Source organism: Neomonachus schauinslandi, chromosome X (genome assembly GCF_002201575.2).
Source record: "Neomonachus schauinslandi chromosome X, ASM220157v2, whole genome shotgun sequence".
Taxonomy (NCBI): domain Eukaryota; kingdom Metazoa; phylum Chordata; class Mammalia; order Carnivora; family Phocidae; genus Neomonachus; species Neomonachus schauinslandi.
The window spans coordinates 42,584,027-42,656,115 of record NC_058419.1 but is presented as its reverse complement, the minus strand read 5'-3'; positions in this window follow the sequence as shown (position 1 = coordinate 42,656,115).

Below are 72,089 nucleotides of genomic sequence, written 5' to 3'. Positions count from 1 at the left end.
AACTACTCAATTTCCCGCTGCAGCTTGAAAGCAACCATAGACAATACATAAATGAATAATTGTGGCTGTGTTTGAATAAAACTATAAATACAGGAAGGAGAGCCACATTTGGCCCAAAGGCAGTAAATGCTGACTCCTACACTATGTCACTGGTTCTTCAATTTTAGTATGCATCAGATCACCTAGAGGGCTTATCAAAATACAGATTGTTGGGCTCCTCCTTAAAAGTTTCTGATCTAGTAGATGAAGGAGGGGAGCAAGAATTGGTATTTCTAACAAGTTTCTAGGTGATGCTAATCCTGCTTGTCTGAAAACCATACTTTGAGAACAAATGATCTAGACCCTTTTAGCTCTAGTCCATTTTCTACATTGCTTCATGTTTACTCTACTACAGCCTATTTTTATCCTATTTTTAAAGTTAGTGGAAGATTTTTTCATGTGTCTGTTGGCCATTTCCATTTGTATGTCTTCTTTGGAGAAATGTCTATTTATGTCTTCTGCCCATTTCTTGACTGGATTATTTGTTTTTTGGGTGTTGAGTTTGATAAGTTGCATCAGAGAAATACAAATCAAAACCACAATGAGATACCACCTCACACCAGTGAGAATGGCTAAAATTAACAAGTCAGGAAATGACAGATGTTGGCGGGGATGCAGAGAAAGGGGAACCCTCCTACACTGTTGGTGGGAATGCAAGCTGGTACAGCCACTCTGGAAAATAGTATGGAGGTTCCTCAAAAAGTTAAATGTAGAGCTACCCTCTGACCCAGCAATTGCACTAGTAGGTATTTACATCAAAGATACAAATGTAGTGATCTGAAGAGGCACATGCACCCCAGTGTTTACAGCAGCAATGCCACAATAGCCAAACTATGGAAAGAGCCCAGATGTTCATCAATAGATGAATGGATAAAGAAGATGTGGTGTATATATACAATGGAATATTACTTAGATATCAGAAAGGATGAATACTTACCATTTACATTGACGTGGATGGAACTGGAGGGTATTATGCTGAGCGAAATAAGTCAATCAGAGAAAGACCATTATCATATGGTTTCACTCATAGGTAGAATATAAGAAACAGTGCAGAGGATCATAGGGGAAGGGAGGGAAAACTGAATGGGAAGTAATCAGAGAGGGAGACAAACCATGAGACATGACAAACCATGTTAACTATAGGAAACAAACTGAGGGTTGCTGGAGAGGAGGTGCATGGGGGGATGGGGTAATTGAGTGATGGGTATTAAGGAGGGCACAGGATGTGATGAGTACTGGGTGTTATATGCAACTGATGAATTATTGAACTCTACATCGGAAACTAATGGTGTACTATATGTTGGCTAATCGAATTTAAATAAAAAATAAAGTTAGTGGAAGAGCAGAATAATTCTTCATATGATAAAATATATTAATAAAATATCAGTACAAAACCAGCATCATAGTTAATTATAAAACTAACAATATTCTCATTGAAGCTGGAAACTAGGCAATATTACCACTATTATTTGACTTAGTTCTGGATGTACCAGCTAGTGCAATTAGATGAAAGAAGGAAATAAAATATTTAAAAAGTGGAGAAAAAGAGGCACAATGATCATCATTTGCAAATGATATGATTGTTATATCTAGAAAATCCAAGTACTAGTGAAACATTATTAGAATTATATAATATATAAATACATATCTATAGCAATATAGAAAATTTGTAATGGTTTCCCTATATAAAAGCAGTTAAAACTTATAATTAATATCTTCTGATCATTAAGAAACTTGTAGAACCAATATGAAGAAAAAGTTTAAAACTCTATTGAGGGACATAAATAGATAGAAAGAGATACTCTGTTCTTGGATAGAAAGACAATATTGAAAAGATGTTAAAATTTGATGTGATCCCAACTAAAATACCAAGGGAACTATGAACTAGGCATAATTATTCTGAAATACATACAAAATATGAAAATAAACATGTGGGGATAAGTAGGAAAATTATGAAAAGTAGGAGTAATAAACAAGGATTAATTTTATAATACATATTACAAACTGTAGTAATTAAGGAACATGAATAGGAAGACATATCAAGTAAATAGATTTTTTTTATCCCAGAAGTAGACCCAATCACTACTATAATTAAAGAGCTTATTAAAATAGAAAATTATGTTGAAATTCACTCTGCATTTAAGGAGAGAAAGGTAACTAAAAACTCCCTATTTCATTCTTTATACCAAAACTAATTCCAAAAAGAAGATTTGAAAATGAAATAAATAAAATTGTAAAAGTAATAGAAGTAAACACTGGCTATGGATGGGAATAGGGTTCTTGAAATATAAAAGGCCTAAGATACAAAATATAGAAATTCTAGTGGCAAATATCAGTAAATGTCACTATATAAATTTTTAAATTCTGCACAGAAAACATGCAGTGATCAAAGGCAAAAGCTGAAGAATATTTTGCAACACATGTGACAGATAAAAGGTTGGGATGCCTGGGTGGCTTGGTTGGTTGAGTGTCTGATTCTTGGTTTTGGCTCAAGTTGTGGTCTTGGCATCATGAGATTGAGCCCAGAGTCTGGCTCCCCGCTCAGTGGGGAATCTGCTTCTTTCCCTCTCCCTCTGCCCCTCCCTCCACTCACGCTCTTTCCCTCTCTCAAATAAATAAATAAATACTTTACAAAAGGCTAATAATTTGCATTATTATGAATCAATACAAAATCACCATTCAATTCAAAAGAAAGGAGATAACCAGCAATTCAATGAAAAAGAATACACACACACAGGGGCGCCCTGGGTATCTCAGATGGTGTTAAGCATGTCTTCAGCTCAGGTCATGACCTCCAGGTCTTGGGATAGAGCCCCATGTTGGGCTCCCAGCTCAGTGGGGAGTCTGTTTCTCCCTCTCCCTCTGCCTCTCCCCATGCTTGTGCTCTCTCTGTCTCTCTCCCTCTCAAATGAATAAATAAATTATTTTTTTTTAAAACCCACAAATGGCTTATAAACTTAGGAAACAATCTTCAGTTTCACTCAGGAGTAAATGCAGATGAAAGTGAGTAATAAATATTAAGTTTTGATAATATGTAGTGTTGGGAAGTGAACAGATAACATAGTTAGAAGCAAATCCATTACTAGAAATTTGTCCTACTGATTGGTAATTTTCAATCTGGGGTGATTTGCCACCAAGGGGACATTTGACAATGTCTGGAGACATTTTTGATTGTCATAACAGGACAGGGGATGCTACTGGAATCTAGTGGATAGAGGCCAGAGATAAACTAAAACTAGATAAAACTAAACATCCTACAATGTATAGAACACCCTAAAACAGAGAAATATTTGACCAAAAGTGTCAGTTGTGCTGAGGTTGAAAAATCCTGATATAGATACATATGTTTACACAGATGTATTTTCAAGGGTGTTCTTTGTAGCATTGTTCATAAAAACAAAAGACTGAAAGTGAGCTAAATGTTCATCAGCAGGAATCTGATCAAATAAAATATGACATACCCACAGAGTGCTATTATGCAGTCTATAAGAAGACTAAGGTGTATATATGCTGATAGGAAAATATTTACCAGATATGCTAAGTAAAGAAAATATAAAAATACAGAACAGTGTATACAATATGTCCCCACTTGTAAAGAAAAGGGTATACGTGTGTGTATAATGCATATATATTATATATTATGCATGTGTGTATATAGGCATATACATGTGAAAATCTGCAAGAATGCACAATAAATTATTGAAAATGGTAAATGGTCACTCTTGGATAGTAAATCTCTGGGTAGGAGATCACTTTTTATTGTGTTCTCTTTTATGTCATTTGAAATTTAACTTTATGGAAGTGTTATCTTCGTATTTTTTAAGAAACCCAGGCTGATATTACTCCATCTTACCTTCCCAAGTCTCTCTCTCATTTTCTCCCTAAACAGAACCTACTCTCCAGGGAAGATGGACCAAGGTATTCATTCATTCAATCAGTCATTCACTCTGTGCCCTCTGCCTATGAAATCCTTCTCCCAGTTCCCATTTTTTGCTTTTTAAAATCCTTCAGGGGAAGTCCCATCTCAAAGAACACTTCCTACACCCAGTCTTTCCTAGTCTCCTTAGTCACTTGGGATCACCATTTCATTTATACACACATAGCACTTTGTGTATTTTTAAGGCATGCAAACCCTGTGTTCTAATTTATGAAAATTTCTGATTTTCTTCTTGCCTCCACCCTAAACATCCATGTTAGATTGTGAGCTTTTCAAGTATAAAATCATATAGTATTCATCTTTGAGCCAGTTATAGCAACATAGTGCTTGAGGCATTATCATTGGTCAATAAATATTTGTTAGGTTGAATTGAGTTGAATGAAGGTTTACAATATATAGGGAAATATAAACAAGGAAACATAAAACCAAAGCAAATTAAAAAAAAATGTTTCTTGTTTGTTAGTAGCCTAAACTCTGGTGTTGTTCAGTAACTTTTGCCTTAATGGTTAAGTCTATATTGCATTTTCTGAACAGAAACCAACCCTGCATGCTGTAATATACCTAGGTAATGTTTTTGTATTCTATTTCCTCTAATAAAATCTTTTCGATTCTTACAGCAGTTCCACTGAAATTATAATTGCTACTTTTAAGTGTCAGTCATTTTTCATATGTCTCACTAGGGCAAATGCTATTTGTTTCTGTTTTACACATGATGCATCAATTGTACAAGTGAATGAGACACTTCTTTTATCATCTCCAGCCTCTATGTTTTCTGGTTGTTATATGATGCTGCTGAAAATCAGCATTTCAAATATTCATGAGGCTGAAACATGTCCGTCATCATCACACCCCCCCTTTTCTTTAAGAACAACATGTTATATAGTAGAAAAACTCATTGTTTCTTGAGGCACGCTTCATCATCTACTTTATACATCCCATAATAAGGTCAAATTATGGTAGAAATTTTATTATGAAATTAGGAGTTCTTGATCTTTTGTATTGTATTATGTAATGTGTATGTATTTTGTATATGTATATGTATTATATGTATTCTCCAAAACCTTTTTTTAAATTTTTTAATTTTTTTTTTAAATTAAAGTATAGTTGGGCGCCTGGGTGGCTCAGTTGGTTAAGTGACTGCCTTCGGCTCAGGTCATGATCCTGGAGTCCCGGGATCGAGTCCCGCATCGGGCTCCCTGCTCGGCAGGGAGTCTGCTTCTCCCTCTGACCCTCCTCCCTCTCGTGCTCTCTGTCTCTCATTCTCTCTGTCTCAAATAAATAAATAAAATCTTTAAAAATTAAAGTATAGTTGACACATAATATATTAGTTTCAGATGTACAACATTATGAATTGACAGTTACATACATTACAAAATGCTCACCAGGATAAGTATAGTTACCATCTGTCACTATACAAAGTTATTATAATATTATAATGCCACAATAAACATAAGAGTGCATATATCTTTTTGAATTAATGTCCAAAAAGTTTTTTTTTTAATCAGATCTGGGCTTGGTTGGAAGTATGACAGAACTGAGTTTTTCCATATCCTAGTCTTCTGGGTAGCTTAGCAGACTTTCTATACATGAGTATATTTCAGAACTATTTCCAAGTCAGAATTTGATATATTTATCACTATAGATTAGATATCTTTACTAGAGGGAAAAGGTAGTCTGTAGTGTCTAATATCCTATGTATATAGCATTCTTTACTCTTGGCACAATTCTAACATCTAATACAAACCGGCCATGGTTTTTGTTCCCCTTTAAAGCAGTATTACAGTCATTGACCATCCACTTAACAATGGTTACTGTATTTCAAAGCATATGCCATTGATTAAATGCAACCTCATTCCTCAGTCACCCTCACAAATGCACAGTCAGTGAGCTCACTTTGTATTGATAGTATTCTAGCTATATGGCAATTTCAGTTGTTTTCTAATTTTAAAGCAAATCATGTTAGCAAGGGTAGACGTAGAACTTTAGGAATTTCTGGGCTTTCTATAGATATTTTCCTTGGCAATGGCCCAACTGAGTTAACCATTTAGTAACCTACATTTTTAGTAACCTACACATTAACGAAAGGTACACAAACATCATCTAGAACTGATTTTAAAGATTTTTTTTTTTAGTTTCTCAGAGGGTAAAATATAAGAACCAGATGTTGCTGTTATTACCTTTATTGTTTTAGGCAGGTATAATATTTATTTGATTTCAATCTTAGATAAATTTAAAGAAGCAGGGGGAAGATAATTGCTGTGTATTTTAAAAAACATAAAGCCAGTATAAGAAACTCTGCCATGACTAATTATAGTGTCCAGACTAAGAACTTTCAGTCTCTTCCAGAATAATTTATGAGGACAGAGTTAATGACATATGTGGGATTTTCAAAACATTTAATTAAGAAAAAATATGAAAAGCACTTTTGAGAAAATATGGCCCACAACAATTCCATTACCCCTACTCTCAAACTTCCCCACTGGCTACTACTTTACTTATCTGTTCCTATCTGTAACTTTGCTAGATGCCATGTGAGGGGGCCACAAAAGTAGAATAAGACTTGATCTTTGCCTTAAAGCTAGCTCTGGAGACAGTAATTGATATGGAAACAAGCACTGCCTTGGGTTATACAGAAAAATATGATAGGAGCATAGAATTTCAAATGAACTGGAGTAATCAGAGCTGATCATATGGTGTAGGTAGGCCTTGAAGGATTGAATACAACATTACTGTTTCAAAAATATTAGTGTTGATTAATGCTAATTATAAGTTAGTAATTCCATCCTACCTTAAGGTCAAAGACAAATTCTCAGATAACAGAAAATATGTTTTAAAGAGTGCCTTAAAACAGATACATTGGAAAGTGTGTTTATTGTTTTGTTGTTGGAAAGCCGCAGAAAGGAGAGATGAAAGAGATGTCTTACTATCTTTGACTTGTGGTTAAGGACTAAATAGAAAGAAAATTACTAAAACTGACTGCAAGTAATAGGAATAAAAATAATAAAAGTATTGCAAGTGGTATTTAAGAGAAAATTGGTGAAAATTTGCATTGATTAAAGCATATAAAAATCAAATTTGCCTTATTTTCCTTTCTTTATGTTTACAGAAGATTGGATTAAACACCCTTTCAGCAGAAAAATCTGTAAATTTATTAAGGTGTCAGTGTCCATTTCTTTCTAGAATAGATTTGAGTGTTTTCAGATAATAGTGATCAAATAGTAGAGTCCCTCATATCAAAAATTTTTAATTACAAAAATAAACCTTAAAAATACCCCATTGATATTTCACAGCTAAGTTGAATGAGTGCAAGACTGATAACAGAGAGAGATTATATATGTTATGGATGGGTAGGTGTTTGACTACAACCTGTAACCGTCCTCATAGATGTCAGCTTGTAATTACTGCCTCTTGTCAGAATGATCCTACCCACATGGATTTCCCAGAATTTAGCAGAGTGTCAGAATAGAGAAATCGAAAGAATGTTTGGTTTGGTGATAAAAAGACAGGTAATACATAATATGTTTTTTTTTCCCTTAAAAAACACTTCCCAGCATAAATGAAGCATTTAATGAATGTCTTTGGAGCTATCAAATATTTGTCTTTTCTTGAGAACTAGCTGCATCACATTTACAAACTACCCCATTGTGTGTACCTGTATTTCAATGTTGGCATTTTATCTTAGAAACTCATGACATATGAAAGGAAATGAAAGGTTAGCAGTAGACTCCTTATGCCAGTCTTATAAATTCAAGCCAGTCCATTACTTTTATGTCAATGTCACTCATTTGCCTTTGTCATCTTTGCACATAGTATTTTTCTTCCTTGCTATTTGTCCTTTAGGATTTTGTTCAAATCCCAAACTTTTCCTGACTGTTTATGTCCATATTCTTCTTCCCCTTCTCTCAATGTCTCTGTAGCACTGAGGGCTTAATCACACATGATGTTAAATTTATCTCTAGATTCTTATTCTGATGTGCCTCACCATAGTGCCTGCTCTTCTAGGACTTGGCACTTCTCTGAACCAGTTTCTCTATGTATACAATGGGGGTGGTAACATAACCATCTTAAAGGCTTATTTGGAGGATTAAATGAGATAAACCATGTTAATTGTATAGCATAGAGTCTGGCACACAGTAAGTGTCCAATAAATTATAACTATTATTATTATGGACTCTATAAATGCTTACTAATTGATAGCTTGATTAAGCTTCCTTTCAAGTCTGCATTCTATGAGGATACAATTAGTTGTCTGCTAGAAAGAGCCTCAGACCATATCTACAGAAGCGATAACTAGTTAAAAAATGGAAATACTGTCAACTAGTTGTTTCCTCTACATACTACTAATAACTAGTTTAGCTGAATTATCTGAATGAAATAATTGGCTGTTTGGGTGTCTTGGCATTACAATGTGTATAATTCCACAAAAATCTTTGCTAAGAAAAAGAAGGTGAAGAATAATGTCATGCCTCTGAGGCATTTAGATAGACTTGCCACTTAACTCAGTAAAACAACCATTTGACAAGCGTTTTTTTAAAAAAATTTCTGACATCAGTTGAATCTCTAACTTGATTAAATTGCTTAGGATTTTGTGTGTAGAAACAGCTTCAGTCTCTTGTAGTCCTGTCCTGATTTCTTTTAAGTGCCAAGTATATGGACCAATACTTACTCTCCTTATTATTCCTCTGTCTGCAGGGAATTTTCTTGTTGAAACAAAGCATTACGAAATGGCATGAAATGCGTGTGCGGTGTCTGTGTGCCTTGCAGGCACTATGTTGACATGATGCATCTTGCTTGGCAAAGCAGCACCGCATAATAGGGACCTTGTCACCCATAGTCTCCCATATAGTGATCTGTTTGGCATTCTCATCTCTTCACATTCTGGTGGTAAGAAATAAATTCCATTTTGAAATGGACTTCACTGAAAATTCAGACAATAAACATACAATTGCCCCAGCCCATGTGCAAATATCTTACTCAGCAGTCAGGGCTATACAGGGGAATGACCCTCTCAGCACAGGAAACAGTGCTTCAGGGATATGAGTCAATGCAGCCTCTGAAAAGGCAAAGGGATAGTACAAGCTTGTTGAGACTGTGACTCAGTGTGATATATGGTTCTGGCAAATACACAGAGTAGTGTCAGTAACTTATTTACTTGCGATTTATACCCTGATTTCCTTCAGAAGACTTTGAGGTAGTTTATAAGTTGATCATAATGCAGAAAAATGAACAATGAGGGATTAAAACAGAATAGAGATTATACTCTTAATGAGTAGAGCTATGCCACTCCCATCTATGGAAATGTACTATTTTTTATTTAATCAGTGAGGGGTTTTTTCTTTCTCTATGCCCTATACCAAATTAGGCCCTAAATGAAAAATTTTAGGCACTCTTCATTATTTGCTAGGTCATTGGTGGTCTCAGATTTTTGCCCTCCTTTCCTACTGCTCAGAAATGCTGGGGGGTGCCTGGGTGGCTCAGTCAGTTAAGCATCTGCCTTTGGCTCAGGTCATGATCCTGGGGTCCTGGGAAGAAGCCCCAATTTGAGTCAGGCTCCCTGCTCAGGAGGGAGTCTGCTTCTCCCTCTCCCTCTGCTCCCCCCCCCGCCCCCCCCCCCCGCCAATGCTCGCGTGCGCTCTCTCTCTCTCTCTGTGAAATAAATAAAATCTTAAAAAAAAAAAAAAAAGAAAAAGAAAGAAATGTTGCCCTCAAAGATGCTCCACACTGTAGCGTTATCAGGAACACAGTGCCTGGAGACCAAGGCTGCCCCCACTGAATTACACAGAGCAGCCTTCAGCTGCTTTGTGACAGCAAGTACCAATGGGTATGACTTGTATGTGTGCTTTTCAGCGAATCATTCATTACCTGCATGACGTGTCTTTCCCTGGGCAATAAGCATGATAGCACAACCCCTGCAGTAAAGCATGCCTGATAAATTTTGTAAACAGTGGAAAATTTTAGTGTTTTTCTTTCTAAAGCCTTTAGTTTATCTTGCCAACCAAAGGCATAGTACAAACACCTTTGCCAACATCAATGAAGCTCTAAGACCAAGCTCTACTTTTAAGGGTTATGGATGATGTGTATTGTTTTAAGTCTTTAGTCTTCCAGAGTGAAGAGTTAAAAGTTTCCACAGTTCTGGCTTTAATGGTTTTCCCCTGACCACTGGCCATCTGTTGTGGTGCAGAACATTTCCTACAGGGATACATGCCTTAGCAAATCTTTGTCATCACTGTCATATCAACTCAACATTTACTTGTCATCTTTCAGTCCTTATAAACTGCTTCTGAGTTGACAGCTGTCACCAACATGCTTAGGTAGCAATTTAGAGGTTAGCTTAATTGACCAAGGTTAAATTTTCTACTTGCTCACTAAATACTAAAAATTGGAGTTGATTCATAGTTAGGAACTAATGCCTGATTATATATAATTTTATAAATGAATTATGGGATATTGTAGTTTCTATGCATCCTTAATAGTAATTGTTCACACAGAACTGGATACAGTATTTTGGCTTTATATGTATCAAAGATTGAATTCACAGACATTCTACAGCTCATTTTTTTTTTAATTTCATTTATTTATTTGACAGAGAGAGGCACAGCAAGAGAGGGAACACAAGCAGGGGGAGCGGGAGAGGGAGAAGCAGGCTCCTCGCCATCAGGGAGCCCGATGTGGGGCTCGATCCCAGGACCCTGGGATCATGACCTGAGCCGAAAGCAGATGCTTAACGACTGAGCCACCCAGGCACTCCTTTACAGCTCATTTTATTATAGTTTTATTGATAGAAAGGCACCAATATATAGGCTCTGCCATCTTTTGTTAGCACATGATATCTAATCTAATTCTAGTTAAGCCTTGAGTATCTGAGAAGATACTGTGACAATATTACTGCTTGAAATATTTTGCTTTTACTTTTTATTGTGCTTTTATTGAAGCTTATTTTTTTAATTTAAAAACATGCACTCCACACATACTCAAATGCTTTTGAGAATATATGTTTTGAAAGCTGTACATTTTCAAATTCACCGATTAAGGAAAGCTACCCATTCTCCTCAGGCACGCAATTTTTCAGTGAATATGGACATGTACTTTTCTGATACACAAATGTACAAACTACACGGTGATAAGGGACTGCTGACACGATTTGCACTACACTTAAGGTAATAAAGAAGTTTATCCAGAGCTGACCACAAAGTGAGTTTTCATAAAGTAAGTTGTATTTCTTCCATTTTATTACTTTATTCTTCCTCTTTCCCCATCTGGCTGGAAAGGCAACTGTCAACTATGGATACCTTGCCAGAGCCACAGTGATGCACAGAGCAGTTGGTGGACAAATTGTGTATACCCTTCCTCAGATAATCCTGGTGACCTTCTGGAAATGCTGGGTATAAGAAATGTATTTGCTATTTCACTCATTCCCTTGAGGTTACTTTCTCTGCAGGCATACTGGGGTGCATACCTTGAGATCTGATGCCAAATAAGGAATAGAGCTTGGCCCTTATTGTTATACTTTGGGTACTTAATACTCAAACATCATTATAATGTCCTCTAAGAATGGGCTGTCTTTCTTATAAATCTGTACTTCTAGTCCCAAAGAGGACTGGAATGAGTAAGTGTGGATGGCCCAACCTACCATCATAAATGGTAGACCAACTCAGAATGCATAGTTTGTTCCTGCTCTTGGGAATAAGCACTATGTGAAAGAGTAAATAATTGTATTATTGGCAAAGATAATTCTAGTTAAACATTTTCTCAGGTTTCTGAGTCTCTTTTATGTGCCTAACTGGCAGCTTTTGCTCCCTTGGACTGCACAGTATCTTCTCATAAGACAAGTATCGTACCTGTTATTTGCTCTTGTACAATGCCTCTTACGGCCCAATATCTGAGATATTTTTAGTTTGAGAGGTGAAAAGGACATAGACCACATTCTCTCATCATGGAATTATTTCCTGTATCAGCAAGCTGTATTTCTGCTTGGCTGGAAATTCTGTGTAGATATCTTCTCTCTAGTCCAGATTTCAGGCATAAACCCTAAAATTCATTTAAATCAAGTCTATAACTATTTCCTGAATCATCTGAGACTAGTCATTTAAATCCATATGTCATGGTACCATTTTGCTCTCTTTCATTTTTTTCTTCATCTATTTTATTTTATTATATATGATATCAGAATCCATTGCCATACTTCTCTATTTCTTTGCCTTTAAAGGAATTATAAGCATTGCTTACATTCCCCTGTTCTGGTTCATTGTTGAGGTAGTTAATTCATCACTCCTTGTTTTTTTGTGCAGCAGTTAGAAACAATTTGGCTTTTGACCATCATATGTGCTGTCTCTCAGTGACGATTGTTTTCTGTACTAGGCAGTCGGATCTTGTTGCCAAGTCAAGGATAAACTCTATTGAATTCTACCTCCTACCCCACCAAAAATCTATGTTATTGGTTGACAAACTAAGATCAATGCATATCTCTTCACTTATGATAGGAAGTTTTAATGATTTCTCCATGTATAAGGACTTATTAGCAAACTATAAAAATCTGCACTCATGTCTTTTATTATGTGGCTTAAAAGTCACAGGAAAGTATTACTATTTTGCTTGGCTAATAAGAGAATTTAGAAGTTTCTCATTTGTATCATGTGAATACAACTCTAATATTTTATAAACTACCCACCCCCACCTACCATGGAATGGAGTTGGAGGGATATATTTTTAAATTATGCTAAACAAAATAAGTTGGTCAGAGAAAGACGAATATCATATGATTTCACTCATATGTGGAATTTAAGAAACAAAACAGACGAACATAGGGGAAGGGAAGGAAAAATAAAATAAGACGAAAACAGAGAGGGAGACAAACCATAAGAGACTCAACTACAGTGAACACACTGAGGGTTGTTGGAGGTGGGTGGGGGGATGGGGTAATTGGGAGATGGGCATTAAGGAGGGCACTCAATGTAATGAGCACTGGGTGTTATATGCAACTGATGAATCACTAAATTCCACCCCTGAAACAAATAATACGCTATGTGTTAACTAACTTTAACTTAAATTTAAAAAGTAGTTTTCTTCATGATATATAATGAGGGACTTCACAATGACATTAAAACAGTCCTCTATCCATGCTTCTTCTTTTTCTTTACTAGTCATCTGAAAGGAAAAATATCAATAATGTGCTAATCTCCACAGCAAATCATGCGATACAGTGGATCTTGCAAAAAATATAAGGTGACTTGAGAATTTGTAAAAATATAAGAGGTATTGAATACTCTTCAAAAGCATAAACACATCAAAGGCCCGAGAGAGGGAGAACACCTTTAAAGCATATTACAAACTATTATTCAATAAGGCAAACGTGTTATTTGATACCTTCTTAGGGGTCGGTAGCAGTTGAAAGACCCGTGTTACAAAATTATATTTAAATGTCAATAGCTGTTTTATTCCAGATGCATCATCGTATTCCTGCAGCTGTTTAAATGCATATATTTTTTAAAATTGTGATTACTGTAAGGATGCTGATCTATTCCTACAGGATGTTCAGGACGTATTAGAGAAGAAAGACTTTAGTAGGAATATTTGGCATTGTTAACCCCAGTGAAGCCCGGTGGAAAAAAACCATAAGGCCACTGAAGGTATGGGAACTAGCCTAAATTTCAGTTTACTGGTGGATGGCATTAGGAAAGAACTTCCCCTTGTGGATTTAAGGAAATGCTATTACTGGGGAGCAATAAGTAATGAAAATGCTTACTACTCCTATGTTTTCATACTCCCTTCCCCTAAGACCTTGAGCATTTAGGACTCCAGACCTACTATTTTTGGCTCTGTTCAATGTCTCACTGTTTGTTTTTTTAAAACAAAATGTTATTACATTAGTACATTTAAGTTGTTCAGCAACCTAGACAAAGGAAGAGTTCATGCTACACATGGCTGGAGATCAATGATCAAGGCACCAGATGAGTTACTTCAGTTGGTCAAGGGGAGATTCAGAGGAGAGGTTCACAGAGTGGCCAGAGGAAGGACAAGAGTCTTGGAGTCAGGCCCCAAAAGGAAATTGAGATAGTAACCAGGACATGGATAAGAGGCCAGAAAGCCTTTCAAAGAATTGACAGAATGCCAGAGGACTGCCTTCCAATAGACAGGAGACCCATAGAAGGGCTGTCCAGAGGGCCATAGATGATAACAAATTGGCTCCAGAGTGTTCACATTGAAGATTTACAGGTCACGGCTACACCTATGAAGAACTCAAAAAACAAGTGCATCAGTTGTAATTTCAAAGGCTTTTCCCTCCCTTCGTTGCATTGTTTAAGCCAACATTTATTGAACACTGGCAGACAGGCTCTAAGGAATACAGAAATTTATAAAATAGTGTCCTTGCCTACCACAAGTTCACAGTATAGTAGGGAGAACTATTGAGAAAACCCGCAATTATGAAAGCATTAAGTGGTATGATAATATTTTTCAGTAGGAGCTAAGAGAGAGCAATGGAGAGACACCTGCATTTTATGGAGGTTTGAATTTTGGGTCATATGTGAATAAAACCAAAAATGATCTTAGAAGAAAATGTCACTGGAGTTGAATCTTTACAAATAAGGAGAATTGGGGAACCTGGGTGGCTCAGTTCATTAAGAGTCTGACTCTTGGTTTTGGCTCAGGTCATGATCTCATGCGTCATGGCGTCATGAGATCAAGCCCTGAGTCAGGCTCTGTGCTCAGTGGGGAGTCTGCTTGAAGATTCTCTCCCTCTTCCCCTCCCCTCACTTGTGTTCATGTGAGCTCTCCCTCCCTCTCTCTCTCTCAAATAAATAAAATCTTTTAAAAAATAAAAATGAATAAAAATAAGAATTGGCCAGGTGGATGGGGGGCATGCAAATTAGTAGGAAAAATATGTGCTAAGGCATTGAGGGAAGCAAGTGTGGCTTCTTAGGGGAGCTGTAAGTAGGCACTTTGGCTAAAACAGGGATGGAAAGGAAAAGATGGCAGGAGATAATGCTAGAAAGAAAAGGGCCAGATCATGGAAGGCCTTTGTAGGCCAAAGTAAAAAGTCTGGATGTTACCTTGGAAACAGTAGGAAACCACTGAAGGATACTAAGCAGGGAGTCAAATAATCATATTTGCATTTTAGAAAAAAATCAAACTGGCAGCTGTGTGATTAGTACTATAATAAAGGTAAGGAAGAGGGTTAAAGGAGTATAGGGGAGGTACACAGAAGGGTGTACCTAAGTTAATAACTGACAGGTTAAATAGGCCTGTAAAACTGGTATAAGCATTTATGAAGTGTGGAGTTATTTAATTTGAGCTCTTTTTTTTTTCTATAGAATTTTTAGTGGTTTTTAGTTTACAGGAGTTGGGGACATTTGCTAGAATATAGTGGTTGAAGGACATAGTGATTTCCAACACATCTATAGATTACAGCTGCATAATGTAGTTAGAGGGCTACCAAGATGCATGTGGCAATTTGCCTATCCCTTTGAGGATGACAAGAAGTAAGACATCAGCCTCCAACATGGTCCTCATGGCTTTGTTAGAGGCAGAATCCTGACTTCTTATTTCATCAGCAATGTCATTAGAGAAAATCAGGAATATGCTATTTCACTTTGGGCTTTCTCTACTCAGTATGAGTATTTTAGATTTTTCAAAGAATGGAAAAGGCCGCAAAAGCCAAACAACTTCTCAATTTCCCTTTAAAATAAATTTAAGTTTATACTAACAGCAGGGCCACACCTAGCTCAAGCAATATTGTTCAATGATTTGGCTTGAGGAAGAATAGGAGAAACGTAATTTTAGATTTTAGATTTTCAGTTTCTCTTAGAGTCCACAGCTACATCAGTGATTACAGTTTCCTTTGGAAGTGAAATCAAGGGTCATTGCCACCTGTTTTGAATTGTGGCCCTGGTATTTGCTGTAATTATTACATCAAACAGTGGGAACCTTGACATTGCAAACTGAGCAGAATCACTTGAAAGGAAAGTTCCCCTGATATTTACACATTTGTGTTTTCATTGCCTAATGCAAGCTGATCAAAACTGTATGTAGCAGAGGGAGTCGGGAAACTGATTTTATTGCAATGGATAAGTAAAGTATATATAACTTAGTAACAGCCAAGTCATAAAATGTTTCCTATGGTTTCAACATCTTTATGCATGAGTCTGTCATTGTTTCTAATGATGTTTTTGAATTGATCTCGCTATTCATATTTTGCAAATTCAGCTGTTATTATTGGCACCCCCTGTGAATGTCAATAGTTTACTCACAAGGAAGTGAGAATATATTAGGTTTATGTATATAAGCCAATATTATTTAACAAGGAAATACAATGTTGCCAAAGACAATGTTTGTCTGAAGAGTAAAGGTGAACAACTAATCAATACTTGTTTGTACATTATTATTTAAGGGGATCATTTAACTTAAATTTGTTTCATATTAACTCAGAGTTTAGCCTTTCATTGTGATTTAACTGCCTAACTTTTAAAGTATGATTGCCTTTCATTTTGATGTTATAGTCACTGAAGCATTCAGGAAAGTGCAGATAGAACTTAAGTCCCCAGAATCCCCAAGTCAACATTTATTGAAACTTTATGAAGTGTGCAGGACTGCACTATTTTATAAAGAATATCTCATTGAATCCTCAATACACAACCCTATGAGACAAGTGCATTTTACATATAAGGAATCCAAGGTCCAGGGTCATTATATAGTATGTCCAAGTCCTCACAACTTTTAAGTAATGGAGCCAAGATGTGAATTTAAGCAGTCAGAGTCCAGAAATCTTACTCATGACCACTATGCTATTGTCTTGATTACAGTGTTTTTATCAGCCAGAGTCAAGACTGTCAGCACCTATAAGAGGGTTCATACCATTGCCAATGGATAGTCTGACTTCAGAACCAAAATTTTATACACATTAAGATTCTTAATCCCTTTATGCCTTATGATCCAACTTCCATTCCTAGATAATTACCTTAGAGACAAAAAGATGTCCACAGAAAGACTTTTTCATAAATGTTTATAGCTGCTTTATTCATAATAGCTAAAAATTATAAACAATACAAATTTCTATCAATAGGTGAATGGATTAGGTATATTCATACAATAGAACACCACTCAACAGTTAAAAGAAATGAATCATTAATACATACAACATGGATGAATTTCATATATACAATGATGACTAAAAGAAGGCAGGCAAAGGAGAGTACATACTGTATGATTCCATTTACATAAAGTTCAAGAATAGGCAAAACTAAGCTGCAGTTAAAAAAAAAATTAGAGCTGTGGTTACCTCTGGAGAGGGATTGACTAGGAAGCATACAAAGGAACTTTCTGGGGTGATGGGAAGATCATTTAACTTAATTGAGATGTGGGATATACAGGTTTATGCATCTGAAAAACCTCATTGAACTGTATAGTTAAGATCTGCACATTTCACTCCTTAGAAATTATATTCTACCCCAAAATATAAAACAGGAAAACAAGAGCAAAATTTAACCCTCAAAACAACTGTCACACAGTCTAAATGGGTAGAGCATATCCAACTCTTTATCATCAGGCCAAGGATCCAGAATCAAGACATCTACTCCAAGGAGACTGAGATGGGGTTTTGAAGATGCACAGAGGAATTGATGGAATGTGCCTAGCCAGGTGCTTCAAAATATTTTGGCCAGAAGGACATGAGAAAGGGTTATCAGAGCCCAAGTCTATCCCCAAGGAAATGACTATGATCTTGAGGGAAGACCCAGTAATGCCAGTGCTTAATAAACTAGGACAAGGATAAGGTGAGCAGGACCCAGTCAGGTAGTTGGGATGCCAGATGACTTTCTTCTGGGTACCTTGTCTAGAGGGGGACAGCAATATTTCAGACTTCCTAGGCAGAAGAGGGCCACTTAAGCACACTAGAAGACCCCCAAAATGCTACTGAAAAATCTCTTTAAAGTATTCAATATGCTACTGAAAACTGTCCTAAAGCATTCAAGGCTTTAGCTTTGAGCAAAACATCAACAGAAAAGCTTCTGTTTCCTCTGTCTAAAACACCCTGCCCCAGCTATTCCCTCAGCTTGTCTCTCCATTGTATTCAGGTCTCTGCTCAAATGACACCTCTTCAGGCAGGCCTTCCTTGACCATCTATCTGCAATAATCACCCCCTATGTTTACCTTCACTCTCTGTTTTCTTCCTTGCTTCACTTGTCTCCATAGCCTTTATATTATATTATATAACTGTTGGTTTATCTAGTTACTCTTTGTTTCCATCCACCAGGATATAAGCTCCTTGAGGGCAGGAGCTTTATCTGTTTTGCTCACTACTGTATCCTCAGTGCCTAGAAAAGTGTCTGGTACATAGCAGGTGATCAATAAATTTTTGTTAAAAGTAGCATATTAATGATAAAACCTGCTGGTCAAAATAAAATAGTGCAGACTTACCCAGTGAGAGTAAAACCTGTCTCTTATGTGGCATAAGAGTACCTGTGCCTAGAGTTAGTATACTATACTCAGAAACATTGCTCTGTTTCACGAAAAGTGCTTACTATAATAAATCAGCCAATGATCAAGAAAAGGTAAGTAAAGGCCTGAATATCAGGCTGAATTGAGTTGCCTTCTAGTTGTAGTTTCTGTCACCTGGGCCATGGAGTTCAAATAGTCTCAAGAGCTAAGGCACTTGCTCCAATTTGTCTTTATGATAGAAGCAGAAAGTGCTACTTTTCTGTGTGTTGACATCTGTCAGAGTTAGTCTCCTTTCATACTGAAAGAGATCAATCCTTCATGTGATAGAGGATTATCCTCTTTGCCACCTATAAGCTAGCTTTGATCCCTCTTATCTCTCTTCCTGAAAGGGTGTCACCATTTTACCATTTCTCTAGCAACCTACAGAGTTCTAAACAAGGTTCTATTTTAAGTAGAGACATACCTACCAAACTGCTCATATATATGGCTATTTTAGTGGCTTGAACCTTCTCAGATTTTCTGAAATGAAATGTCTGAACATCAGATTTTTAATTTAGGTTAATAAAAGAAGGGGAAGTTATGCTACTGGAGCAATACAAAGTCCTATTTTTTTATTATTTTTTTCTCCTATCATAGAGTCATTCCACAAACATGACAGTTTAATTCTCTTCCATAATCAGAACTTAGATTCACTCAATAAGCAAGTTTATATTGAAGTTCAGACTTACAAGCCTCAATGTCTGTTTGAACTAGTTCAGTTTAATTCAATCCAGCAAACATTCAATAAACTCTTGCTCCATGCTAGACACTGTACTAGATAAAGAGATAAAAAGACCAACACAATCTCTGCCCTCATGGAGAATATAGTCCATAAGCATGTAATAATTGAAGGCATGATAAGTAATATAAAGGGAGATATGTTGATTAGAAGGGTACAAACTGCATGGGGAAAATAATATATAGAATCAGGAAGTTCTTCCCTGAGGAGGCAGGACTAAAGCTGAAACTTAAAAGATAAGTGGAAGTTAGCCATGGATAGACTGAAAATGTTTACTATTTTTCACATTAAATGACCACTTCTTTGATTCTAGCATGCATGCTAGCATGTAGTCATGCCAAAGCCTGTTGGCTTGTTTCTTAAGTAGATAACAAAGAATTGGATATAAAGAGAACGTCATGCCTTGAGTGAATTTATTCAATCATTCAACAAACATCTACTGAGTATCTAGTATATGCCAGACACTGTTTTAGGCCCTAGGAAGACAATAGCAAATAAGACAGACAATGTATTTTTTTGTGATCAAGGAGCTTATAGCTAGTGTGAGGAGAAGGACAACAAAATCATAAGTGAGGAAATGCCATGTACAAATAAATGTTGAAGATTAAATAGACTGAGATGTTTCCTTTTCATTAGATAGGAGGTGATATTTAAGCTGAGACATGATTATAAGAAGAATCCAGTCAAAAAAGGATTGGAGGAGGAGACTCCTAGGAAGATATAACAGCAAAAGTAAGAGACCTAAGGCAGGAAAAACTTGGCAAACTGGAGGGGCAGATAGGGCACTATGGCTAGATTATAGTGGGCAAGAAGAGAGAGTGGATGGAGATGAGGTAGACAGGAGTCAATTCATGTGTAGTTTTGTGAACTCAGAGAATTCTGGATCTTACTCTAAGTATGAAGAAAGTCCCCTAGAACTTTACCATCCAGTATGGCAGGTACTACCCACATGTGGCTACTAAGCACTTAAAATGTGTGGCTAGTTAAAATTGAGATGCACTGAGGATAAATCACACATTAGATTTCTAGAACTTTGTGTGAAAAATGGAATGTAAAATTATCTCAATAATTTTATGTGGACTACATGTTGAAAGGATAATATTTTATATATGTTAAACAAAATATATTAGTATTTCTCTACACTTTTTAAAAAAGTAGCAACTAGGGGCACCTGGGTGACTCAGTCAGTTAAGCATCTGCCTTTGGCTCAGGTTGTGATCCCAGGGTCCTGGGATCAAGCCCCACATCAGGCTCCCTGCTCAGCAGGAGTCTGCTTCTCCCTCTCTCTCTGCCTCTCCCCCAGCTTGTGCTCTCTCTCTCCCTCTCTCTCTCACTTGCTCTGTCTCTTAAATAAATAAATAAATAAAATTAAGAAAAAGTATTGACTAGAAAATTGAAAGTTACATATATGGGTCATATTTGTGTCTCACATTATATTTCTACTGGACAATACTGACCTAGAAGGTTTCAAGCAAAACAGTGACATGATATTACTTCTAGCTTTCTGAAGATCACTGTGGCTGTTGTATGGAGAAAGGATTGGAGGAAGACAGTAGTGGAAGTGGGATAATTAATTTTAAAGTTCTTGCAACAATTAGAAAAAGATAATGGTGACCTGGACAAGGATGATAGCAGTGGAGGTAGTAGGAAAGGGTAAGATTTATGAAATTTTTGGTAGAGTTGATTTTATTTTCTTACAGATTGGATTCAGAGAATGAGGGGAAAGAGGATTCCAAAAAACAAAGCCTTGGGGTTTTTCACAATTGTGTATATGGTAGTACCATTTAATGAGATGAAGATGAAGAGCAGAGACAGTTTCTGGTTAGGGGTAGAAATCAAGCATTCTGTTTTGGAGATCTTAAATTTGAGATATTTGTTATATACTCAAGTTGATGACTTAAATAGGCAATTGAACATAGGACTCTGAATTGTGGGGGAGAAATCAGAGTTGGAGATATACATTTAGGATTCATAAGCCTATAGATGTAAACACCATCTGTGGGAATAGATGACATTGACCAGTGATAGTCTATAGAAAAAACATGAAGTTCCAAGGACAGGGTCCTAGGACATAACATCATAAAGAGGTTGAGCAAAAAAGGGACAACCCAGCAAAAAAGATAAATACGGAATGTCTAGTGAATTAGAAGGAAAAAAAGAGTGGAAACACAGAAGACAACTATAGAAAGTGTTCTATAGCAGAAGGAGGGAATAGTCACCTGTGTTATATGCTGATGAGAAACCAGATAAAGTGAAGACTGAGAAGTGATTGTTCTACTTGGTAACATAGAGGTCATTGGTTACTTTGACTTAAGCAGCCTTGGTAAAGTGGTGATGGCAGAAGCCCCATTGGAGTGGGATGAGGGGAGAATGTGGGACAGGAAGTGGAGACAGTGAATATGACAATCCTTTCAAGATTTGCCCTGAGGGGAAGCAAAGAAATGGGACAGTAACTGGAGAAAGATGTGGTAATAAGGGGAAATTTTCTTGTTTTTGTTTTATTAAAATAGGAGACACTAAAATATTTTATTTTGTCTTTTAAAGATTTTATTTATTTATTTGAGAGTGAGACAGAAAGTGAGAGAGAGAGAGAGCCCGAGAGGAGGGAGGGTCAGAGGGAGAAGCAGACACCCCTCTGACCTGAGCCAAAGGCAGCCACTTAACTGACTGAGCCACCCAGGCTCCCCGACACTAGAATATTTTAAATGCTAATAGGAATGACCCCATAAAGAGGGAAGGATTAAGAACACAGGAGAGAAAAGGGACAATTGCAGGGGTATGTTTCAAGAAATCTAGATGGACCTTTTTAATGGGAACAGGGACACATTATCCATTGTAATGGTAGAAGGTTGGGAATGTGACAAGACCATCAACTTACATTAGGTGTATTTTAGGTGAGAAAGTGCGGAGGGGTGAGGGGCAGAGAAGTGAGATATTGCAGTTGATTTTGAAGAGAGTGGAAAAGGTGTGAAGTATTTTTTAAGTGCAGAATTAATGTACTAAGGAAGGACAGGACTATCTCTGGGCAATACTGTGTACCATTTGAGATTTGTGTCCATGCAATTAAAGTAAGGTCAATCAATGGGGGGGAAGATGGCGGAGGAGTAGGGGACCCTATTCCAACCGGTCCCCAGAATTAAGCTAGATAGCTACCAGACCACTCTGAACAACCACAAAATCAGCCTGAGATGTAAGAAGATAGATCTGGATCTCTACAAACAGAATATCGCAGGCGGTTGGTTTCTAGGTATGAAACCTGGAGCAGTGATTCTGCAGGAAGATATCGGAGGATAAATGGAAGGGGGAGGGAGCCGAGCCGTGGGGATCCTACACCGCCGGTGAGCGATAGCCTCCCACGTTGGGGACGGGGCACAGACTCGCAGACTGGTGGCAGCAGGGAAAGGACTTTAGGGCAGGCCCCCGGACGGAAACCTGGAGTAGCAGGGCCACACCTGTGAACTGGGGGCAGCTGGTGGTTCTAGAAGGACAAAGGGCAGAGACGTGCCCTGACCTGGAGGCGAGGACTGGGAGCACTGCTGAGGGCCACACAACCCAGGACACTGCAGTTTATAACAGCCGGGACAGAAATGGAGATAGTGTGGCCTGGAGAGGTCACTGAAGAACAGACTGTGATCTCTCTGCTCTGAGGCACAGGGTTGGAAATGGTCTCTTTTGCTCTCTCAGAAGAGATGCAGAAAGCTGCCAGGGAAAGCCCCCCAAAACCCGTTTTCACTGAGCCCATATGCCTGATGAATATGGATTCCAAAATCCTCAACAAAATCCTAGCTAATAGGATCCAACAATACATTAAAAGGATTATCCACCACGACAAAGTGGGATTTATCCCCAGGATGCAAGGGTGGTTCAACATTCGCAAATCAATCAATGTGATAGAACACGTTAATAAGAGGAGAGAGAAGAACCATAGGGTCCTCTCAATTGATGCAGAAAAAGCTTTTGACAAAATACAGCATCCTTTCCTGATTAAAACTCTTCAGAGTATAGGGATAGAGGGAACACTCCTCAAGTTCATAAAATGCATCTATGAAAAACCCACAGCGAATATCATCCTCAATGGGGAAAAGCTGAGAGCCTTTCCCTTAAGATCAGGAACATGTCAAGGATGCCCACTCTCACCACGATTGTTCAACATAGTACTAGAAGTCCTAGCAACATCAATCAGACAACAAAAAGAAATAAGATATTCAAATTGGCAAAGAAGAAGTCAAACTCTCTCTTTTCGCAGATGACATGATACTTTATGTGGAAAACCCAAAGGACTCCACTGCCAAATTACTAGAACTCATCCAGCAATTCAGTAATGTGGCAGGATACAAAATCAATGCACAGAAATCAGTTGCTTTCTTATACACTAACAATGCAACTGTAGAAAGAGAAATTAGAGAAACGATTCCATTTACAATAGCACCAAAAATCATAAGGTACCTCGGAATAAGCCTAACCCAAGAGGTAAAGGATCTATACTCTAGGAACTACAGAACACTCATGAAAGAATTTGAAGAAGACACAAAAAGATGTAAAAACATTCCATGCTCATGGATCGGAAGAATAAACATTGTTAAAATGTCTACGCTACCCAGAATAATCTATACTTTCAACGCCATCCCGATCAGAATTCCAATGACATTTTTCAAAGTGCTGGAATAAACAACCCTAAAATTTGTATGGAATCAGAAAAGACCCCAAATCACCAAGGAAATGTTGAAAAAGAAAAACAAAGCTGGGGCATCACATTGCCCGATTTCAAGCTATATTACAAAGCAGGATACTGCACAAAAACAGACATATAGACCAATGGAACAGAATAGAGAGCCCAGATATGGACCCTCAACTCTATGGTCAAATAATCTTCAACAACACTGGAAAAAACATCCAATGGAAAAAAGACAGGCTCTTCAATAAATGGTGCTGGGAAAATTGGACAGCTATATACAGAAGAATGAAACTCGACCATTCTCTAACACCATACACAAAGATAAACTCAAAATGGATGAAAGACCTCAATGTGAGACAGGAATCCATCAAAATCCTAGAGGACAACATAGGCAATAACCTCTCTGACATCGGCCACAGCAACGTCTTTCAAGATACATCTCCAAAAGCTAGTGAAACAAAAGCAAAAATAAACTTTTGGGACTTCATCAAGATAAAAAGCTTCTGCACAGCAAAGGAAACAGTCAACAAAACAAAGAGGCAACCCACAGAATGGAAGAAGATACTTGCAAATGACACTACAGAGAAAGCACTGATTTCCAAGATCTACAAAGAACTTCTCAAACTCAACACCCAAAAAACAAATAATCAAGTCAAAAAATGAGCAGAAGACATGAACAGACACTTTTCCAAAGAAGACATACAAATGGCTAACAGACACACACAAAAAATGTTCATCATCATCATCCATCGGGGAAATTCAAATCAAAACCACACTGATTCAACAGTCTTGCACAATTCACAGCGCTCACCATAGCACATACCCTCCCCAATGTCTACCACCCAGCCACCCCATCCCTCCCACCCCCCACCACTCCAGCAACCCTCAGTTTGTTTCCTGTTGAATCACAGATCTGTACCTCTGAAACAAATAATACATTATATGTTAAAAAAAAAAAAAAGAAGAAGATAGCAGGAGGGGAAGAATGAAGTGGGGAGGAAATTGGAGGGGGAGACGGACCATGAGAGACGATGGACTCTGAAAAACAAACTGAGGGTTCTAGAGGGGAGAGGGGTGGGAGGATGGGTTAGCCTGGTGATGGGTATTAAAGAGGGCACGTACTGCATGGAGCACTGGGATACGCAAACAATGAATCATGGAACACTACATCAAATAAATAAATAAATAAATAAATAAATAAATAAAAATAAAAGCTAAAAAAAAAAACCACACTGAGATCCCACCTTACACCAATGAGAATGGCAAAAATTGACAAGGCAAGAAACAAGAAATGTTGGAGAGGTTGTGGAGAAAGGGGAACCCTCTTACACTGTTGGTGGGAATCCAAGTTGGTACTGCCACTTTGGAAAACAGTGTGGAGGTTCCTCAAAAAATTAAAAATGGAGTTACCCTATGACCCAGCAATTGCACTACTCAGTATTTACACCAAAGGCACAGATATAGTGAAAAGAAGGGCCAAATGCACCCCAATGTTCATAGCAGCAATATCCGCAATAGCCAAACTGTGGAAAGAGCTGAGATGCCCTTCAACAGATGAATGGATAAAGAAGATGTGGTCCATATATACAATGGAATATTACTCAACTATCAGAAAGGATGAATACCCAACTTTTACATCAACATGGATGGGACTGGAGATTATGCTAAGTGAAATAAGTCAAGCAGAGAAAGTCAATTATCATATGGTTTCACTTATTTCTGGAACATGAGGAATAGCATGGAGGACATTAGGAGTAAGAAGGGAAAAAGAAGGGGGAGAATCAGAAGGGGAGATGAAATATGAGAGACTATGGACTCTGAGAAAAAACCAAGGGTTTTAGAGGGGAGGGGGTCAGGGGATGGTTTAGCCCGGTGATGGGTATTAAGGAGGGCACGTACTGCCTGGAGCACTGGGCGTATTAGAAAACAATGAATCGTGGTTCACTAAATTAAAAACTAATGATGTATTGTATGGTGACTAACATAACATAACAAAATAAAATAAAATTTAAAAGATCTGTTAATTATTGCTTTTTATATTTTGGTGATACTATGTTGGGTGTATATTTATAAATATTATATATTCCTGCTGGATTGACCCTTTATAATTACCTAGTGCCCTTTTTTGTCTTTTATTAGTCTTTGTTTTAAAGTCTATTTTGTCTGATATGAGTATAGCTACACCAGCTTCCTTTTCATTCCCATTTGAATGCAATATCTTTCTGTATGGCTTCACTTTCAGTCTGTGTCCTTAAGATCTGGAGTGAGTCTCTTGTAGGAAGGATAGAGATGTGAGTTTTTTAAAATCTATTCAGCAACTCTGTGTCTTTTGATTGGAGATTTTAGTTGACTTACTTTTAAATTAATTATTAATAGTTATGTACTTATTGCCATTTTGTTAATGGTTTCTGGCTGTTGTTGTAGCTCCTCTCTGTTCTTTTTCTCTCTTTCCTGAGAGAGATTTGATGGCTTTCTTTAGTGTTATGTTTAGATTCCTTTATTTTCTTTTGTGCATTTACCATAAATTTTGCTATGTGGTTACTATCAGGTTCGCATATAACATCACACATAAAAGCGCCCATTTCATAGATAGATAGATGATAGATAGATAGATAGATTTTAAGTTGATAGAAACTTCAATTTGAACATATTCCAAAACTTTACACTTTTACCCCCACACGTTTTATGTTTTAAATGTAACATTTTACATCTTTTATTTTATGCATTCCTTAACTAATCACTACAGTTTTATAAATTTTATGACATTTGTCTTTTTTTTTTTAGATTTTATTTATTTGTCAGAGAGAGAGAGAGAGTGCACAAGCAGGAGGAGAAGAAGGCAGAGGGAGAAGCAGGCTCGCTGCTGAGCAAGGAGCTTGATGTGGGACTGGGATCATGACCTGAGCCAAAGGCAGATGCTTAACCGACTGAGCTACCATGTGTCCCTGACATTTGTCTTTTAATTTTCATACTTGCTTTCTATGTGATTGATCCCTTATCTTTACTTTAAATTTACCTTTTCCAGTGAGATTTTTCTTTTGTATGTTTTCTTGTTATTAATTAGTGCCATTTATTTTCAGCTTAAAGTAGTCCCTTTAACATTTCTTATAAGGCTGGTTGGTGGCGATGAACTCCATTAGTTTTTGCTTACCTGGAAAACTCTCAATCTTTCCTCCAATTCTGAATGATAACTCTTCCAGATAAAGAATTTTTAGTTGGAAACTTCTTTCCTTTCAGCACTTTAAATATGTCATGCCAACCTCGAGTCTGGCCTACAAAGTTTCTGCTATTTGCTAATAGCCTTATGGGCTTTCCCTTGTATTAACAAGTTGTTTTCCTGTTGCTGCTTTTAGGATTTTCCGTTTAGGTTTTACCATTTTAATTATAACATGTCTTGGTGTCGATCTCTTTGAGTTCATTTTGTTTCGAACTCTCTGGGCTTCCTGGCTCTGGATGTCTATTTCTTTCACCTGGTAGGTAAGTTTTCAGCCATTCTTTCTTCAAATAAATATCTCCTTCTTCTAAGACCTCTGTAATGTGAATGTTATTCTGCTTGATATTGTCCAAAAGTTTCCTTAAGATATACTCACTTGATTTTGTTTTCTTTTTGCTGCTCTGTTTAGGTGAATTCTATTGTTTTGTGTTTTAGTTCACTGATCTTTTCTTCTGTTGAACCCCTCCAGTGTATTTTTTAGTTCACTTATTGCATTCTTTAGCTCTGTAACTTCTGTTTGATATTTTCTTATATTTTCTCTTTGTTGATGTTCTCAGTGTGCTCATCCATTCCTCTCTCAAGTTCAGTGAGCATGTTTATGGCCATTATTTTAAACTTTTCATCAGATAGATTGCTTATCTCTCTTTCATTAATGTCTTTTTCTGCTTTTTTTTTTTTCTTATTTGTTTGTTTGGAACATATTCCTCTGTCTCCTGGTTTTGCATAACTCTGTGTTTGTTTTTATGTATTAGGCAAGTCTGCTACCTCTCCGAGTCTTGAAGGAGTGGTCTTGTATAGGTGATGTCCTATGGGCCTCAGAAGCACTATCCCTCCTGACCACCAGAGTCAGGAGCTGAAGGAGCACCCCTGTGTGACCTGTATGCACCAGGATGCTATGGTATGGTTGAGGCTGCATCACGGGGGTGGACAAATTCTCACTTGACCCAGCTATTATGCAGGGCTGCAGTGAAGGTGGCTGGGGCTCTCACCCAGCCTGACTGCTATGCACAGCTGTGGCACAGGTGTGGGTGGGGCCCTCAGCAGGGCATGCCTTAGAGCACTAACAAGTTAGAGGGAACATTCTAAAATGACACCCACCAGCACTGGCAATAGCAAGCTGGAATGAGATCTCAAAAATGACACCGGCCATTGTCTCCATTCCCAGAGAGATTCCCAACAACTTCCTACTTCTTCAGCAGATGCTTTAAGATTACTAAGTGGGTCTCCCTCACATATGATCTAGGTACTTTTCAAATTGGTGTTTCTGTGTTGGGTCCCTGGGTGAATGAGTATGTGTGTAACCCCTTTAAGGTTGGGTTCTTTGTTTCCTACAGTTTTATGGTTTTTCCGGATGTAATCTCTGTTGGTTTTCAGTCAGGTGTTTTGAGGGATTGTTTCTTTTGTGTGAGATCTAGGGATTGGGGTACCTGATGTGGAGCACAGAGAGACCCCTGGCTTCTCAGGGGAAATTCCCATGTATTTGTGATCCCTTCCAACTGTAGATTGCCATGCCTCAGTGTTTTGTTTTGTTTTGTTTTGTTTTGTGAGAATTTTCTCTGCCTCTTCTATCCATTTCTATGCTGTCTTTTTATCCTTTGTTGTGGAGGCTCTGTTCATCCAGTTTTAAGGTCTTTTTTCAGAAGAAATTATTCCATATTTAGTTGTGAATTTGTTCTACCCATGAAAAGGGATGAGTTTGGCATCTTCCTATACCACCATCTTGAACCACACTCTAAAAGTCTCTGTTGTCTAAGAATTACTCAAATTTCAGAGAAGGAAATCTCAGGAGTGGGAAGTCTGATTTTTCCCTTTTTGTTACTTCATATTTCTGAAGCTTTCTTAACATTTTGGAATAAAATTGGAGAAAAGCTTAGTGTTCCATATAGGGAATCTTTGAGACAGCTCAACATCTTAGCTTTCTTCTTAACACAGTATAATATACTGGCAAAGACTATGGCCAATGGAGCCAGACCATTTGGAATTTGAATTTGTCTGTGCAAACTTAAGAAATGTATATAGTCTATCTATGCCTCAATTTCCTCATCTGTTGAGTATGATAATGATAATAATAAAATGATAATAATAGTACCTATATCATAGAGTATAATGAAGATTAGGTAAATTAATATCTATAAAGCTCTTTGAATAGTGCCTGGCACATATTAAACACTGAATAAACATTATCTACTTTAATGTCAGTTATTATTTCTCATCTTGGAAGTGAGGAGGAATACCTTCTGCAAGTATAGATGTGAGTATATGGGGATGGAGGGAGAATGGGAGAACCAAAGATACCAGGGAAAATAATATGATTAACATGTGGCTGGACAGATGATTAAAGCAGAGAGATGTAGAATCAGGTATGGAAGATGTAATGGCAAAGAAGAATGGTTCCTTCTCCCACCCTTACCAAGTGACCCAGTTATAGACTCACAGTGGTAATAAAAATCTCTTCCAAAAAGTTGAAATATGGGGAAGACAATTATGAAAATATAGAGGATAAAAAAATAATTATCTTTCTTTAAATCTTTGGTGTGTGTGTGAGAGAGAGAAAGAGAGAGACAGAGAGAGACAGAAAGACACAGATAGGATGTGAAAAATTGCTAAATATTAAAAGTTAGGGCTTTACTATGTTCATCTATAAAATCAAATCTGTAAATGGAGGATCCTAAACATTTGCTATTATAAGAAGCATCTGGAACAAAGATTAAATTCAGCATATATATTTTAGGTGATAATTAAGTACTCTAAACTCCTATCAAAATTTTTGTCAACTCTTTGATGGATCATTGATTTTAGAGGCCATATTAGATTTTACTCTCATTTTCACTGGATGCTTATAGTAATGTAGAATAATAAAAATTAAATAACATGTTGAATGGTTATTTAAATATAGTGGTGCATTATATATTTGGGAGGGATGAAAGTGGCAAGGATATAATTGATTTCCCTACTCAACACTGATATAAAAGCAAATCTATCATATATAAATACCACTACAATGGTGGAAAAAAAATATTTAAAAATCACACTGATCACATTCTTCTGTCCAGATTAATATCATTGTCTTAACCCATTTCTTTACCAATCTCAGTGACTCTCCAGGATATGAAAAATTTTAGAACTCTTACATATCATCTCAATAAAACATTATAAATGAATTGATATTCCGATGGTGTTTATAGAGCTAGATCATTTGAAACTGCGAGTCTTTTAAATATAGTAAAACACATTTTTCATTAATTATTCTTCCTTTTTAAGAATACTCAACTTTGAAAGGCCTTAATTCATAGAATCTCTTCAGAAATATTTTCCTTTTCCTATAATATTGATACATAATGACTTTGGTGTGTGTGGGTGTGTTACAGGGGTTGTGGTAGTAGCTACTGACATTTTTCACATAGGAAAGTAAATACTAGATGTAAACAATGCAAATGTCACCATTATCAGAATGAAATTTAGGGTCTTCTTTCCCAGAGAGTTCATGGACCATCATTTACAAGATTTAAAATATTTAGTTCCTGTGACTTCAAAAAGGATTCAAAGACTTCATGTCACAAATCAAGGAGAAATTTCAAAATATGTAAGGCACAACTTCTAGATCACAAAAGGTGTTATTTAGGTGGAGTTTGCATCTGCCTATAATTCAGAAAGCCAAAATTGTGAAATGGATGGGCTTTTGCGGCATCTTATGTAGGTTAGCTCTTCTTTTCATTCTCTTCCTTTGTCAGGCTTATCTTTATTTTACACTCAAACTTGTTCTGTGATGTTTTCCTGTCTCCCTGTAAACCTGATGTTTTATTATGTGAATAGACCTCCCTTTGTCCTGCCATGCTTTTTGCATATAGCAGTTCAGACACAGAAGGCCTCTTTAGCTCCTATTATTGTTATTGGTGGATGACAGGCAGAACCCTTAGGACCCTATTGAAGGACCTTTAAGGCTTTGCATTTCTATTCTGTGCTGTTTCCTGCTTGCACTCATTCAATTTCACACAGCTCTTGCTGAAATCTTTCCAAATTTGTTCTGCAGAAACTCATCACTTTTATTTTTACCCCCTTTGCTTTCACTTTGGTCCCAATTACCAACCTAACTAGATTCTGATTTCTGTTCACTTCAGGAGTATCCCCACTTCTCATGCAATCTTTTTTTTCACATCATCTTTCACTCTTTTGATATGCAAACCTGAGCTTATAAATTGCTTCTGCTTTCTTTCTCCTGAGTTTACCTACTGTGTAAAATGAAAGCCCTTTACCATGTCCTTGTCACATTTCTTGGTGTATCCATTTATTAAGATTCCATGTTATTATTTCCAAACTTCACTTTAAAAGATGCCAAATTTTCCCATGAAGTTCATGCTACTAATAATCAACAGTCTTCAAATGAATGTTTTGGTTTTTCCTCTTCAGAAGCAGTTATCTAACTGCTCTTGAGTCTATTTAATTTGGGCTTTAAGTTTCATCTTCACTGTTTAGATTAGAACAATTTTTGTCTAGAAAGTCTCAAATAGAGATAAGACAATCATACCTTAATGATGAAACAGGATAAGCCTCCTGAATGCCAGCTTTCTCATTTAGATATGTTTATTGAAGAACTTGATTTCTTTGCAAATGATTATATTGAGTAACTATTGTAAAGGGCCTAAAGAGAATGGCTGTCTGTAGAGTAGACCAGAGAGGGGATGTCCAGAATTCTGGAGACTAGACATACTCACCTGTGTAGTACAGATAATTCTGTGCAGATCACAACAGAAGGCAATGTTAGGAAGTTTAATCAGATAAGCAGTTGACACTGGGAAGACCCAATGCTAGATAACATAGGACATCTCAATGGGTGGGTAGGGCTGATTTTTAGGGTAATTAGGGAGCAAAAGGTTATACAAGTGGTATGGGACAAACGGTGGGAACACAGTTATTTAAACTTGGATATCAGGCAAGGATTTGGTTATAAGGAACAAGTAAGAGTGGATGAAGGCATAGTTGCTGCTGGGCTAAGGGCTCCAGTAGGTTTTTATATTTACTCTGATGAGGGGCCAGATTGATCTTTAGGTGTTGAAGCAATGCTGAGGATTAAAATGACCCAACCATGGAGGCTGAAGGCAGGAAGGCAGCGAACTAGGCTTGTCATTATACCCAGAGTTCAATACTGACAGATTTTTGTGATTAATAACTGAGATTTAATTATAATTAACCTATAGTTCTTTGGATTTTGTATAGCACACTGGGGCTAATGTAATTATTGTCAGCAACAGGTTCCATTTTAATGTGATCTTTAATATTTAGAGTGCTTAAAAATACCAGAGTTTGAGCTTTTTTGAAAGTATATTAAAAGCTTTCTTAATTCAAAGTTGATTTTATTTTGTACTTCAGTAGATGTAGTTATTGATTAGGTGATAATGGTTCTTTAGAAAAGAGTGGGGGTTAATAAAGGAATCATCATACCATATTTAAACATTAAAAATTAAGAACATTTATACCAACAATAAGGCTGGAGACTGATGATGGTATGCACGATAAATGTTTTTAGATTCCCAGAACAGTCTCAGGTAGGGACTCTGACACCTATCATCTTAGCAGAGGGCAAACATGCCTCAAGCTCCCAGTGCCACCAATGAAAGATGTCCAGCTTGCATCTATTTTTATGTAGTCCCAAGTTTCCAATAGTAGCTATTTTCTGTTGAATTACTGACATCAAGTGATCAAAAAAAAATCGTCAGCTATAAATGGAAAGTGAACTTCTTATTATAATTCCATAGTAATAACAGGTGTTCTTTTTAGAACTTATGCTGGCTTAAGAAAATAATCTGCAGAGAGGAAATTTTAAGAAATATTAATAAGTACTTTCCTAAGAATATATTCTGTATGAAAGGGATAGCACAATAAATACATACCAATATATGATGTGGTAGGGAGTGAATCTACAAGTAAGAGGTTTTGAGAAGGACATGAAACAGGAAAAAGATACTGAGAAAGATGGAAGAGCTATAAAAGAACACAGGAAATGAGAGACAACTGAGAAACATGACCAAGTAGTGTATGGAAAGGAATACAGAAATGGTATGAGTGAGAGGGATAATATTGAAATGGAAGATTAAATGACAGAAAACTAAGTAGGAAATTGGAAAGACAAGACATGAAATTCAACGTTTCCTTATACATAGGGAAAAAAATATCATTTGGCATTATCACAATCATAGGCCAGATGTATGCTACAATTAAGGCAAGGTTGGGGGTAATTTTCTAGGCTAGAGTAAGTAAACATCAGGCAACAATTTTATTATTTTTTTAATTTTTATTTTTTAAAGATTTTATTTATTTATTTGACAGAGAGACACAGCGAGAGAGGGAACACAAGCAGGGGGAGTGGGAGAGGGAGAAGCAGGCTTCCCACAGAGCAGGGAGCCCGATGTGGGACTCGATCCCAGGACCCTGGGATCATGACCTGAGCTGAAGGCAGTCGCTTAACCAACTGAGCCACCCAGGCGCCCCAACAGGCAACAATTTTAAAAAGGCAGCAACAAGTAGCTCTTTATGAACTTAGCTATTGAAATCATTAGGAATATCTTTAAGTTTCTTCTTTCATTTCCAGACTATTGTTGAAGAAAACTATACAACTGAGTGGATTGACCTCACTTTATTTTTTTTTTCATATTTCATTTTTTTAAATTGAGGTATAATTGACATAACATTATGTTAATTTCAGGTGTATAATATAATGATTTGATATTTGTATATTGCAAAATGATCACGACAATAAGTCCAGTTAACACCCATCATTCTTTTTTTTTTAATTTTATTTTATTGGGGTATGTCAGTCACCATACATCACCAGTTTTTGATGCAGTGATCCACGATTCATTGTTTTCGTACAAACCCCAGTGCTCCATGTAGTACATGCACTCCTTAATACCCATCACCGGGCTAACCCATCCCCCAAACACCCTCCCCTCTAAAACCCTTCGTTTTTTCTCAGAGTCCATAGTCTCTCATAGGTTGTCTCTCCTTCCGATTTCCCCCCTTCTTTTTCCCTTCTTACTCCTAATGTCCTCCATGCTATTCCTTATGTTCCAGAAATAAGTGAAACCATATGATAATTGACTTTCTCTGCTTGACTTATTTTACTTAGCATAATCTCCTCCAGTCCCATCCATGTTGATGTAAAAGTTGGGTATTCATCCTTTCTGATAGTTGAGTAATATTCCATTGTATATATGGACCACATCTTCTTTATCCATTCATCTGTTGAAGGGCATCTCGGCTCTTTCCACAGTTTGGCTATTGCAGACATTGCTACTATGAACATTGGGGTGCACTTGGCCCTTCTTTTCACTATATCTGTGCCTTTGGTGTAAATACTGAGTAGTGCAATTGCTGGGTCATAGGGTAACTCCATTTTTAATTTTTTGAGGAACCTCCACACTGTTTCCCAAAGTGGCGGTACCAACTTGGATTCCCACCAACAGTGTAAGAGGATTCCCCTTTCTCCACAACCTCTCCAACAATTCTTGTTTCTTGCCTTGTCAATTTTTGCCACTCTCATTGGTGTAAGGTGGGATCTCAGTGTGGTTTTTTTTTTTTAGCTTTTATTTATTTTTATTTATTTATTTATTTATTTATTTATTTATTTGATGTAGTGTTCCATGATTCATTGTTTGCGTATCCCAGTGCTCCATGCAGTACGTGCCCTCTTTAATACCCATCACCAGGCTAACCCATCCTCCCACCCCTCTCCCCTCTAGAACCCTCAGTTTGTTTTTCAGAGTCCATCGTCTCTCATGGTCCGTCTCCCCCTCCAATTTCCTCCCCACTTCATTCTTCCCCTCCTGCTATCTTCTTCTTTTTTTTTTTTTTAACATATAATGTATTATTTGTTTCAGAGGTACAGATCTGTGATTCAACAGGAAACAAACTGAGGGTTGCTGGAGTGGTGGGGGGTGGGAGGGATGGGGTGGCTGGGTGGTAGACATTGGGGAGGGTATGTGCTATGGTGAGCGCTGTGAATTGTGCAAGACTGTTGAATCAGTGTGGTTTTGATTTGAATTTCCCCGATGGATGATGATGATGAACATTTTTTGTGTGTGTCTGTTAGCCATTTGTATGTCTTCTTTGGAAAAGTGTCTGTTCATGTCTTCTGCTCATTTTTTGACTTGATTATTTGTTTTTTGGGTGTTGAGTTTGAGAAGTTCTTTGTAGATCTTGGAAATCAGTGCTTTCTCTGTAGTGTCATTTGCAAGTATCTTCTTCCATTCTGTGGGTTGCCTCTTTGTTTTGTTGACTGTTTCCTTTGCTGTGCAGAAGCTTTTTATCTTGATGAAGTCCCAAAAGTTTATTTTTGCTTTTGTTTCACTAGCTTTTGGAGATGTATCTTGAAAGACGTTGCTGTGGCCGATGTCAGAGAGGTTATTGCCTATGTTGTCCTCTAGGATTTTGATGGATTCCTGTCTCACATTGAGGTCTTTCATCCATTTTGAGTTTATCTTTGTGTATGGTGTTAGAGAATGGTCGAGTTTCATTCTTCTGTATATAGCTGTCCAATTTTCCCAGCACCATTTATTGAAGAGCCTGTCTTTTTTCCATTGGATGTTTTTTCCAGTGTTGTTGAAGATTATTTGACCATAGAGTTGAGGGTCCATATCTGGGCTCTCTATTCTGTTCCATTGGTCTATATGTCTGTTTTTGTGCAGTATCCTGCTTTGTAATATAGCTTGAAATCGGGCAATGTGATGCCCCAGCTTTGTTTTTCTTTTTCAACATTTCCTTGGTGATTTGGGGTCTTTTCTGATTCCATACAAATTTTAGGGTTGTTTATTCCAGCACTTTGAAAAATGTCATTGGAATTCTGATCGGGATGGCGTTGAAAGTATAGATTATTCTGGGTAGCGTAGACATTTTAACAATGTTTATTCTTCCGATCCATGAGCATGGAATGTTTTTACATCTTTTTGTGTCTTCTTCAAATTCTTTCATGAGTGTTCTGTAGTTCCTAGAGTATAGATCCTTTACCTCTTGGGTTAGGCTTATTCCGAGGTACCTTATGATTTTTGGTGCTATTGTAAATGGAATCGTTTCTCTAATTTCTCTTTCTACAGTTGCATTGTTAGTGTATAAGAAAGCAACTGATTTCTGTGCATTGATTTTGTATCCTGCCACATTACTGAATTGCTGGATGAGTTCTAGTAATTTGGCAGTGGAGTCCTTTGGGTTTTCCACATAAAGTATCATGTCATCTGCGAAAAGAGAGAGTTTGACTTCTTCTTTGCCAATTTGAATATCTTATCTCTTTTTGTTGTCTGATTGATGTTGCTAGGACTTCTAGTACTATGTTGAACAATCGTGGTGAGAGTGGGCATCCTTGACATGTTCCTGATCTTAAGGGAAAGGCTCTCAGCTTTTCCCCATTGAGGATGATATTCGCTGTGGGTTTTTCATAGATGCATTTTATGAACTTGAGGAGTGTTCCCTCTATCCCTATACTCTGAAGAGTTTTAATCAGGAAAGGATGCTGTATTTTGTCAAAAGCTTTTTCTGCATCAATTGAGAGGACCCTATGGTTCTTCTCTCTCCTCTTATTAACGTGTTCTATCACATTGATTGATTTGCGAATGTTGAACCACCCTTGCATCCTGGGGATAAATCCCACTTTGTCGTGGTGGATAATCCTTTTAATGTATTGTTGGATCCTATTAGCTAGGATTTTGTTGAGGATTTTGGAATCCATATTCATCAGGCATATGGGCTCAGTGAAAACGGGTTTGGGGGGGCTTACCCTTTGTGCTTCTAAAACCGCCAGCTGCCCCCAGTTTGCACACGCGGCTCTGCTGCTCCAGGATTTAGTCTGGGGGCCTGCCCTAAAGTCCTTTCCCCATTGCTACCAGTCTGTGGTCTTTGAGTCTTTGCCCAATCCTCAGTGCCAGAGGCTTTTGTGCTCCTGTGTTATTTCACCTTCCTAGCACCAGCGCTTATGGTAGCTCCCTCCCCCTTCTGTTTGTCTTCCAATATCTGCCTGGGATATCAGGGCTCCCCGCTTCATACCTCAAAACCAAATGCCTGCGATATTCTGTTTGTAGTGATCCAGATATATCTTCTTACATCTCAGGCTGATTTCATGGGTGTTCAGAGTGGTCTGATAGAGTTCCAGCTCTATTCCAGGGACCGGTTGGAATAGGGTCCCCTACTCCTCTGCCATCTTTTCCTCCCCTCTTTTTAACAGATCTAAGAGAAGAAATTGACAGCAATAAAATAATAGTAGGGGAATTTAACACCCAGCTTACAGCATTGGATAAATTATCCAGACAGAGAATCAATAAGGGTATATTGGCCATAAAAGACACATTAGACCAGATGGCCTTAATAGATATATATAGAATATTCCATCTAAAAGCAACAAAATACACATTCTTCTCAAGTGCACATAGGACACTCTCCAGGATAAATCACATGTTCGGCCACAAAATAAATCTCAGTAAATTCAAGAAGATTAAACATATTAAGCATCTTTTCTGACCACAGTGGTATGAAATTATCAATCAGTTACAAGAAGAAAATTGGAAAATCCACACAAATGTGGAGATTAAACCATATGTACTGAACAACCAGTGGGGCATCAAAGAAATCAAAACAGAAATAGTAAAAATATATCTAGAGACAAGTGAAAATGGAAATATGACATACCAAAACATATGGAATGAAGTAAAAGTGTTTCTAAGAATTATATACCAATACAGGTCTACCTCAAGAATTAAGAAAAATCTCAAATAAACAATCTAACTTTACACCTAATGGAGCTAGAAAAAGAAGAAAAAATGAAGCCCGATTTAGTAGAAGGAAAGAAATAATAAAGCTCAGAGCAGAATAAATGAAATAGGGACTTAAAAGACAATAGAAATGATCAATGAAACTAAGATCTGGTTCTTCACAAAGATAAACAAATTTGATGAACTATTAGCTAGACTCACCAAGAAAAAGGGAGGGCTCAAATAAAATCAGAAATGAAAGAAAAGTATGGCTAATACCACAAAAATAAGATAATCATAAGAAATTACCACACGCAATTATACACCAACAAATTGGACAACCTAGAGGAAAAGGAAAAAGTTCTAGAAACATACAGTTCTTCAAGGACTGAATCATGACAAAATAGAACAGCTGAATAGACCGATTTCTAGTATGAATCAGTAATCAAAAAACTCCCAACAAACAAAAATCCAGGATCATGTGGTTTCACTGGTGAATTCTACCATGCATTCAAGGATTTAATAGTTATCCTTTTGAAAGTCCAAAAAATTGAAGAAGTAGGAATGCTTCCAAATTTATTTTATGAGGCCAGCATTACCCAAATACCATAACCAGTCAAAGACACTGTGAAGGAAGGAAGGAAGGAAGGGATGAAGGAAGAAAGGAAGGAAGGAAGGAAGGAAGGAAGGAAGGAAGGAAGGAAGGAAGGAAGGAAGAAAGAAAGAAAGAAAGAAAGAAAGAAAGAAAGAAAGAAAGAAAGAAAGAAAGAAAGAAAAAGAAAGTAAGAAGGAGACAGGGAGGGAGGGAAGGAAGGGAGGAAGGGAGGAAGGAAGGAGAGAAAGGAAAGGAAAGGAAAGGAAAGGAAAGGAAAGAAGGGAGAGAGGGAGGAAGGAAGGAAGGAAGAGAAAATTACAAGCCAATATCCCTGATCACATAAATGCCAAAATCCTCAACAAAATACTGACAAACAAGATTTAACAATACATTAAAAGAATCATACACCATGCTTAAGTGGGATTTATTCCAAGGATGGAAGAATAGTTCAACATTTGCAAATCAATCAGTGTGATACCCTGCATTAAGAGAATGAGGGATAAATATCAACAGGGAATGTACCTCAACATAATAAGTGCCATCTATGGCAAATCCACAGGTAACATCATACTCTATGATAAAAAGCTCAAAGCTTTTCTTCTAAGATAAGGAACAAGAGAAGGATGCCCACTCTTGCCACTTTTATTCAACATAGTATTGAAAGTCCTAATCACAGAAATAGGGCAAGAGAAAGAAATAAAAGACATCCAAATCCAAAAGAAGTAAAACTGTCACTATTTGAAGATGGCATGATACTATATATATAAAATCCTAGACTCCACCAAAAAAAAAAAAACAAAAAACCTGTTAGAACGAATAAATAAATTGAGTACATTTGTAGGATACAAAATTCAGTATACAGAAAATCATTCCATTTCTATACATTAATAATAAATATTAAGAAAGAAATTCTTAATTAAGAAAGCAATCCCATTTACAATTACATCAAAAAGAATAAAATACCTAGGAATAAGTTTAACCAAAGAAATGAAAGACCTGTAGGAACTCCTGGGTGGCTCATTTGGTTGGGCATCTGACTCCTGGTTTCACCTCAGGTCATGATATCATAGGTTGTGGGATCCAGTGCTACGTGGGGCTCTGCAACTCAGCAGGAAGTCTGCTTGGGGATTCTCTCCCTCTGTCCCTCTCCCAACACATGCACACATGTCCTCTCTCTCTCTCTCTCTCTCAAATAAATAAATAAATAAATCTTGGGAAAAAAAAAAGAAGTGAGGGGCACCTGGTTGGCTCAGTGGGTGAAGCGGCCATCTCTTGATTTCAGTTCAAGTCATGATCTCAGGGTCCTGGGATCAAGCCCTGCCAAGTGCTCTGTGCTCAGCTGGGAGTCCACTTGAGGATTCTCTCTCTCCCTCTCCCTCTTCCCCCCCTTCTCTCCCAAATAACCAAGATGATCTCGAGAAAGGAAAGGCTGCAGAAGGTATCACTCTCTGATTTCAAACTATGCTGCAAAGCTATATTAATCAAAAAAGTATAGGATTGTCATGAAAATGGACATGCGGAACAATGGAACAGAAGGAAGGCTTGGATATAGGACATGAAACCATAAAATTCTTGGAAGAAACATAGGTGGAACACTCCATACCATTGATCTTAGCAATGCATTTATGGATCTAACATGGAAGGCAAAGGTAATAAAAGCAAGAATAAACAAATGGGACTACATCAAAATAAAAAGCTTCTGCATAATAAAGGAAAACATCATCAAAATGAAAAGGCAGTCCACTGAATGGGAGAAGATATTTGCAAATCATCTATCCAATAAGGACTAATATATAATATGTAAAAAATGCATACAACTCAACAATAAAAATAAAACAACTAAAAATGGGCAAAGGATGGGGTGCCTGGCTGGCTCAGTCAGTTAAGCATCTGCCTTTGGCTCAGGTCCTGATCTCAGTGTCCTGGGATTGAGCCCTGCATCAGGGATCCCTGCGGAGCAGAGAGCCCACTTCTCCCTCTCCTTCTGCTGCTCCCCCTGCTTGTTCTCTCTCTGTCTCTGTCTCTGTCTCTCTCGTTATCAAATAAATAAATAAAATCTTTTTTTAAAAAATGGGCAGAGGATTTGCATAGACATTTTTCCTCAGAAGACTTCCAGATGGCCAATAGGCACATGAAAAGATGTTCAACATCACTAATATTAGGGAATTGCAAATAAAAACCACAATGAGATATCACCTCATAGCTGTTAGGGTGGCTATTATCAGAAGACAAAAAATAACTAATATTTGAGAGGATGTGGGGAAAAAAGGAACCCTTATACACTGTTGGTGGGAGTGTATACTATGTATACTATGTATACATACATACTATGTATACATACTATGTATACTTTTCCACTATAGAGAAGAGTATGGATATTCCTCAAAAAAATAGGAATATGACTGATGGATGGATAAAGATGTCATATATATATATACAATGGAATATTATTCAGCCATAAAACGGAATGAAATCTTGCCATTTGCAACAACATGGATGGAGCTAGAGAGTATTATGCTAAGTGAAATAAGTCAGAGAAAGAAAAATACCATATGATTTCATTCATTTGTGGAACTTAAGAAAAAAACAAATGAGCATAGGGAAAAAAAGAGAGAGAAGCAAACCAGAAACAGACTTTTAACTATAGAGAGTAAACTGATGGTTACCAGAGGGGAAGTGGGTGGGTGACTGGGTTAAATAGGTGATGGGAATTAGGGAGTGCACATGTTGTGATGAGCACCAGGTGTTCTATGTAAGTGTTGAATCACTAAATTGTCCACCTGAAACTAATAGTACACTGTATTTAACTGGGTTTTACATAAAAACTTTTTAAAAATTTGGAATAATATGATCCAGGTTTTTCACTTCTAGGTATTTTTCTGAAGAATACAAAAACACTAATTAAAAAAGACGTAAGCACACTATATTTATTGCAGCATTATTTGCAATAAGCAATATATGGAAACAACCTACAATTGTCTATCAATGGATGAATGGATAAAGAGGATGTAATACACACACACACATGCACACACATGCACAATGGAATACCACTGAGCTATAAAGAAGAATGAAATCTGACCATTTGCAACAACATGAATGGACCTTAAGGGTATTGTGCTAAGTGAAATAAGTCAGAGAATAACAAATACTGTAAGATTTTATTCATATATGGAATCTAAAAAAAAAAAAAAGAATACAGAAAACAATATAAAAACAAACTCATAGATACAGAGAACAGATTGATGGTTACCAGAGAGGAAGGGGTTTGGGATGGGAGGTGAACAAAATGGGTAAAGAAGGTCAATTGTTTGCCAAATGGTAATAACTGTTCTTCTGGTGGTGGTCACTTTGTAGTATATATAGAGTCAAATTACAATGTTTTATACCTGAGGCTTATATAATATTGTATACCAATTTTTATTTTAATACAAAAGAGAGACTTTTTGAGCTTTAGATCATGTATCTATCCCCAGAAAAGACCGCCCATTCACTATTCCACTTAGATATCTTGATATCTGTTTCCAGTATACACATCTCTCCTCATGAGGTGGTTTTAATGCTCCAAGTCATCAGAAAAGGAGAGCCACCTGGATTTCCAAAGATGAATGAATAACCAGGATAAACATCATAAAGAGTGGGTGAAAATATTGTGCTTGGACATGGAGAGGTTGAAGCTGGCAGCTATATCTTGAAGTCATAGTAAAAGAGGCTGATGTCACAAACATGGAAGAAACTTTTTTATTAGTGAAATGAGAACAGGTCAAATCTGTGATAAAGACTGGTGTTTTGCTCTCAGAGTTCAGCAATATAATTTCATTTTTATTGAAATTCTGCCTATCTTTAACAATGAAAATTCTGCTAAGGATGAAAATGTTAAGAAGCATATACCTTTCAAAGTTCAGGAATATAATTTTATTTTCATCAAATTATGCTTACATGTAAAGTTAAAAATTCATTGAAGGATGAAAATATTGAGGAGACCCTGAATCCTATTTCTACCTGTTTTTAATAAGGATCTTGTGGTACCTCAAGACCCAGTGTATGACTACAACTTGTCTTAAAATGGTGCTCACCATACCCCTCCTTTATATGTTGTGAAGTTTTATCTGCAGAATGTGAGATGATATTATCTAAATTCAATTCACACATTTGGTTCAAGACTAAAATGTACCCAACCCCTCAGTGAGGAAGGGGGTGGGAAATGCTTTGTTCAATGTTAATGGAAAAATTTCACCTGTGAGATAGCTTCAGACTGTGAAATTAAATCCCCCATACATATTCTATGTTCACTCCTTCAGCTTCCTGCCTCTACGCTAAGCATGCTCTCTTTGGATTCCCCCAAGAAAGTATTTAATACCATATTGTACAGATGGTAAATCAAGAGATCTGAGCATGAAGGATCATTTATATGACCCTAGAGAAAACTACTCCTTTTAAGTATTGCCTCTCCAACTAAATTGTAAAATGAATAAGAAGGGGGACAGAGGCTTACTTTCATGTAGTCTCCTATAATGCCTCACATAGGGGAGGTGCTTGGTAAAGGATTAATGATGTTGATCTGAAACAGTCAGTGTACTTGACTAGTAACACCCAGATGACTCAGCGACTTGGTTGTCTCTGTCCCTGGTGTGGTCCATGGGCCAACAACAAGAGCATCACCTAGGAGATCATAAGAAATGCAGAATCTCAGGCCCCATCTCAGACTTACTTATTTACAATGTGCATTGGAACAGGATCACCATGTAATTTGTATGCACATTAATGTCTGTGAGACACTGTTCTATTGCATTTAGGGCTGCACTTTACTAATCCTATCATGAACACCATTTTGTTTATCCTATATTTCTTCTTGTGTATCTTGTATGTCTCTTTCTTCCTTGTGTGCTTACCATTAGATGTCTACTAATTCCCCCTTTCTAGTTCACTATATAGTTCCACGTTTTGTAGATGTTAGTCCTCACTATAATCCTTTGAACTCTTCAAAAAATAATATCTAATCATCTCTGTTTACTCAGGTAGCTTTGTTAAAATTATATGAACTTAGATAACAGAAGGGATAATTTTTAGCCTTTTTAGCCTTAGATCTCCTAGGCCAGTTCCCTGTCATTTCTCTAAAATATCATGGACTACAATATTATTCCCTTTAAATAATGAGCAGCATTTTGGTAGGACCATAGTTTCCCTAAAGAGAATAATTTCTGATTCTCATAGCTATGGGATCTTTCTTACATTTTGTATAGATAAGGGGCAAGGCAACTAAAAGAAATTTATTCTGAGAATTCAAGCACATAAGGGATCTTTATCATTACCTAATGTGGAGTTTTGCTGTGTTTTGTCTCTCTAAAAGCCATGGTGCTTCAAAATTTAATGAGATTATGTGATGTATTATCATCATTTGCGAGTGCAATTATCAGCTGTGATTAATCCTGTTTTTTCTGAGAAGCAGTATTAGATATTATTTTTTCTCTCCTGGCGGGTATTTGTGTCACTCGTACTTTATGAACTTTGACCATAACTACTGCAGAAGGGAGAGGCAAGCAAATGGGATGTTTGGAATAAGACTTTATGACTGACTTTATGTGGGCCTTTATGAGAGCCTGGGAAGAAACATCTCATGTGAATTCACATCATCTGGAGAGAAAACAATTTAAATCTTCATATACAGATATAACATATGTTACTAATTTGTAGAAGAAAAATAATACTGGATACTTCCTGCTGAATTAAAGCACATGTTTAATTAGAGTAACATCACCTCCTTGTGTGCAACTTTCTCAGGACACCTATGTAGGCCTTATATTTCAAGGAAGATATAAATGATTAGCCATAGAGTTCTGAGATCTATTGAATAAATGAAATGGTAAGTCTCACGCAATTCCTCTATGCATTTAGGAAATATTTTTTTATACCCACAAGATTCCAAACCAATTCATCAATTATTAAGCAATTAAGTTCACCTGGAACCCTGAGAACTATTGTCCCCAAGAATGAACCAAGAACACATTTTGAGATTGTGTCACTGTTAGATTCCATTTGTGTCATCTTACTACCACCAATGTTTTTTTTAATTTAATTTTATTATGTTATGTTAATCACCATACATTACATCATTAGTTTTTGATGTAGTGTTCCATGATTCATTGTTTGCATATAACACCCAGTGCTCCATTCAATACGTGCCCTCTTTAATACCCATCAGCAGGCTAACCCATCCCCCCACGCCCCTCCGCTCTAGAACCCTCAGTTTGTTTCTCAGAGTCCATAGTCTCTCATGGTTCGTCTCCCCCTCCGATTCCCCCCCTTCATTTTTCCCTTCCTACTATCTTTTTTTTTTAACATCTAATGTATTATTTGTTTCAGAGGTACAGGTCTGTGATTCATCAGTCTTACACAATTCACAGCACTCACCATAGCACATACCCTCCCCAATGTCTATCACCCAGCCACCCCATCCCTCCCACCCCCCACCACTCCAGCAACCCTCAGTTTTTTTCCTGAGATTAAGAATTCTTCATATCAGTGAGATCATACGATACATGTCTTTCTCTGATTGAGTTATTTTGCTTAGCATAATACCCTCTAGTTCCATCCACATTGTTGCAAATGGCAAGATTTCGTTTTTTTTGATGGCTTCATAATATTCCATTGTATATATATATACCACATCTTCTTTATCCATTCATCTGTTGATGGACATCTTGGCTCTTTCCATAGTTTAGCTATTGTGGACATTGCTGCTATAAACATTGGGGTGCATGTACCCCTTCAGATCACTACATTTGTATCTTTGGGGTAAATACCCAGTAGTGCAATTGCTGGGTCGTACAGTAGCACCATTATTTTTACCACCACATAGGCAGGATAACTGAAGCCCTTGTTAGTTCCTTTCTTAGAAGAAGAGGATAGATTTGTAAGGCCTGCAGTGAATATCTTAAAACCAAGACTCACAAATATTAATCTTCAATCTACCTGTGGTTCTAAAAGCCTTACCTTGTCTTTTTGAGGAACCTGCATACTGTTTTCCAGAGTGGCTGTCCCAGTTTGCATTCCTACCAACAGTGTAAGAGTGTTCCCCTTTCTCCACATCTTTGCCAACACCTGTTGTTTCTTGTGTTCTTGATTTTAGCCATTCTGGCAGGTGTGAGGTGATATCTCATTATAGTTTTGATTTGTATTTCCCTGATGATGAGTGATGTTGAGCATCTTTTCATGTGTTTGTTAGCTATTTGTATGTCTTCTTTGTATAAATATCTGTTCATGTCTTCTGCCCATTTTTAAGTGGATTATTTGTTTTTTGGGTGTTGAGTTTTATACGTTCTTTTTTTTTTAAAAGATTTTATTTATTTATTTGACAGAGACAGAGACAGCAAGAGCAGGAACACAAGCAGGGGGAGTGGGAGAGGGAGAAGCAGGCTTCCTGCTGAGCCGGGAGCCCGATGTGGGACTCGATCCCAGGACCCTGGGATCATGACCTGAGCCGAAGGCAGTCGCTTAACCAACTGAGCCACCCAGGCGCCCGAGTTTTATAAGTTCTTTATAGATTTTTTATACTAGCCCTTTATCAGATATGCCATTTGCAAATATCTTCTCCCATTCCGTAGGTTGCCTTTTAGTTTTGTTGATTGTTTCCCTAACTGTACAAGAAGCTTTATATTTTGATAAGTCTCAATAATTTACTTTTGCCTTTGTTTCCCTTGCATCAGGGGACATATCTAGTAAGAAGTTGCTATGGCTGATGTCACAGAGGTTACTGCCTGTGTTCTCCTCTAGGATTTTAATGGTTTCATGTCTCACATTTAGGTCATTCATCCATTTTGAATTTATTTTTGTGTATGGTATAAGAAAGTGGTCCAGATTCATTCTTTTGCATGTTACAGTCTAGTTTTCTGAATACGATTGGTTGAAGAGACTGTCTTTTTCCCATTGCATATTCTTTCCTACTTTGTTTAAGATTGATTGACCATATAGTTGTGGGTTCATTTCTGGGTTTTCTATTCTTTTCTATTGATCTATGTGTCTATTTTTTGCCAGTACCATACTGTTTTCATCAATACAGCTTTGTAACATAGCTCGAAGTCTGGGATTGCAGTGCTTCCAGCTTTGCTTTTCTTTTTTTAAGTTTTCTTTGGCTATTCGGGATCATTTGTGGTTCCATATAAATTTTAGGATTGTTTGTTCTAGCTCTGTGAAAAATGCTGTTGGTATTTTGATTGTAATTGCATTAAAAAGTAAAAAAATAGAGCTACCCTGTGGTCCAGTAATTGCACTACTAGGTATTTACCCAAAAAATTAAAAAAAAATACTAATTCAAAAGAATATATGCACCCTGATGTTTATAGTAGCATTATCTACAATAGCCAAATTATAGAAACAAACCAAGTGTTCATCAACTGATTAATGGATAAGGATGTGATATATATATATATATATATGACATATATATATAATTTTATTACTTATATATATTTTATTACATATATATTTTATTACATATATACATATATATATATAAAATGGAATATTATTTAGCCATAGACAAATACCATATGATTTAACTCATGTAGAATGTAAGAAACAATACAAATGAGCACGGAGGGAAAAAAGAGAAAGAGAGGCAAACCAAGAAACAGACTCTTAACTCTACAGTAAACGGATGGTTACCAGAGGGTTGGTGGGTGGCGGGATGGGTTAAATAGGTGATGGGAATTAAGGAGTGCACTTGTTGTGATAAGCACTAGGTGTTGTATGGAAGTGTTGAATCACTAAATCATACACATAAAAATAATATTGCACTGTATTTTAACTAAATGCAATTTAAATAAAAAGTTAAAAAAAATAAAAAACCTTACATGGTCAATTGTAAAAACAGAATTATTGCAATTATAAGCCTTTTCCCAAGGGGGCTCTCTGCCAAGAAAAAAAACCTAGCTGGCAGTTGCCTTTCTTATTCCCCATCTGTGCTTACCTCTCATAACTGTCTTTTACTCCTGCCAGCAACTTGTATTCTCAACTCTCCCATCAGTGAAAGGCTTGGCTAGATGCTGAAACAGGTACAAAGATGAATGAGGGGCATACTGAAATTGAAAGAAGTGAAGTGACTTGTCTTCACTTGCAAAAGATAATGGCAGAACTGATGAATGAGAGGTGCTCTGTTATTTTTTGAATTGAACTGTTCTTCAAACATTGGGAAAAATTAAAAAGAACAGGAACAGTTTTAGAATGCTGATGCATAGTCCTACAACTTCATTTTATAGATGTAGAAACTGTGGCCCAGATAATGTGACTTGTCCAGAACTAAACTAAACCTAGGTCATCTGACACAGGCCAGCACTGCTTTTCCAGCATGATGTCTGATTAGTATTCCATAGGCCAACTATATCTACCACTATTTAGTTAAATATTGGAGTATACCTACTGCTTGTGCTAAAGAAGGAGATTTTGTCCTAATTTAAATTTTAAATTTAAATAATTTTTATCAACTAGCAGATAAAATTCTGTCTAAACATTATTCTGTTATTGTAAGACCTTAGTCTCTGGCACAATCACCCTAGACCACTCATCAAATTGTCACTAATCATTGGCAGCTTAATATGAATGAAGTATCTAAGCCCGTATTTTTAAAGGAAAGAACAACAACAATGAGGGTTCTAGGCCTCTAGCCCAGGTAAAGGGCCCACAGCATGGATGCTAGATAGGTACAGGTAAATAGCCAATTAAACAATTTTGTCTCAGGTGGGCCTGCCCTGGAGGCAAGTAACAATGTTCATCAGGCAAGTGAATCAATAATGCTAATCCCATTCATTGGGTTTAGGAAGTGAAGGTTGATATAGACAGCACAAAGATGTAGAAGGCATTGTCATAGACTTGCAAAACTAGAAGGACCTTCAACAGACACAACCAAGAGTGAAAGAGATAAAGCAACTTGTCTAAGATTACAAAAGAAAGTGGCAGAGCTCTGACTAATGAGAAGGCACTTGATATTGTCTGGCTCAAAGACGTTCTCAGTTAGAGAACTAATGTGATGAAAGTAGTGTTTTTATCTCTTTGTAATACTGTTTTGCTTTGTGTACCTTTTCAACACTGCTTTTCATGGAGTGTTTCCCTCTGAGTATGTGCAGATCCTTAACATCCTCTTGCAGAAGTCTCTACCAGCTACCTTAAATAAGCTTAGCCTTGAGATCTACACACTCTGGAAATAACCTGTGCATAATTTTTAGTTCATGTTTTTATTTTACGTTTTAAATTGACTGTGCATAATATTTTAATCATTTATCTTTTGTGTGCAAGGGACTTGTATTATCTTGCAATGTGATTCTTGTCATTTTTTCTGTAGAGATATTTTTGGTTTGGGTTTTGTTTTTTAGTCACACTATTTTAAGAGCTGGTAGGTCTCAAGAGTAAATAATGAATTGCATATTTGAATGGCTTCCATGAAAGTTAGGGTACATTCTATTAACCCAGAAATGCCATTCTGACATAGTGCAAATAGAGGTTTTTCCCAAAATAGCACTTGGCACCTTGGCAGTGTGTGCATTTTAACCTGTTTTATTACTTACTGTGGTGCAAGAGTTTAACTCTCATTCTGGGATGGACTTGGCGTGTTTCATTTGCATGCCTGTTCTGGTGGTAACAGATTATAATTTTTAAAAAATTCAGTTTTAGTTTTTATCATCATTTGTTTCTCTTTTACCACACTTTTAAGTTTGCTAGTTAGATCCACAAGGGAACTATCTGCTGTTTTTTGATATTTATATTAAAAGGCTTAATGGAAGAGAGAAAATGTCCCTGTGGTAATTGGCCATTTCCCCTACCTTAATAGCATTCCAGAGCAAAGTTTCTTTAGACAGTAATGCTCAGCAAAAGGCATATGTGCTGCCACATCTTTGATTCATCTGTTCCTATGTTTCCATGAATGTTTTTGAGGGCCTTCAACAGATGGGTTTACCAAAGACTCTAGGCCTGTTGTTTAGCATTTGCTGCATGGCTGGGGCCAGAGGAAGGGTGAACTAAAAAGAAATTAACAAAAATAATTAGAGAATTCTGGAATGCTGGAAAATTCAGAATTAACAAGGGTTTATGATATTAGATAAGTCCCAGCTCCAAAGCAGTTTTTGATGATAGAACTTAAGTTATTTTTTTTATTTACAGCCCAATAGTAGAAGTAAGGAGAGTCTGAGTCACTCTCCTCTGAGATGAGTGAAACATTGGCAGAAGAGGGGGCTGGGGAGGTAGCACTCTTAAGAACTTGAAGGGAGGGTCTTGAATGGAAGTTAAGAGTAAGAAATTTACTTGAAAATCACAGCATATGGCTAAGGACTTGAGCTTTGTCTCCAAATCCTGGTTCTTCCCTTTACTAATTGTGTGACTTTGGACTATTTGCTTAAACTCTATAAGCCTGCCTCCTCATATGAGAAGGTGGTACAATAATTCAACATCATACTGTTGCTGTGAAACTCAAAAGAGATAATATATATAAAGCAATTAGTGAAGTGCCTGGCACCATAGTAATTGTTCAATAAATGGAAAATGGCATTAATATTTTATTTAATTCTCAGTATTTATTATGGTCCCCCAGGATTCTCCTTTTATTGAAGTATCTCTGAAAAGCACTGTTTCCACTTTTCCCCTTGCTTTTTAAATTGCTTTTGTGAAAAATAAATTTACTGAGGTATAACTTACACACCATAAAAATTACCTATTTTAATTATACATTTAAATGAATTTTAGTAAATTTTAAAAGTTTTGCAACTGTCACTATAATCCAATTTAGAACATTTTCATCATAGCCATCTCCAGGCAACCACTAATCTATTTACTGTCTCTCTGGATTTGACTATTCTGGACAATTCATATAAATGGAATTATATAAAATGTGGTCTTTTGTGACTGGCTTCTTTCATTTACTAAGATGATTTTTCAAGGTTCATGTTGAACTATCTGTGTTGTCGCATGAATCAATACTTAATTCCTTTCGGTGGCTGAGTAATATTCCATTGTGCGGATATACCACATTTTTTTCCATTAATCAGTTGATGGGCATATGAGTTTGTTGCCACTTTTTGGCTCTTATGAATAATACTGCTATGAACACTTGTGTTCAAATCTTTGTGTGGACATATGTTTTCTCATCTCTTGAGTAGATACCTAGAAGTGAAATTATGGTGGCATTACCATTAATATGAACAGTAGTATTTGCTACTGTATCATAATCCACCTGACAATTAGTCAGGTGCATTAATTCTTATGGCAAACAAAGTAACTTCAGATGCCCTTAAAGAAAGATACTTAAAAACAAAACAAACAAAAATGCAATAGCTCTTTAATTAAAAAAAAAAAAAAAAAGGAAATATTCCTGCAGGAAACCCAGTTTAATCACAGGATGGATCATTTGAAGACATTTTTTTCATATCACCTTTAGGAGAATTCTAAAGACTGTGTTTTAGTTTTTTAACACCTCAAGTTTTGTCTTGTCTACACTTTTATAAGATAGCCATCTGAATGCCTATAGGACATATGATGCCTCAGGATGACACAGACTTTTCAGTGATTAATACAGGGTATAAATAATGGTGTCTGGATCTGGGCATCAAAACAAGGAAGATATATCTTGTGATATCCCTGGCTTCTTTTTTTTTTCCTGGGATGCACAAATCATCCCTTAAAAGAAGTGGGAGAAAAGAGGAATGTTTCCACCCCAGTCAGTGAAATGAAATTCAATTCTATGGCAAGGAAGTCTACACAGTAATTTGTCCACAATGAAGGCATCAGGGCTTTCTAAGTTCCCAGCCAAGTGGTTATACTCATAGGTCCCTCACTTAAAGCAATAAGTGAGTTCCTGAAAAGTAATTGATGCTCATCTTGTGGGTCTACTGATGATATGTATTTTAGTACCAACTGTGTGCCCAGCTTGTAGAAGTAGTCCGTTAGGCAGGGAAGCAAGGTTAGCTTTTGCATGTATGTGTGCAAAACTTCTTTCATCCAAATAACCTAGAGCACATGCTGAAAATGAATGGAAGTAGGCCCAGAAATACTCATTTGGATTAAGCTCTCCAAATGATTGTGATACACACTGGTTTGAGAACACTGAAGTGGAGATCTGGATGTTATCTTTGCTTCATCTTCATCAATTACCCAAATGTAACTTGATGAGAAAGAATTCAGTGGGATATTATTTGTAAGCTATAACTGAACAAAGGGGAGATAGAATATATGTGAAAATTCCTGTGGTTTCTATCAGAGTCTCAGACAACCCCATGACCCCAGAAAATAGTAATAACCACTGTTACTAGAGACCTTGAGTGAGATCTCGGGCTTTAGTCCTATTCCTTTTGTGTTCCTAGCTAGGCCAGCAGAACAGCAGAATCAAAGATTTGCATCCTCAGGGCTGATTATCACAGTGGGAGGGAGCAGTGTTTCTGATACAGCTCCACGAGTACTAGGGAATACTCTAAAGGATCTACATTGAAAGAGGCCTTTGGGAAGTAGAGACAGACTCCTTCCACCCGGTAAGATCTCTATACCTCCTGGCCACCATAGACAGAGGTAGGTCAAAACAGATTTTGGAGTAGTAACATCTTAGATTGTAGAGAGAGAACCTGAGTCCTCTTTTGCTGGTATGGACTAGGAAACTAGACAGAGGCCTCTGGAGAGTGGCAATCCAGCTTTCTGTCCTGATGACTCTCCCTCTCTGTGAGGAAATCACCTACTTCTTCATTTCCTCCCTTTAGAAGACATTTCCTTGCCCTTATGCCTACCAAAAGTCCTCCATTATTCAAGCCTAGTTCAAGCTTTAGCTCCTCCATATTTTTCTCCAGGATAACTCTTCTACCACACTGATCTCTTTCCTCCATTGTCTCTTACGGCACATAATCAATCTCTCAGTAGATTTTATTTTATTTAAAAATTGTTCTATGTATTTGTTTTATTTCCTCAATTAGATTGTAAGCTACTGGTAGACAGGACAGAGCTGTTTTGACTCCTATGGTATAACTCAACAAATCTAGCATAATATGCACTAGGCATATAGTAAGTATTCAGTCACTTGAACTGAAGTGACTGGGATGTTAATTTAGAAGGGTTTTTGAACATAGCACCCCCAAATATGCTACTTTGACACACTGATTATTTTGAGCTGAAGGGGCTTGAGAAACAGCAGATGCAGGAAGAGCTCTCTGTCTTCCCCCTTTCTACCTAAAAGCAGGCCATACCCAAAATTAACCATGAGGAAGGTGACCTCCCTATACCAGGGAGAGAAGAACATTCTTTGTTTTTATTACATATTTTAATTCCACTTTTGTTAGCATACAATGTTCTATTAGTTTCAGATGGACAATATAGTGATTCAACAATTCTGTTCATTACTCAATGCTCATCATAAGTGTACTTTTTAATCCCCATCACGTATTTCACCCATCCTCCCACCTACCTCCTCTCTGATAACCATCAGTTTGTTCTCTATAATTAAAAGCCTGTTTCTTGATTTGGCTCTCTCTCTCTCTCTTTTTCCTTTGCTCATTTGTTCTGTTGCTTAAATTCCACATATAAGTGAAATCATGATATTTGTCTTTCTCTGACTTATTTCACTTAGCATTATACTCTCTAGCGCCATCCATGTTGTTGCAAATGGCAAGATTTAATTTTTTATGACTAAATAATATTCCATTGTCTATATATACCAATTCTTTTTTAGCCATTCACCTATCAATGGACACTTGGACTACTATCATATTTTGGCTATTGTAAATAATACTGCTATAAACACAGGGGTGCACACATCCTTTTGACTTAGTGTTTTTGTATTTTGGGGGTAAATACCCAGCCTTGTGATTACTTGATTGTAGTGTTGTTCTATTTTTTAACATTTTAAGGAACCTCCATACTGTTTTCCAGAGTGACCGCACTAGTTTGCAATCCCACCAACAGTGTGTGAGGGTTCCTTCCTTTTTCTTGACATCCTCGCCCATACTTGTTTTTTTTATTTTAGCCATTCTGACAGGTGTGAGGTGATATCTCATTATAATTTTGATTTGTATTTCCCTGATGATAACTGATATTGGCCATCTGGATGTCTTCTTAGGAGAAATGTCTGTTCATGCCTTCTACCCATGTTTAATTGGATTATTTGTTTCTTGGGTGATGAGTTTTATAAGTTCTTTATAGATTCTGAATACTAATCTTTCATCAGATATGTCATTTGCAAATATCTTATCCCATTCCATAGATTGCCTTTTAGTTTTGTTGAATTGTTTCCTTCACTGTGCAGAAGCTTTTTATTTTGATGTAGTTCCAATACTTTATTTTTGCATTTGTTTCCCTTGCCTCAGGATACATATCTAGGAAAATGTTACTATGGCCAATGTTAGAGAAAATGCTGCCTGTGCTCTCTTCTAGGATTTTTATTTTTATTTTTTTAAGATTTTATTTATTTATTTGTTAGAGAGAGAAAGAGAGAGCACAAGCAGGGGGAGTGGCAGGCAGAGGGAGAAGCAGGCTCCTTGCTCAGTAGGAGCAAACTTAACCAAATGTGGTACTCGATCCCAGGACCTTGGGATCATGACCTGAGCTGAAGGCAGACACTTAACTGACTGAGCCACCCAGGCATCCCTCTTCTAGGATTTTTATGGTTTCATGTCTCACATTTAGGTCATTCATCCATTTTGAGTTTATTTTTGTGTATGGTGTAAGAAAGTGGTCCAGTTTCATTCTTTTCCATGTTACTGTCTAGTTTTCCCAACACCATTTGTTAAAGAGACTGTCTTTTTCCCATTGCATATTCTTTTTCCCTTTGTCAAAGATTAATTGACCATATAGCTGTGGGTTCATTCCTGGGTTTTCTATTCTGTTCTATAGATCTTATGTGTCTATTTTTGGGCCAGTACCATACTGTTTTGATTACTACTTTGTAATATAACTTGAAGTCTGGAATTGCGATATCTCTAATTTTGTTTTTCTTTATCAAGATTGCTTTGGCTATTTGGGTTGTTTCTGGTTCCATACAAATTGTAGTATTATTTATTCTATTCTATGAAAAATACTGTTGATACTTTGATAAAGATTGCATTAAATCTGTAGATAACATCTGTAGATGTTTTAACAATATTTGTTCTTCTAATCCATAAGCATGGAATGTTTCCATTTCTTTGTGTCATCCTCAATTTCTTTCATCAATGTTTTATAGTTTTCAGAGTTCAGTTCTTTCAACTCTTTGGTTAAGTTTACTCCTAGGTATTTTATTTTTTTTTGGTACAATTGTAAATGGAATTATTTTTTTAATTTCTCTTTCTGCTGCTTCAATATCTATGTATAGAAATGTAACAGATTTCTGTGTATTGATTTTCTGTCCTGTGACTTTACAAATTCATTTATCAGTTCTAGTAGTTTTTTGGTGGAGTCTTTTGGGTTTTTTATACATGGTATCATGTCATCTGCAAATACTGAAAATTTTACTTCTTCCTTACTGATTTGAATTCTTTTATTTCTTTTGGTTGTCTGATTGTTGTGGCTAGAACTTCCAGTACTATGTTGAATAAAAGTAGTGAGATTGGACCATCCTTGTCTTGTTCCTGACCTTGGGGGAAAACCTCTCAGTTTTTCCCCATTGATGTTCACTGTGGGATTTTCATATATGGCCTTTATTATATTGAGGTATGTTCTCTCTAACCCTACTTTGTTGAGGGTTTTTATAATGAATGGATGTTATATTTTGTCAAATGTTTTTTCTATACCTAGTGAAATGATCATATGCTTTTTGTCCTTCCTATTATTGATGTGTTGTATTATGTTCATTGATTTTTGAATATTGAACCACCCTTGCATCCCAGTAATAAATCCCGCTTGATCATGGTGAATGATTTTTTTAATGTATGGTTGGATTCAACTTGCTAGTATTTTGTTTAGGATATTTGCATCTATGTTCATCAGAGACATTGGCCTGTAGTTCTCTTTTTTAGTGGAGTCTTTATCTGGTTTTGGTATCAGGGTGATGCTGGCCAGGGGTCTTTAGGTCTGAAATGAGTCTCTTATAGGCAGCATATAGATAGGTCTTATTTTTTTATCCACTCTGTCACCTTATGTCTTCTGAGTGGAGCATTTAGTCCATTTGCATTCAAAGTAATTATTGATAGATATGTATTTATTGACATTTTGTTACTTGTTTTGTGGCTGTTTTTCTAGTTTTACTCTGATCCTTTCTTCTCTTGCTCTCTTTCATGGTTTGCTGGCTTTCTTTAGTGATATACTTGGATTCCTTTCTCTTTATTCTTTGCATATCTATTACTCATTTTTGATTTGTGGTTACAATTAGGTTTGCATATGACATCTTCTGCATATAGCAGTTTATGTGAAGTTGATGTTCATATAAGTTTGAACCCATTCTTTACCTCTCCCCCCAACATTTTAAGTATTTGGTGTCATACTTTACATCCTTGTATTTTGTGAATCCCTTGACTGGTTTTTACAGAAATACTTATTTTTACTCTTATGTTTCCTACTTTTCATACTCTCACTTATGGTCTTTCCTTTCCACTCAAAGAGTCCCCTTTAATATTTGTTGTTGGGCTGGTTTAGTGGTAATGAAGTCCTTTAGTTTTTGTTTGTTTGAGGAATTTTTTATCTCTCCTTTTATTCTGAATGGTAGCCTTGCTAGATAGAATATTCTTGATTGCAGATTTTTCCCTTTCAACACTGAATATATCATGCCACTTTCTTTTGACCTGCAACATTTCTGCTGAAACATCTGCTGATAGCCTTACCAGGTTTTCCTTACATGTAACTGTCTTCTTTTCTCTTGCTGCTTTTAAAATTTTTTTCTTTATCACTACTTTTTGCCATTTTAATTACTATGTTTCTTTTTTTTAAAGATTTTATTTATTTATTTGACAGAGAGAGACATAGCAAGTGAGGGAACACAAGCAGGGGGAATGGGAGAGGGAGAAGCAGGCTTCCTGCTGAGCATGGAGCCCAATGCAGGGCTTGATCCCAGGACCCTGGGATCATGACTTGAGCCAAAGGCAGATGCTTAACAACTGAGCCACCCAGGCACCCCTAATTAGTATGTTTCTTACTGTGGACCTCTTTGGTTTGATTTTGTTGGTGGATATCTGTGCCTCCTGGATCTGGGTATCTGTTTCCTTCTTCAGATTAGGGAAGTTTTCAACTATTATTTCTTCAGGTAAGTTTTCTGCCCCCCTTTCTCTCTCTTCTTTTTCTGGGATCCCTATAATGTGAATGTTATTATACCTGATGGAGTCACTGAGTTCCCTAAATCTATTCTCAATTTGTATAATTGTTTTTTTCTCTCAGTTAGCCTGATTGCTTTCCATTACTCTGTTTTACAGGTTATTAATTCATTCCTCTGCTTCCTCTAGCCTTCTGTTTATTCTTTCAAGTGTGTTTTTAATTTAATTTACTGTGTTCTTCATCTCTGATTGGTTCTTTTCTTTAATCTCTTTTTTAACTGTCTCACTGATGTCCTCCACTCTTTCCTCAAGTCCTGTGAGTATCTTTATGATAATTGCTTTAAATTCTCTATCAGGCCTTTACTTATATCCATTTCATATAGGTCTCTTGCTGTAGTTTTTTCCCTGTTCTTTCATTTGAGACACATTTCTCTATCTCCTAATTTTGTCTAACTCTCCGTGTCTTTTTCTGTGTGTTAAGAAAGTCAGCTAAGTCTTTTTCTCTTGAAAGTAATGACCTTATGAAAAAGAGGTCCTGTGATGCCCTGCAGTGCAGTGTCCCCTGTCCCCTAGGACCTGGAGCTTCAGGGAGTGTCTCCTATGTGTGTTGCCTATGCCCTGCTGTTGTGTCATGTTGTCTGCAGAGACCTCTTTGACTGCTGTGGGCAGTGTTTCGTCCTGCCCAGGGTTGGGCATGTTTTAACAAGTTGTGCACTGGTCTGCTTGCAAAATGAGACCTGCCACCACCACCAGCAGGACTGAGAGGCCCTGCAAAAGTTGCAGGTAGGAAGAAGTGGTGCTAGTGAGGTTTGTGCTGGGCTTCTGGAGGAGGGACCTCACAGTACTGGGACTGAGGCAAGTGTGACTGAGAAGGGTGGATCTGCTGAAGTGCAAGGGTAAATTGCACTGGCAAATTAGGTAGCAAGTGTTTGCACTCTGCTGGTTACCACAGGTGGCCATGTGTTTGTGCTGAGGGATAAGGGAGAGAAATAGTGCATTACTGTTCCTTTGTTCCTGAAGAAGTCTTGCTGTGATCTTGGCCTCTCAGGGACACACTTTGAAATAAGTAAATCACTTTCCTTCTCATGTATCCCAGGCATTTTTCAAATTGCTGCTTCTACCCTGTATCTCCATGAACTGTTTGTCTGCTGTCTCTTTAAGGGCGAGGCCTCAGCTTCCTAATGCCCTCCAGGCTCTCCCAGAGCTCAGCCCACTGATTTTTAAAATTCTAGGCTTTAAGTCCTGCTGGTTGTAAGAACTCATGAAATTTGGCTCCGTTAGCTTTCAAAGCCAAATATATTATATTATATTATATTATATTATATTATATTATATTATATTATATGGATTCATCTTCCCTGTGTGAGCTCCCTGTTGTGATAGTCTGTTTCTCACCCTTTTCCTTGTTACCAGCTCTTCCTGACCAGTGACAGCAATGGTCTGTTTCACTCCCCAACTGTGTCTCTACCCTTCTTACCTTTTTTGAAATGGCCTCTTCTCTACCTTTAGTTGTGGAGTTTGTTCTGCCAGTCTTCAGGTCATTTTCCAGGTTATTTACACTGATGTGAGTGTTTTCTATTTGTATCTGTGGGAGGAGGTGAGCCTAGGGTCTTCCTCCTCAGCCATCTTCCCAGACTCCCTAGAAGAATATTCTTATCACTGAAGACTGAAAGTCAATGCCAAAGTGGATCTGTACAAACAAACCTACTGAAATAAACCTTATTTTTCATTAGGTTAACCTATTTATTTCCTATTCAGTGTTCCACAATTTATTGCTCCTAGTTCAAGCTCCTTTGTCTTGTCATATCCCTAGAATTTATTGTTCTTTGTTTCAAAAAGTATATAAGCTTTGTGGCCTAATGTCTTCTTTGGGTCATCATTTTCCTTTTAAAGGAAAATGCATGTAAAAATATTAAATAAAATTTGACTTGAATGCTTTTCTCCTGTTAACCTGTCTTATGTCAGTTTAATTCTTAGGCCCCTCCAGAGAACCAAGGATGGTAAAAGGAAATTTTTTCTTCCCTATAATTACTTATAATTATATTCCATCAACTGTATGTTTTCAAAGTTAAGGTTCTGTAGGGGATGTAGAAAGAATGCTGGTAAAGAAATGGGAAACTCACATCACATCAGAAGAAAGCCACTTTTATTAAGTATGAAGTAACTATAGTTTTAATAGTTTAAAATACATTTGCAAGTAAGTCTTATTTTGTTTAAAAGGGAGATGGGTAATGGTCCCTCAAAACAAAAGGAAAATAATTGAGCACTTGGATTACACTTTTAAGTGTCTGAATTTTTCTTTGAAAGTGAATAGCTTTTAAAAACATCAAGGACTCTAGCTCTTAAGAACCAAACAACACACACACACACACACACACACACAAGATTTCAGTGGGCAATTAAAGTATTACTGAAAAAGGGAAGAAACTAAAGAGGTGGTTCTAATAGCATAATACAGAGTGTAGAGGGGGTAAGAGCTAAGTGAATAGAATGGAATTGGTAGGGGAGAGACTATGGGGTAGGGAGCAGAGACATGTGTGGCAATGAAAAGAAAGAGAAAAAAATCGATGAAATAGAAAAGAGATATAAAAGGAAAACAGCTTATAGTAGTAGAAAGCTTAGGAGAAAGTGACTAAGAGAAAAAACATGGCTGAAACCTGAGCATATGTTCCATTTAAAGAATGACTACTCAGGAATGCAAGTTAAGAAAGCTGACCCTCATCTGCTTTTAGGCAAGCTACTGAAAGCAACATGAAAGGTTACCGGGAGAAGCCTCTTGGCCAAAAGTAACACCTCCCTCCATGAGGAGTCTGAAATCCCCACCATTAAACTCATTCTTTGGGTTGAGGCTTTGCATTTCCAGGTATCATTCCTTAAAAAATAATTTAAATTGACTGCAAGGGTTAAAATACATATAACTTTGATGGGGACATGGACCATTCATGAAAATTAGTCTTTCAGATTACTTTTAAATGTGCTCACTACCCAAGAGGAACAAAGCACTTCATGATTTGACCTGTCCAGCCTCATCTTTTCCTAATCCCTACCCTTTTGCTTGTTACACTCCAGCCATAAATGAACACACCATGTTCTTTTGTGTTCCTTTGCCTTTGTATGTGACCTTCTCTCTGTTGAGAATGCCCTCTTAACTTTTGCCCCAACCTCAGCTCAAAAATATCTCCTGTGAAGCCTTCCTTGTGTTGCCTTCTTTTTACTTCCACTGCCATTTGCATATGCCTTATTTTGAGCAATTGTATTGATGTATTATAATTAATGTTTTCAATATCTATGTTCCTCTCTAGACCACAGTTTCATGTTTCTAAACTAATTAATGCTTATTTCATAACCACCTGTATCACATGGTAGAGGTAATGCTATTTAAAATCTGGGGCACTGGGGTCAGAGACACTTGGATTAGAATCCCTGCTCTGATGTTTTCTAGCTCTGTGATCTTGGCTAAGTTACATAGCCTCTCTGAGCTTCAGTTTTGTAATTTAAAAACCAGGGCTAACGACAGCAACAACAATAATATCTAATAATACTATGGAAATATTTAAATAAAATAATGCATACATGCAAAAGTCTGCTGGCTGCTCAAATGTTTTAAACCTCCATCTATGGAAAAATACAAAAGAACCAGGACTAGGAGTCAAGAATATTGAGTGCTATTTTGAGTTTCTGCACTGACTCAATTTTTATTCCCAGTAACTTACTCAAGTCCCCTGTTTTTCCTCTTTTCAACAAACATTAGGATATTGGTCTCCTATATTTCCTATATGACCAACGAATTTAAACAGAGGGAGTAACGTGGAAGGAAATTGGGGCTTCTCGGAGTGAGGTAGCCAAGAAATGCCAGGTGTTGCTATGGCCATCTGAGAAATAGCCAATCATTTTAATCACAATTGTTACCATTTCTTGAGGGCTTACTTATAATGTGCCCAGAAAATAAGCACTTTATTTATAGTTCTCTGTTTTTAGTTATATATAAGCCAAGGCTTGTTGATCACCAGGCAAGCATGCAAGTATGGAATTGGGTAGCCTGAAAGCATATGACTTTATTCTTCAGTAGCATCTTTTACTTTCTTGTAGGATTAATATTTTTCTCTTTTCTTTCCTTCCTTTACTGTCCCTCTAGATGTTTTTCCTTTGTTCAAAGAAATATGAAGAGAGCTATGCCTTCAATCATGTGTGAAGTCCTATATCATGTCTGGAAGATAGTTCATGGGGAAATCTATAAAAGTTGAAACAACAGCTCTATAAAAACAGCGATAAGTGCCTTCTTACTAGAGTGAGGTTACTGCTAAGGTATAATTAGTAGTAACACATATATTAGCAATTAGAAAGTCAGGGGAACCAAGACATGAACAAAAGACCATCTGTTATGAGAGAAATATCCAACCCTCAAAATCAGTAAGTAATAGATGCTCTCATCTTGAAACATAATAAATAGTTAAAGAATAACAAAAGAATGTCTTATTCCTTGCTAAAAATACTCTTGGGAATTCCTCCAAAAGAGCTACACAATAATAGTAAAGGTTCTGATTTTTTTAAAAAATTGAGCTAGAAAAAGAACTGGCAACAATTTTCCTCTGACCTTATTCTGATGTTCAGGGACTCCCTCAAAAGTAATTGCAGATCTCAATTGTTAATTGTTAAGGAAAGCAATTTTTGGTTATGATTAAAACAGACTGACTCTGAATTTAAAAATCCCTTTAACTCATTTATGAAAATCACATGAAGGATATTTGGTTTACCTCCTGAATATAACAGAGCATAAGGAATCGCAGGAGACCCTGGAGAGTAGGGACAAAGGCCCAGATTTTGAAGCCAGAGAAACCCGTGTTAAAATTCTGCCTTCCCCACTTAATATGAGACCCTGGGCAGTTTCTTAACTTCATTAAACCTCAGTTTCCTTCTCTATAAAATGGAAATAATAATATTGCCTAGCTCATTGTGCTATTGTGAGGTTTAAAAGAACTAATGAAATCAAGCATTCAGCCCAGTGCTGCTGCAGCTGTTATTGTTGTTATTATCCCTGTGACACAATTCTGGGCAAGATGGACCAGGGAGTTATCCTTACTGACAGTCTGATATCTTTACCTAATGGTGGCAATTTGATCTGGAATCTGTAAAATGAGGATTAATAGTATTAGTACTCACGATATAGGGCTATGAGAATGCAAGGAGGTAATACAGGTAAAATAGCACAGTACCTGGCATGTAGTATACATTCAATAAATGTTAACTACTACTATTATTATTTAGCACAGTATCTACACATAGGCTCTCATTAGGTTTTAGGTTTTATTGTTACTCTTAGGAATTCCCAATAATTAATTAATTAATTAATAATTAATTCCAAATAATTACAAGAGGGCAGAGATGCCCTAGCATTGGCTCGTGTTTGGGGAAAACCTACATTGCTGGTGGACTTGAGCGGTGATTCAGTGAGGTGGACAGAGAAGAGACAAAAGAAATGATACTGCTTATATAATGTAGATTAGATATAAGGGAATGGGCACTTTATGCTAAATTAAGGTGACTAGGCATTCATTTAAAGATGTTCCATCCCTGCCTTAGCATATCCATTTTTTTCACATCATTTATCATGATTATTGGAACAGTGTCAGCAGGTTTCTAAGATAAAGCCACCCTGCAAAATAAGTTGATGTCCCGTTTCTCTTCAGTTTTAATGATTGTCAGATCTAACTTGGGGAGGTAGACCTGAATTATTTCCGGATAACTTACATGAACATTCTATAAATCTCTTGAGATGTACTCAAGTCAAAGTGCTGGTTTGCTTTCAATTGTAATGCAAGGTCAGGGCCTCTAGCTCAATCCTTTAGTGCTTATTTCCTCTGCAGGACTGTGGATGTTAATTCTAGAGTACTGTGGCTCCAGGGCCATCTGAGAGACTCTGTGGGCTAGGAAAAACTACACTGAGGAAGTGCCCTTAACATTTTTATCCCCATAAAATCAAGTTAAAAGAAGAATCAAAAGCAATCTGAGAATGGAAAGGAAGCCCCTTCTTGGGTATGATGCTGGGAGTGTAATTGATTGTGGGCCTTTGTATACATATGAGCTAGCTAGGGAACTGAGGACATCTCTGTTTGTTTCACTGGGTCACTGCTCAGTCTACCAGTAGTGTAGGACTTTCCAAAACACAAAACACTCTGCCACTGGTACTGACTTGGTAGGCAGGGGGATTCTCAGGAGATTGTTTCAGGAGGCTTAGATATTTAAGGCAGACTTCATCTATTTTCATTTGCTACAACTCCCATTCTGTTAAGTTTACTTGCTCTTTGGATGACTGTGGTCATGACTATGACTGGACTGCCCAAGACAGTAAGTGGGCATTTGCCTATGATAAGCTAACTTGAGCCTTCTACTTTCCTCAATTCCTTCCTTCCTTTTTCCCCATTTATTCAAGTAGGAAAAAATACTTAAATATATATCTATCATATGACAGGCAGAGTGTAGAGCTAGAGATACATAACAGCAATCAAAACATGCATGGCCCTTGACCTTGGTCAGTCAGTACAGTTAGGATGTGAGCATTAATATCAGCCATGCGGTTGTACAAAGTGACAAGTGAATAGAGGGACTCCCTAATGCACATTTCTAAGCATTTTATATGTCAGTTATCCTTTTCCTTCACAAGATTTATACCAGTTCTCTTTTCTCATAAGGAACTTTAAAATACATATATAAACAAAATATGTGGAATTTAAGAAACAAAATAAACGAACAAAGAAAAAGGAGACAAAATAATAGACCCTTAAAAATAGAGAACAAACTGGTGGTTGCCAGGAGGGAGGTGCATGAGAAGATGGCTGAAATAAGTGAAGGGAATTAAGAGTACACTTGTCATGATGAGCACTGAGTAATGTATAGAATTGTTGAACCACCATATTGTACATCTGAAACTAATATAATACTATATGTTAATTATACTGAATTAAAAATAAATAAATAAATAGAAACAGTGCAGAGGATCATAGGGGAAGGAGGAAAAACTGAATGGGAAGAAATCAGAGAGGGAGAAAAACCATGAGAGACTCCTAACTATAGGAAACAAGTTGAGGGTTGCGGAAAGGGAGGGGGGTGGGGGGATGGGGTAACCGGGTGATGGGCATTAAGGAGGGCACATGATGTGATGAGCAATGGATGTTATATATAACTGATAAATTATTGAACACTGAAAAAATGTGTTAGTTGAAAAAATATATATTTAGATGCATAGTACCATATGTATGTATGTGTACAGGTACACACACACACACACACATATATATATACATGTATATATATATACATATTTAACATAAATATTTGAAATATGTATAGTCCAAGGTTACTGAAATTCTTGGATAGGTAAGGACTCAGCACATGGAGGAATAAGGTATTTTAAGAAATATGACTGCTTCTTTTTTTTTTCTTTTTAAAGATTTTATTTATTCATTTGAGAGAGAATGAGATAGAGAGAGCATGAGAGGGGGGAGGGTCAGAGGGAGAAGCAGACTCCATGCCGAGCAGGGAGCCCGATGCGGGACTCGATCCTGGCACTCCAGGATCATGACCTGAGCTGAAGGCAGTCGCCCAACCAACTGAGCCACCCAGGCGCCCAAATATGACTGCTTCTAAGCAGTTTACTTATTCTCACTGCAATACAAGAGAAATAAGAAGAACTGGGTTATAATCTTTAATTTCTGAAGATACTGCTATTTTACTTTGTAAGTGCTTCTTTTCTAAAGAGTTCACAGTAATGTGTGCTATATGGCCTATAGATACATCCTTCCTCTATCTTAATGGAGTGCTTGATCAAGAAGCAGAAGAAATTTAAAACTTAAGTGATGTCCCACTCCACACTCCAGGTTACTGGGGAAATAAGAAAGGTCTTTCTATGGATAGCCCAGTCTCCTTGGCTTTCAGCTGTGTGCTCATTAATAGGTTCTAACCCCACAGGTAGATGGCATAAGAGACTGCCTCTTCAGTGGGTTGTGAAAGACACTGAAAGCTTCAGCCACCAGCCTCCTGAGAAGTAGAAACCTCTTCCCCCATTGCAGTGACTCCTTTGGGGTTTATGGAAGTCTGTATTTGAAAGTCAGATATCTGCTTTGAGAGGGCAGCACCACATTGTTCCACCCTGTAGAGGAAATGGTTAGTGAGATAGTGGATTTTCCCCTATGGAGAAGGACTCAGAAAAGGAAAGGTCTAAAATATGAAATGCCTTTATTTTTACAGTTTACAATTAGTGGATGCTAAGGCCACTGAATATCTCTTGATACCTACCGGATGCAAGCTGAGGTATATGACATGTAAATAAAAAATATAGGGCATTAAATGAGAGGAAAATAGACATAGAAAGGAGATAAAATGTATGTGACCTAAGATAGCCATTCTCTATTTTATAATTTTGTTAGGCTAACAGTGTCCTCCTTCATAGAGCTAATCCCAATATAAGCACTAGAGTCCTCAAACTTTGTGTCTAGCTGCTCCACTTGACTGTAAGCCCTTTGAAGTTAGAAACCTGGATTTTAATTATTTTTTATCATTTGCCTGTAGGTCTGACCTGATATATAATAAATGTTTAGTAAATGCTGGGTAAAAAAAAAACAAAAAACAAAAAACAAAAACTAATATTGTTTCAGGTTTCTGAAACTTTGGAATCTTCTCTCACATTCTTTATTCTGGTCAAATGTCTTCTTATTGGATGTCTTCCCTGACTACCTTATCTAAAATTGCACCTTCTTGCTCCAGCACCTTAACTTGCTTTATTTTGCTCTATAGCAATTATCACTACCTGAAATTATATCATGCAATTAATTCTTGTTCTGTTTATTTCCTGTCTCTTTTGTTAGAATCTAACTTTTATAATGGCAGGGACCTTGTTTTCTGAATCACTGCTGAATCTCCAGTACATAGAACAGTGTCCAACACAAAATAATATCTCAATAAATACTTGTCGAAGGATGTACCAGCAGCACTAGAAATGGTCTCCCAAATAGCTTTACTCCATTAATTTTTGTCAAAGTTGGATTCTGAAGAATATCAGCCAAGTTGGGAAGATAATATTAAACACAGATCCTTAGAGAAAAATTTCTTCTAATTCTAGGTTTCATTGCTCCAAGTAGTCAATAAAATGTTAAGAAGAATAAAAAAAATAGAATAGGCAATGAATAAGAAATCTTGGCAACATCAGTATGTTTTCATCTTATCAGGGGCAGGTGGTTGTTGTAAGTACTTGTTTATTTCAAAAGGGTGGCATTATTTGAATTAATTTACTAGTTACAATCCTCAGTGCTCAAAAATGATTTTTCCCATTTCAGTGATCATTTTCTGAAATATTTTCAAGGATAGTGGCTTCATGCTGAAAATAGAAAACATACTGTAAGAGCTCTATGTAGCTCACGATTAACTGAAACTGTTCAATATGCTCATGTATTTAGCAATTATCATACTTCTTTAAAATAAGATTCAGAGAAGAAAGAATATTTTACAACCAAAAGGAGAATATTTGCCTTGTTTTATTGAATACAGTTCAGTTAATGAGAACAGTCCCTTGTGTCAAATTCAGATTCTCATTTAGCACTTTTCCCAAGCAAATAGCTTTTTACCCAATCATATAATTTCACCTTGAAGCATATTGGCAATGGGCAATATAGGGAGACTTGGAGTCAAATTCTGCTTTTAATCTGGAACTAGAAATAGTCCTTTCATCTTCCAGGTTTATCTTTAGATGATATATATGTGATACTTTCTTTCTCAGAAGTTCATCCCCTGGATTTACTATGAACACTATCAAGTGCAGACAGATATAAAGTTTTATACTGTTTAAAGTAACACAAGGGAAGATAGTAGTGTATGACCATGATGTGAAATAATAGCACAAAATTCTGTATGTGAACTAGGACATGATTAAATGAAGAAAAAATGATGTTGTGAGAATCAAATTATGGTTTAGAGGCTCTTTTTTTAGGGGTTTAGAAACAGGTGAGGAGTGAATGGTGATGACAAAGACTGAAAATTAGATGGTGCTGCTTTTGTTGTTGTTTGGGGTAAATGGTGGTTTCTGAAAGATTCAGTGGTTGATCAGAAGGGGTATAATTCTACAAATGAAAGAAAAAAGAGGAATCATTACCATTAACTGCAAGCTTTTACAACTCTCTGTCCAATTTCCCTATAACATATAGCTGTTGGGAAGTGTGTTGTGTGGTGTTCAGTAAAAGGATATAGCATATTGATGTTGACAGAGATGGAGCAGTTATAAATTTGGCAAGGGATTCTCATTAGTTGTTGTCCTTTTGTTAGCTTCTTTCCAACTTATGATTTGTGAGCGGAGTTGCTATGTTGTTTTTCACACTTTTCCTTTGCTTTTCTTTAGTAACAGTGATTATTATTATTATTATTTTTTGGATGGAAATGCATTTTCTGTGCCTACTGATATCAAGTCAGGCTTTTTCTTTCCCAACCATTTATTTCTGTGGTGACATTTGAAAATGAGCTTGCAATGAACACAGTTTCACTGTGTGTTGTAGGGGGTTTATAGACAAAAACACTTCTGCGATATCTTATTTTGTTCCTGCTTAGAACTATTATCAGTCTCACACACTCTTTAGTTTTCTTGTCTTTAAGTAGGATTGAGGAAGAAAAGAGAGAAGGAGTCTCAAAACATATTTTCTTACTTAAGACAAGTGAATCCTTTAATATGATTTTATTTGAAAACTTATAACTCTAATTATTGCTCAACTATATTGTCAGGACCACATTTTTGTTGTTTGTTTTTTGGAAACTATCTGAAGTGGAAATCATTTCCTCTGTCCTCTAAGTAGCCAGGCTGCTATATTTTCCTTAAGCGGTAAGCTGACCAGACTTTAACTTTGACTTCAGCATATTTCTCGCCTGCTCTTAAATGCCAAATTAATCTTAAAAGCTCATAGGATTAATGTTGAAAATTATTGCACTTTTTTTTTCCTATTAGTTCAGCAATACTGCAATATACCTCTCCCCTTTTTCTCTTTTTGAGTATAAGGGCTATAAACTTGATTTGATTTCTTAAAGCACAAAAGAGTCACTTTGATGATACCATGAAACTTATTAGATTATGTTACTTCAAAAGAAAATAATAAAAACATTGCATAAGGGTGTTCATAAGTTATTTACAAGGCAAAGTCATTCATAATAGTTGTCATTATTTCTTATAGTCCCTCCCCTTTCACCTTCTCAGGAATCCATTAATAGCCACAATATTCTTTAATATTTGGCAAAAGGTATTTTATGAAAGAAAAGAGTGTTGTTTAAATAACTGCAGCTATTTCTGTAGTCAAGTTGGGAAGGACAAAACCAGCTGGTTTATTTAGGGAAATGCATTAATGAACCTTTTGGTTATGAAGGAAAGACCCTGAGCCTAAGGGTAGAGGTTGAAACAAATAGGAGCTAAATTGCTCTTCTCAATATGAGAACAGCATTTTGAATTTTCTACCAGGCAGCCAAAGAGACAAGAGTAAAGACCAGAAATCTTTGGAAAATGGCTGATGGGAGAATGGGTTCCAAAATCATGACAGCTGGCCAGTAATGAAACATAACTATGGCAGGAACTGGTGTTTGACAGTCAATTTTTGTAAGTCGTTACCTACTCTGTGCAGTAATTCCCCTCCACTACACTAACTTTAGTAAAAGTCTGTTACTTGCAAAAGCACTGTGTTAGTGGTACATTAGGAGTCATGCAGAGTGGTTTATATCTACACATGGAGTGAAGCAGTGCAGAGAGAGAAGAGCTATCAATAATAATAATGCCACAACGGCAGAAGTAGATCAAGAATTGAGCTAGAAGGTGGAATTCAGAATTAAAGATAACAATGACTAGGAAACACAAGAGAGTATTAAGAAGAGTGCTGAGCTTCCTGCAATTATATAAAATAGAGACTTGAGTTCTTTTCAGTAAATATTTAAGGAATGAATTAACCCAGAAAGCCAGACAATTAGGGGACATTCAATTTAAATATGTGAGGGAGAATATAAACACATACTTCTAGGGGCATGGTAATTATATGAATACTCATGTATTCAGATTTTACATATTTTTCATTATTGTACTTGGTCAGATTTGCTGTATTTTTTAAAAAAAGATTTATTTAGGGAGCCTGGGTGGTTCAGTCATTAAGCGTCTGCCTTCGGCTCAGGTCATGATCCCAGAGTCCTGGGATCAAGTCCCACGTTGGGCTCCCTGCTCCGCAGGAAGCCTGCTTCTCCCTCTCCCACTCCTCCTGCTTGTGTTCCCTCTCTTGCTGTCTCTCTCTTTCTGTGTCAAATAAATAATTAAAATCTTTAAAAAAATTTATGTCAAATAAATAATTAAAATCTTTAAAAAAATTTATTTATTTATTTGAGAGAGAGAGAATGCAGTGGGGAAGGGACAGAGGGAAAGAGAGAGAATCTCAAATAGACTCTGTGCTGATCATGGAGCCTGATGCAGGGCTTGATCCCATGACCCTGAGATCATGACCTGAGCTGAAACCAAGAGTTGGATGCTTAACCGACAGAGCCACCCAGGTGACCCAAATTTGCTGTCTTTAAAGTTGTTCAAGATCTGTTTGCAATACCTTTATATTTTACTTGGGTTTGTGTTTTAGATTTATGAAGTCTGTCATTCTGTTTTTGTTGAAGCCCTAGACCTATTTTGCTACAGTAGATTTTATCCAAATTTTCAAGTTAATAATTATAATACTACCATAATGATAAATTCCTTATTAAAAACTGCACTCCCTAGCATACCTAATCCTCTTCAGAAAGGGAAATACCTAGCATACCTAATCCTCTTCAGAAAGTTAAAACAAACTTGGGAAACACTAAACCAGACTCTACCAAAAACAGATTCTGAATTCACATCAGCAAAGTAATGACTCTAAAAGGCACCACAGGGGGAAAAACTAATGTGGTTTACAATAGCATTATTTGACTCTTGAACACACGTTTCACCTAATACCTATGGATCTAATGTTCATTAAAACAAAAGAATCCAAAGTGTTTTTATATAATCTCATTTAGTGGTCAAAGGGAGAAAAAAATCATATAACTCCATTTGTGTTTAATACATCTTTATATATAAAGAGATTATACTAAAAACAACTTATGTTTATTTCATGAGAAAATTGAATTCATTCTGACTTCTTCCATCTTACACTCACATTTAGTGAGTGCTTCATTCTCTCTTTATTCTTTTTTTTATTTTTATTTTTAAAGATTTTTATTTATTTATTTGACAGAGAGAGATAGCGAGAGCAGGAACACAAGCAGGGGGAGTGGGAGAGGGAGAAGCAGGCTTCCTGCCGAGCAGGGAGCCCGATGTGGGACTCGATCCCAGGACCCTGGGATCATGACCTGAGCCGAAGGCAGACGCTTAATGACTGAGCCACCCAGGCGCCCCTCTCTTTATTCTTTTTAATACAATGTTTATTATGTTCCACTGAACAGATATAAAGTATTACTATGATGCTTCAATATAGTAATATAGTTTCCTTTTTTTATATATGAGTCTCTCATTTCTGAATCCAGCTTCTCATATAGTTTATATAGTTCCCGCCACCAACCGTAACCTTCATGGAAGATCATGAAGCATCTATATCATTCTTTTGATAATGAGGCAAAAACAAAAATAGTTAAAAGGAATTTGTCTAACATTTATGAGAAAGACACTTTATCTTAACTTAGGGGTTTGTAATTCCAATCCTCTGGTTTGCTCAATACCCTCTTCCATTCATAGCAGCCAACAAGATAGGTCCCTGAAATACCCTGAGTCATGGGCAACCATGGATCCAAGCCACATACCTTCACTAAGATTCTAAGAAATAAAAGCACAGAAAATTTAAGCTAATTAGCCAAGATCACACAGCTAGTTAGCAGCAGTGTAGAAGAAATAATATGTTATTCATCCTAGTCCTTGCTTCTCTTTCTTATGGAACAATCCAGATATTTTTTAAGTTTCCAAAACCAATGACTACTATCCGTAACATGTGTATACACACAGAAGCTAAAGAAATACCACATTTGGAAAAAGGCATCAGTGAGATGTTTTACTGGTCCATTTACTAAATCAAAAGAAAAATGACAGAAATATTTTCCTTTGGAAAATTAAATATAAGTTTATGTTTTTATATAAGATTTACTGGGAATATTTGCCTGTGTGTCCAGCATAAGCCTTGATATCATAGCCCAACTGAAGGGTCGATTGGTGTCAAGAATCCATATGTTGAAGGATTTCTAAAATCTTGTTAGTGTGACACACAATAATACTTTTATGGTATAAATTTGAAATTAACACTTATTTATAAAAATATAAATAAATATAATGGAATATTATTCAGCCATAAAAAATGAAATCTGGTCATTTATGACAACATGGATGGACCTTGAGGACATTACTCTAAGTGACAGAGAAAGACAAATACTATATGATCTCATTTATATGTGGAATCTAAAAATATCAAATTCATAGAAACAAAGAGTAGAATGGTGGTTGCTAGGGGCTGAGGGGTGGGGGAAATGGGGAGATGTTGGGTACAAATTTTGAGTTATAAGATGAATAATTTCCAGGGATCTAAGGTGCAACATGGATACTATAGTTAACAATACTGTGCTGTATACTTAAAAGTTGCTATGAGTGTAGAGCTTTAATGTTCTCACCATGACAAAAAAAAATGGTATTTATGAGAGGTGAAGGATGTGTTAGCTAACCTTATTGTGGTAAGAATTTCACAATATATACATGTATCAAATCATCATATTGTACACCTTAAACTTATACAATGTTATGTGTCAATTATGTCTCAATAAAGCTGGGGGGGAAAAGAATTACTATATTTTGTCTTCATCATAAGTCTTGTCAGAGATAATGGAGAAACTCTATCTTAACTCATAAATTAACTTTGTATTTGCTTCTGAAAAACACAGAGATCTAGAAGATGGAATGATTGTTTTGTGGATATTAATATGCAAAACTTTGCTGATGTATATTATTTTAGAATTTCCTAGAAGACAAAAGGAGTAGGAAAAATTAGTAATTGGAACAAGAAATGCATGAGTATAACCTAAGAAGGCTAAGTGGGAACTTTATGGGATGATGCTTATTACCTGAATGTCAAAATTGATAGTTGGATTGGAAGGGAAAAGAAAGAAAGGGAGGGGAGGATAGTGATGTTACTTGACAAAGGTTATAGGAAAATTGAAACATTGTGTGATAGTGATTTGTGGTGGAGGAATGAGCAAGGTGTGCGGGACTGACAGGGGAGGGTGGGTAATGGGCCTCAATAGAATGGAGGATTTTTGTCAGTGAGGAGAGAGAGGAAAGGTTAGATAGTCACAGGGAGCCAATGATGCTAGACTGGGGAGTGTGGACTGGATATGAGTGTGAGATGACAGGATGAACAGTGGGCAGGGGAAGCAATATTCATCAAGCTCCTTCCATGTGCCAGTCAATAGGCCAGGGGCTTCACATTTATTATCTTACTGAAATC